Source organism: Macadamia integrifolia, chromosome 1 (genome assembly GCF_013358625.1).
Source record: "Macadamia integrifolia cultivar HAES 741 chromosome 1, SCU_Mint_v3, whole genome shotgun sequence".
In the NCBI taxonomy this organism is placed as follows: Eukaryota; Viridiplantae; Streptophyta; class Magnoliopsida; order Proteales; family Proteaceae; genus Macadamia; species Macadamia integrifolia.
In genome coordinates, this window is record NC_056557.1 from 16,488,468 (window position 1) to 16,553,146 (window position 64,679).

Genomic DNA, 64,679 nt, shown 5'->3' on the forward strand with positions numbered 1-64,679 from the left:
CTCTGCGCCACTGTATCGTTGCTCGGTGATATATGGAGGCCTATTTCGCAAGAGTGTGAAATTTGTCATTTGAGATGGAGGTTCGATGATGGTCCAATACAGGGATCAGGATCATACAAATGGGGGTTTGGAGTCATCACCTAGGATTATGGGCCTGGGACTCGGGGGTGGACCCAACTCCTGAGAAAAGGGCCCAAAATTTGGTCTGGTCTAGAGATTTAGGGTAAATGTCAGGTTGTAGAATTGGGAAGGTGTTAGGCACCCAATCTACCTGGTTTGACCAGTCTTCCTGCTAGATGCTTAAGAATGAACATTTTTCATAATTATTCCTATTCCACATGCATGGCTAAGTTATCACACATATATACATTGACTGAATTTAAACTACTATATACACTAAAACAAGGTCTATATAAAGTCTACATGATGACAAGTTGGTTGAGAAACTGTACTTGAACTTAACCCCTATTTTGGGTCAAGAGGGGTGGGCCCCTGATTAGTACTGGCTCGGACTGTCTTTCGTGTTCTCTTAGCTCAGAGGAAGATGGTCTTGACCTCTAACTTCCTTTCTTAAGAGAGGTTGACTATGATGGTATTCGGATATGGTTCCGGCTAGGAACAATTACTTTCAGATTTGAATTCGGATAGAACTTCAGCTAGGGAAGGCTATTTCTAGGCTTAGGATGAGGTGGCACTCTGACAGAGCTTCCACTGGGGATAGGCTAGTGGAGGGCTAGGCTGAGGTGGCACTCTGGCAGAGCTTTCACTGGGGATAGGCTAGGGAAGGGCTAGGGTAAGGTGGCACTCCAGCAGAGCTTTCACTAGGGATAGACTAGGGGAGGGCTAGGCTAAGGTGGCACTCCGGCAAAGCTTTCATTAGGAATGGCTATTTTTGGAAAGATTCCAGGGGCACTCGGACAGAGCTTCCGCTAAGAACTACTATTTTTGGAAAGAAATGGATTGAAGATCCCCAAAGCCCCAAAGAACACTTTGAAGATCTGAATAGAACTTCGGATCTTGACAAAGATCTCTTCGTAGACCCGAAGAACCTCAAGGGGGAGGGATTTCCATTTCTAGTAAAAACCAAGAATACTCAAAGGGGGGAGGCTAAGAATATACTATTTTTCATAAAAACTGGATTGGGCTAAAAACTTGGATTGAAGATCTTCAAAGTCTCGAAGAACACTTCAAAGATCCAAACAAGATTTCAAATCTTGACAAAGATCGCTCTGAAGACCCAAAGAAAATTAAAAGGGGGAGGGGAGGAGGAGAGAGGGCTTCACTACTATGGAGTGAGGTGGGGTTGTTTGGTGTGTAAAATCCAAAGGAGGGGGTATTTATAGGATTTTTGGACCAATGGGGAAGAGGGAGACTTTTTAACCAACGGACAAAAGAGGGTTCATGGACTAAAATGGGTGAATAGGGCTTTTATCCATGGGGTAAAAGGGGTTCTTGGACTAAAATGGGTGAAGAGGTCTTTCATCCAATGGGTAAAAGGGGTTTTTTGGGAGAGAGAATTCATAGCTAAAAAGTGGGTTTTTGGTCTCAAGTGGGTGAAAAGGATATCTCTTCACCTTTCGGGCTAGTGGAAAGCCAATCCTAGCCATTGATGGCGGCACACAAGAATGGGCTGAAGTGCACGGGACATGGCCAGCACAGGAGGGCAGGCAATGTGTACAAAGTGTGTGGGCAATGTCATGGGTGTATGGCACATGGTACGCGGGCAGTGGCATCGGTGTGTAGGAAGTGGCATGGGGATGCGAGGAGTGGCATGGGTATACGGAACTTGGCACACGGGGCAGCCCACACATGGGTATAGGCAAGGCAACAGGCAAGGCTAGCTAGGCACTATGCAACAACAACACGGGCTGGGCACTAGGCAGCAGCCAGTGGGGGTGCTGGCAGCAGCCAGTGGGGGTGCTGGCAGCAGCCAGTGGGGGTGCTGGCAGTAGCCTGTGGGTGCACGAGCTGCAGCCAGTGGGGCCATGAGCAGGGTCATATGAGGGCATGGGCGAGGTCATGCGGGGGCACGGACTGGGCCACGCAGGGGCACGTACTGGGTTATACGGGGGGCGTGGGTTGGGTTATACGGGGGCACGCGCTCGAGGCTGTGTGGGTTGTCCTGCTAGCCAACAACACAGAGCACTCATGTAGGCAGGGCTAGCTGGGTAGCAGCCATGGGCTGGCATGCGCTAGGCAGCAGCTAGTGCACAACATGCGTGTGGGCTGGCCTACTGGCCAGGGCACGCACGATCATGAATTTTTCTGGCGACAATCATAGGAGGTCAAACAGTATGATTTTGATGTGCCATATATCGTCAAAATCGTATTTCTGAGCACTATCCATCTATATGGTCATCTTGACCAGATTTCTTCATAAATAGAAAGTAAAAATTGGACCCTCTTCTCTCCTGCACGGAGGTTTCCAGGGTTTCGGGTAAGGGAATGTGTTTGGGTTATTTGGGTAGGTAGGGGATGAACTTTTGGTAGGTAGGATATTTTTTCCAAGTTTCCAATAGGCTTGCCAGTGTGCATGGCATACGTATAATAAAATGTAATTTTTTGGGGATGATCGTGAGAGATTCAACTGTCTGATTTTGACATGCCATATATCATCCATCTATACGGTTATCTTGGCCATATTCCTTCATATATGAAAAGTCAAAATTAGACCCTCTTCTCTCCTATGTGGGGTTTCCAGGGTTTTCAAGTAGGGGAATGTTTTCGGGTTTTCTCAGTCCATTATCTCTGTTGATCGGAAGTCATAAGTCTCGTCCAAGATCCATATTTCATTATAGTCGGAGGAGGGTGATAAAATTGAGTGTCTATAGAATGCCCCAATTTGGGCGAGGCCTGTGCTAATAGCAGAAGGGCAAAGAAAAGAATGACCACATTTTTTCACTCAAAGCATGTACTATCATCATCTTGCTCATTTATGATGGAGTTGAAAAATGCAACTGATAATATCTCTCAACTTCTTTAGCATTTTAGGACTTACCTGAGCTACCGATTGTGGGAAAAAATTTACTATTCTTCCAATCCTATGAAAAATGTTGGTACTTTCATTTTTTACTTTTTCTTAGCTGGGCTTCACATGTGCCAGTTCAGGGATTGTGGTCTCCAGGCTGGGTCTTTCGAACCAATTTGGATTATCTGGGATCGATGGTTACAAGAGAGAAATTAACTGCTCTTCCAATCTTACAATAAATAAAAACATTTAATTTTTGGATTTTCCTTAGCTGGGCTTCACATGTTCTAGTTCAGGGACTGTGCTCTCCAGGCTGGGTCTTTCGAACCAATCTGGACTATCTGGGATCGATGGTTACAAGAGAAATTCTTTGGTCTTCCAATATTGCAATAAGTAAAAACATTTGATTCTTGGATTTTCCTTAGCTGGGCTTCACATGTGCCAGTTCAGGGATTTGGTCTATGAGATCGGGTCACTTGGAGCCGATACAAAAAGAAAGGGCCTCCTAGGCCGGGTAAATGCAATTGGGCCATCTGGGGCCGGGTCAATGAAATTGTTTCTTTTCTTAATTTTCCCTTAATTCTTAATTTTTGGTTCTTTAATTTAGAACCTTGCTTTTACTATTGATCTTGCTTTTTGCTTTTTACCCTTGATTTGGAATGTTGCCTTTATCATTGTTTTTGCTTTTACTATTGATCTTGCTTTTTGTTTTTTCCCTTGATTTGGAATGTTGCCTGTATCATTGATTTTTTTTTTACCACTGATCTTGCTCTTTGCTTTTAACCTTGAATTTTGACCAATAAATTTTTTTTACTCATTAATAAAAATTTGACCTCTTTTTCATGTGATATAATTTCCACCTACCATTACCTTCCTTTTGATTTTCACTTTCCATTTTTCATGTGAATAATTTTCACCTACCACATGACTCTTTACCTTCCCTTTGAACTTTTACTTCCCATGTGACATAATTTGTAACTACCAGTCTACCACCAAAATATTTTTGAGTAAGGAACTTTGATTTGCATCTTGGGATTGGAATCTAAATTTTTTTTTTTTTTTGGAAAACGAATTTTTTCCTATAAAATGGTCCCTCCTCCCTTGTTCATTCCTTATTCTAACTATTCTGAGTTAAGTGAGTGGGTTTAAGTTTTTGGAACCTTCAGGTTTTTCTTGAAGTTCTTCATCTCGTTCTTGAGGGAGGAGTTATTTGGAGAATTTGATATTCTTGTGGGCTTTTGTGCAAATTGGGAAACTTCTTAGGGCTTCTTGCAAATTGGGAAAATTCTTGGGGCTTTTTGTGACTTGAAAAATATGGCTGAAAGAAGAAAGAGAAAGACTTGTGGAAAAATCCAATAGGAGTGTTGCAATAGTTCTTCCCATAGGGATAAGGGCCTGGCCGATTGGTACTCTAGGCAGACTCTTCACAACAGTCAAAACCACATCTGCAACTCTGTATGGGGTTCTTGGGTAAGTCTTTACATTTCATTCATTATTTTGATCATCTTTTATTCTTGTTTTGTCTTTTCTCTTTTTTTTTTTAAATTATCTTTTATGTTGTTTTTTGTATTATTTATTTTTTTATTTTCTTTATTTCCATTAGCATGAGGGGAGGGAACCACCTACCTTGCCCCTATCTAGCCATCCGAACATGGCTTGATCATAGTACAGGATACTTTCTCGTACAGTGAGGGAGATAGTTGATGCATCATACCCGTGCCGATTAGCCCTTGCAGGGACCCGAAAGTTCAATTCGGCACTAGAGGGGCCTCTGATGGAACAGTGGTGGCCGAGTACTCATTCTTTTCATCTTCTTGTTGGCGAGATCACCATCACATCTTTGTGCTTTTGTGCCTTGACAGGCATCCCATTTGGGGGTAGACCCATGACCCTACCCAAGATTCTGATTGTCAGGGAGTTTGCAGACTTGACAGGCATTACCATTGCATCTGATCAGACACATATCCACCTAGTGTAGATCAATGCCCGATGATGGAAAATTGGTCTGTGGGTGAACCCAGACAACATGGCACAAGTGGCCCATTCTTTTTTGCTATTTGTTGTGGGTCAATGCTTTTTCAGTGACCTCCGAGGGGGAGTAGACATTCGCCTGGTGTTCTTCCTCCAAAATCTTAGGGAGGTAGAATCTTGGGACTAGGGTGGGGCCGCCAATGCATATCTCCTACGGGCCCTAGACCTTTTATCTTATGGAGACCGAGGTCTCAAGGAAGCGGGCTTCATCCTCTAGATAATTTTCCTTCTTATACCTATTTCCTTTCATTCATTTGGATTGCACTTTCTTACTTAAATCTCTTAACACAGCCTTGCTAATTTGAGCACTTGGGGACTATAGCTCCTAGACTGAGGGATCCTCAGGCATTCTTCTTCTTTATAGCCAAGAGGTGGGGAGATAATCAGGTGATCAGGGCTCAGCACCATCCTTCGGAGACCACTGCTCGTTCTCTTTTAAATGATCTCACTAAGGTATGCCATGTTTGACACTAAAATTCCTTTTATATTGTGCTGTACTTACTTTTTCTTAGATAGGCAGGTCAATTGGAGACCATTCCAGTGCCTCGTATTTCAAGATTTTGAAGGAGTCACATTGGCTAGACACTTATCCAAGAATCGAGTCCTTTTCTGGGGCATATGGGGCCACATCTAGTATCTGGGAGAGAGTAGTTCCTCAGTGGTCAAATTTCAAGTCACACTTCTCTCTCGGTCTTTCTCTACCCACTGTGCACTGCCCAGAGATCATTCTTGTGGAAGAGATGGAGATTTTGGCTGACGGAGTATGGGATGACTCATTCTTTGACCGGGATAGGGACTATAGAGCCTTCCTGGAGAAGGAGACAGTATACACCCCTCTTGGTCCTGTAGGCCCAGGTGTATGTTGCCCTTTCTTGAGTATTTCCTTCAAATTCTTTCTTTTTTTTTTTTGACTGATGTTCTTTCAGGGGAGAGCACGACGTGTAGATCCTTCTACTATTCGTTCACACGTTAGAGCTTTTGATCCTTCACAAGCAGGACCCTCTACCAGTGCTGGTGGGTCTCTCAGAGTTGCTACCATCCCCTTCCGTGGCTTTCCTGCTTGGAACTATCCCAACGTGGCCAACCCCAGTCTCCCTCATCTTCTGGAGCAAAAAATAGATGTAGATGCTTCCCTCGGGCTACCCATTCCTTATGACTATGTGAGTTTCTGATCATCCTTCAGTTAACTCTTGACTTCCTTTGGCTGATATGCTCTTTCTCAGGTGTCTCCGAAGGTCTATTCTGCGATTAGGAGGATGCATAATGGCCTGTGTTAGGCGACGGTTGCCAAGGTATTTCATACTTTCCCCTTTTTCTTTTTCCCTTCTTCTTTCATTATTCTTCTTCTTGATCCTTTCCTATATTCGTTAGGATGGAAGGATTGTAGCCTTGGAGAGCCAAGTCAGCTCCTACAAGTAGGAAATTGCATAACAGGATGCATTGATTCAGGATATGACATAGAGGCTGGAGGTAGACTGGACTAGCATCCTCGGGTCCCTGGTGCTCCATAGGGATGATTCTGATGATGAATTTTGACGATGACTTTTGACCCATAGGGATTTGATCCTGTATTTCCTGTAAACACAAACACGTATATTTTCCTTTTTCTTTTTCCCTCCCCCTTGTTTGTTCATCATTTTATTTTAGCTTCGTATGAATGAAAACTTACCTTTGATACAAAGAAAATTTTTTTTTTTTTTTTTTTTTTTTTTTTTTTTTTTTTTTTTTTTTTTTTTTTTTTTTTTTTTCTTTTTTTTTTTTTTTGTGGTTTGCAATGTTTAGGCATAATCAATTCCATAACTCAAGTCATAATTTGAATAATTGGATAAAACAAGAATCCAAATACTTCCTCATTCTATTACCAAGTGAATTACATGAAAAGGGAAACAACTTTCCTACCATAGGTAGGATAGGTGAGTAACAAGGTGGGGAGACAACTCTTGAGGTGGGTGAAAGTTCACTAACTCCTCTGGGTCTGTCACCTCGAGCCCATATTGTCGGCCGATGTACATAGGCAAATAAAAGGATGTTTGAGTCAACCCCATCAACCTGACATAATTGTAGCCAGGGGTCTTCATCAGAAAATCTTCTTGTGGCCTCCCTAGGCACCTCCATGCGATATCTTGCACAGTCCTTTCCTGTACGTACTTCTCCCAATCAGTGATAAGGTCAAATTCTAGAACTTCCCTCTTATCCTGGTAGCAAAGAGCTTCGAGTGGGCCTCCTTTTAATGGTTTGGTTAACTTCAGTTTCTCAAGGAGCCAAATCTGAAAAATGGCAAGACTCTCTTGATAATGATCTAGTCCGAATTTGTGGCCATGGCTCATGTCATCGAATCCCTTGAATGTTTCTACAAGAACCATAGGGACGATGTCACCTCCTTTCTTCAACTGTTTTACCACCTCAATCAGAATGGGCGGTGCAACATGACCGGGAGTGTGGAGAACATAATAAGCTATCATGCAAAGTAAATAAGCATCTTATGATCCCTGTTGATGGATTCCTTCCATTGGTAGATATTGGATGAAGAGCTGGGCTACTTTCAGAATGTTAATCTTCCCGTAGCTGACAAATTGCTTCACTTCCTCTTCTTTCCATCTAAAGAAGTCTTGAATTTCCTCTGAATAATCTTTCTTCAAAGATGGTTGGAACAACCTGCCTTTCGGTGGAGATAACATACAAACCCAGAATTCTTCGAGAGTCAAACAGATTTCAACCAATCCAAACTGAAATACATGCAAATTGGCATCCCAATCTGACCGAGGAATGACACATTCATGGATTCCAGCAATCCTAGCACCCTCATGTTCATGTCTAAGGTCCATTTCCTCAACTTCTCATCCAACAAGCTCATGACTTTTCCTAAAACCATCACAAACACAAGAGATCTGATGATTTACCAAATCCTTACTCATTAGCTAATGACTCAAACAAGCCTTTACCACTATTGCATCAAGCTCTTCTTCCACTTTTATTGACCAATCAAGGGTAGGGAATAAACTGGCCTTGATAAACTGGTGCCGGGTGGTAATTTTCTTTTAATGGCCTTTCATACCAAATGGCGATTCCTGGGGGATAGAATCCTAGAAAAGAAGTGATGGACCAATGGGTAGATGACAAATACCTAATGGCCTTTCATGCCCAAATGGCAATCCTTGGGGGACACAAATTATGATGAGAATCCTAGAAAAGAAGTGATGGACCAATGGGTAGATGACAAATACCTAATGGCCTTTCATGCCAAATGGCAATCCTTGGGGGACACAAATTATGATGACCTTTTAAGATACTTTGGTTATTAATTGAGGAACCAATTTATTGCCTTTAGGTGGTTGAGACCGCACTTGCACATGTCAAGTTGCCTACGTATCCCTCGAAAGGAATCAGGTCTGACATAGTTCAGGCTATTCACTCTTTTAGATATAATATTTCTTGAGTTGATCCATGTTGACCAGTCCAGATATTTCTTCGCCGCTGTGTTCTATGAGTTTCATAGCCTTGCCTGAAAAAACCTCTTTGACGGTGAATGGGCCGCTCTAGTTAGGCTTGAATTTCCCTATTGGATCATGAATTGGGGCTTTTTGTTCTCGAAGAACAAGTTCACCCTCCTCAGATATTGAATCAATTGAACGCACTTCTAACACTTTCCACTTTTGGAAGACCCTGCGTTATATCACCGGATCTCAATTTTTTATATAAAATGTGACTAATGTATCTCCTTTCGTAAAGGATTTCTCTATAATGGCCATGAACGCTTGCTCATAGAGTGGCCAAATAGGATTAGCCGATCATATTACTAAAGAATCAACATGAATAATTAGAACTCGGATAAATTTTAGATGCGGTCCTTTTTTAGATATACATCCATTTTTTCTATATGAGATAGATGGATAGAAAAAATATCGATTGAATAGATGGAATAACTGATTATAAAAAAGTGGATATCCTAATGGTGGTTTTTCTCTGGGACTCCACCAAAAGCAACAATAGGGTCGAGCTTGCTATTGGTACTTTATTGAAATGAATTATTTGTAAACCTGAATATTCTTTCTTATTTTCTTCTTAAATTATCCACATCCACATTTTTGATCTATCTATATAGATTATATATGTAGTGCCAATCCAATACAAGTCTTTATATATATATTATTTTTTAATTTATATTATTTTCTCAATCATTCTTGTTAAAGGCCTTGGCCATTCTCAATTGATATTTTTTTCAGATTATCCATGGCTTTCATGTGTCTTTCATTGAGAAAATTGAGCTCGTCATGTCTGGCCTTCACCCACTCTCCTTTAGATAGCTGACTATCAAGAAGCACCCTTAGGGATGGTACTAGAATTTTTATGGGTAGAACTACCTCAACCCCATATACTGAAGTGAAAGGGGTTACCCCTGTCAAGGATAGTATAGAAGTCCGGTATGCCTATATGGCAAGGGGTAACTTATCAGCCCAATCCTTGTGTGTTTCTGCCATTTTCTATAGAATGACTTTGATGTGTTTGTTGGTGGCTTCTACTGCCCCATTGGTCTGTGGCCTCTAAGTGGTAGAGCGATGCCTTCTGATACCGAACTTTGTGCAAATTTGGTTGGTCTTGCCCTAGAAATGGGATCCCTGATTTGATATCAATTCTTGAGCTACTCCATATGAAGAAATCATATTTTCTTGAATGAATTTGGCTACCTTAGTAGATGTGAGGATCGCATATGACTGAGCTTCTACCCACTTGGGAAAATAATCAATGGCTACCGAGATGAACTCATGACCGTTGGATGCTTTGGGGTTAATCTTTCCAATGACATCAATGCCCCAAGTGGAGAATGGCTAAGGTGAACTAAGCGAGTGCAACTCTATTGGCGGGATATGTATAATGTTAGTAAATATCTGACACTTGTGGCATTTCTTGACAAAGTCCACACAATCCGCTTCCATTGTGTTCCAATAATATCGCATCCTAAGGATCTTCTTAGATAACATCTTAGCATTCATGTGGGGTCCACAAAGACCTTGATGAATTTCCTCCATGATGGTTGCATCTTGCTTCTCGTCCACACACAATAATTGTATTCCATCATAGGATCCCTTGTATAACAAATCCGTTTGAAGAATAAACTAGGTGGCATATCTCCTTAAAAATTTATTTTCTCTGTCAATTGCTTCAACTGGGTATTTCCTTTCCCTAATGAAATCTACTATATAAGCGAACCAAGACCAACCATCTGTAGTGAGAGAGTTTACCAAATTTTGATAGATGGGTCTACTTCTTTGTTCCACCAAGAATAGGCGGACCCTAGCCATAGGGGTTGCATTCTACCATAGAAGCCAAGGTTGCAAAGGCATCAGCAAACCTGTTATTATCTTTCTGGAAGTATTCGAACGAGATCTTCTTGAAATGTTCAACCACCTCTTCCAGATGTTCTTGATATCGCTTCAACTTTTCTTCTCTGGTCTTCCATTTTCTTTACGTCTGATAGATGATGATGGATGAATCACCGTACACCTTGATCCTTTTCACTCTAATAGTCAAAGTTGTTTTGAGCCCTAAAGCACAAGCTTTATATTCGGCAATATTGTTGGTACAGGAAAAATTGAGGTGGAATGATGAAGTAAGTAAAGGCTATCAAGAGTAACAAGCAATAATTCCACGCCACATCCCCTTTGATTGACTACTTCATCAAAGAATAACTACCATTCATTAACTGTGTCTTCTTCCTTTATTGTTGTGATTCCTTCATCGGGAAAGGCATCATCCAAGGATCTTCCATCTTCTATGGGGTGGGCAGCTAGATGATCGGCTATGGCCTGCCCCTTGATAGATTTTTGAGTAGCGTAAGTGATGTCAAACTCTAATAGCAAAAGCAACCAACGGGCCATCCTTCCTGTTAGGGCTGGTTTCTCGAAGAGGTATTTGATGGGATCCATCCTTCAAATTAAGTGCACTGCATAGGAAACCATGTAGTGTCATAACCTTTTTGTTTCCCAAATCAATACCACACAAGTAATATATGGCATGCTTTACCCCTTCTTTCATCTCTCTCTATGCTACCAAAGAGCCCATGGAATATTCTCCCATGGATAAGTACAAGAGAATTGGTTCTCCTTCCACTGATAGTGTCAATACTGGTGGGTTCATGAGGTATCCTTTGATTTTGTCAAAAGTTTGTTGGCATTGGTCATTCCATTCCGTGGGTAGATCTTTCTTTAGTAGCTTGAAAATTTGTTCGCAGATGGTAGTTAACTGAGCTATGAATCTGCTAATATACTAGATGTGACCCAAAAATCCTCGTATTTTCTTCTCAGTCCGAGGTGTAGGCATTTCTAGAATTGCCCTGATCTTGATACGGGTGGGAATATGCCCCTGCCGGTCTTTTGACTTCACTATCATATCATCCACATAGACCTCCACATCTTTGTTGATCATGTCATGTAATATGGCAGTAGCTGCTCTCTGATAAGTTGCTCTAGCGTTCTTCAGTCCAAAAGGCATCACCTTGTAACAATAGGTTCCCATGGAGTGGTGAAGGTTGTCTTCTCTCGATCCTCTAGGTGCATGCTTATTTGGTTGTATCCCGAGAATCCATCCATAAATGATAACAAGGCATTCCCCACTGTGTTGTCCACCAATACATCAATGTGAGGTAATGGGATGTCATCTTTAGGGCTTACTTTGTTTAGATCATAGAAGTCCCACACATTCGTACCTTGCCATCTTTCTTTGGTACTAGTACTATATTGGCCAACCATTAGGGGGTGTTTCACCACTTGTAGAAACCCTACATTCCACTGTTTTATAACCTCTTCTCTGATCTTTTCACTCCATTCTGGATGCATTCTTTGGAGCTTCTGCTTTACTGACTTTGCCCCAGGGTAACTCGACAATCGATGTTGCATGATGTTGGGGTCGATTCCAGGCATATCCTCATAAGACCAAGCAAAGACCTCGGTAAACTCCTTCAGAAGACTAATCATCTGTTCTGCTTCTTCGTCATAAAGGGTAGTGCCAATTTTTACCTCTCGAAGCCAATGGTTGGTTCCTAGATTAATAACCCGAGTATCCTCACGGATGGGTTGGGCTTTCTTTGGTTTACATTGTTTTATTGATTCTTGATATTTATCAATATCATCATCAGAAAAGGGAGGCAAGTTATACTTGGAATCAGAAATTTCATTCATGAAAGAAGGAGTAACAGACTTAAAATACAAGGACTCTGGACTCTCCTTGAGAGGGGAGGTCGACACGAAATCATAAACAACAGACTCGACTACAGACTTGATAATTGGCTTGATGCTTTCGCCAGGGGTATTCAGGTTGGTTGACTCAATAGCATGAGCAAACTTGAAGTTTTCTCCAATGCTTGTCCAATTCAGGAGTGGTTTGGTGGCTCGATGGATGAGGAGGTGTGGCAAAGGGCCTTCTTCTCCTTCTGAAAAGGTTACTGCCATTTCTTCAACGGCATAGCGGTTCTTCTGGATAGGTGCCTTCTTCACAAATACCAGCTGCTCAAACTCGTGCTCTCAAAAATTGAACTTTTTGAGGGGTGAGGATTGGTGGAGACTGCTCAATCCTCTTTCTATAAAGTCTCCTTTCAAGCCTGTTGAGGGATGCCATCTTGATGCCTCAGTCACATCTTTGACCACCTTCATGGACCTTCCCGTTGCAGTTGATTCAGGCATAGTAAATACAAACTATCATTCTTTGTGCTCTTCTTTGCTTTGCATCGCACTTCTTCCTCTGAAAGGATGAGGCTTGAGCTCATGTAGCTCTCGGGCTCTCGGTTCTTGTAGGAGGGAGAAAATGTAGCTTTTCAAATCAATGGAAAATAGTAGACTCCAGGTGAGCCTTATCTTCTTTTTCCATTCTCTTTTCAGGAAGACTCGAGGACTTGGTGCCTCCTTTGATCGGATCAATGTTGTAGGGTCACCAGAGGAAGACCCATTCTCACTCAGTGCAATTTTTGCTATCCCGATGATGCAACTGTCTTGATTACTTTCCTTGAGTAGCATTTGTTTTTGTTCCACTTCATGAGTCACCCAATCAAACTCGTGTTGGAAAAATACTTCAAATCCTGGTTGCATCTTTATGGCAGTTTCATCAAGCCATGGCTCCACATTACCGCAGAAAGGGAAATCCTCTCCTTCTTTTACAAAGTAGCTATTGAGAGTAGGGTAGTAAGAGATAGAGATCTTCCTAGTCATCCTCAACACTTTCTACCCCTTGGTGGTCGGAGGAGTGTACCCGAGACCATTCTTTCCTTTATTTACAGCCAAGCTAGGCTGCTTTGGAACTCCTTGATGATATTTTCCTAGCCCTATGCCAGGAAAATATTGCATATTCTTCATCATTTGATTCACTGGCGGACTCCAGATGGCTTCATAGTTAGCCGGGATTTCCTTTTTTGGAACTTCTTTGGCAATGGCTGCACAATTTATATCTAATTCAAAACCACTTAGTTGAACTTCATGGTCTTGTTCTTCTCCATTTTCAATATTGGCTAAGGTGTAAACCACCTCAGGATCTCTGGCTACCATGATCACCTTTCCTACATGAATGAACTTCATTCTTTATGGAGACTAGAGGACACTACCTTCGCATGATGCAACCAAGTCTTTCCCAAGAGCATGATAAAAGCTGTAGATATATCAATGACTTGGAAATCAATACAAAGTTCACCTGGCCAATCTTTACGGCAAGGTTAAGGATGCCAACGATTTTCCTCTTGGTATTTTCATATGCCCGTATGGTTTGGGTAGTCGGCCTCATTTCTTATAGGTTGATGCCAATACTCTTTGCCGATCTCAAAGGTAGCACATTTAAACCAGACCCGTTGTCAACAATAACCTGGGGAACCACCTTGTCAAGGAATTCTATCGTGATGTGGAGAGCTCGATTGTGCTGGACCCCTTTGGGAAGCTCTGAATCTGAGAACATCAAGGATTGTACCACATAGGTTGCCCCTACTATATGTGTGAGATGTGTTGGATTTATCTCGATCGGCACCTGTACATTGGTGAGAGACTTCAAAATTGCTTCACGGTGTGTGGGGGATGCCATCAATAATCCCCAAATTGATATATTAGCCTAGGACTTCTTGAGTTGAGCTAGGACCAGATTCTCAGGTTCTCTTTCCAAGCTATTGGTTCCGACCTCACTGGTCCCTGACTGTTCCACTGCTAGAGCCTTGCCCCTATATTGTCTTCCACTTCTAGTTTCCATCACGTTGCTAGGTTTCTTTACAATAATCTTTGTGGGATAACAATCTTCATCATCACTATTTGTTATGGTGATAATCCCTACTATGGTATCATCCTCTTCTTCTGATTCTCACTTCCTGCTTAGGGTGGAAAGTCTAGGTCCTCTACAAATATCCACAGCCTTGGCTCGTAACTTTTTAACTACATTAGAAAGCTATTAGAATGCAACATCTACTGCCTCTGTGAATGTGCCGTCTGGCCCTATTTCCTCTAGATCATCCAATTGCTCATGATAGTAACGATCACCGATAGTTACTTCACCCAGCATATTGTCAATTTCTTCCACTCTTTCCTGCACCCTTAATGTGCTCCAACTTTTCTTCCATTTCTAATACGGAGTCCCATTCATCCATATAAAATTGTGTTAGCTCTCCAAATTCCTCATCATTTTTTGAATATGATGTAGAATTATCTCCTCCTATGCAGAGGGAAGACTCAATGCCACCTGTCGGATCAACTATTAGGTCATCACCACCGATAGCATAGACTAAGAAACATGTCTAGTGATTTAGTGAGTAATATTCTGACTCATCATCATTATTATTGTACCAAGGCCCTTAGTAGTCATCCCAATATGGATACTCATCATCCTCTTGAAAATCAGAGTCATCTCCATCATTCTTATCCTCATTGTCATCTTCATCATCCTCTTCTTCACTGATTTGCCCCTCACTTGGTTCTCCATCAGATTCCTCTTGACCATTGAATTCTTTTCCATCCAAACACTCGTAGTATTGAGAGCGTATAGACCAAAATATTTCCATAGGGTTAGACTTGATATCACTAGTTTAAAGTTGGATCAGACTTGATTCATCATCCTCTGTGTCACTCCCTATGTGGGTTAGGGAGGTGTGCTCTTTGATCTATTCCCCTATGGCCAATGCGGTTACTACTCTGAAAAGATCATCTATAATCTTTTTGATTACCTCTAGATTGTCCTCTGAAGATATAATTGATTGAATTAGAGAAGTGGGATCACCCTCCTAGTCTTCCCCTAATGCATTCACTAACCCTGTTGATGAAGTCATCTTTGGGGAGTCAGGTATTGCAAACATATCCTTCCAATCGTACCCGTCCGTACATCCTTCTTTTAGGTTATATACTGAACCTTGAGAATGGGATTGGTATGAGCGTGATGAGGGATACAAAGCAGGATGGTATGAAGATGATGTAATGTGAGAGGTAGGATATAAAGATTGGGGGTGATAGGATGAGGAAATTCCTTCTCCTTGATGGTGGGGAGAAGGTTGATGATATAGCAGAGGCTAATAATATGGTGAAGATGAGAGGTATGGTGGAGGTTGGTAATATGGTACAGTGGATTCTTCTGTTGATGAGGAAGGATGAACGGTGGGAGTCCAATCTTTTGATTCTTCCTCTGATGATTCTCTTCTTTTAGGGGTCTTCATAGCTTTGGCCCTTTGATTCATGATTTTCCTATAAGCATGGGCATTCATGTGATTCTTCCGAGCCCTGGGTACAATGAGCTAAGTTGGATCACTCTCTGTGGCTTCGTCATCTAGATTTTTCACATGATTGGGGAGTGGATTGGTATTGATATTGGGAGTTTGCTTCCACCTTGACCTCAATGGTTCTGCTTTCTACCAAGTTCTGAATTGCATGTGGCAAACCCAAGCATCTTTCAGTGTTGTGCCCCATCTGAGTGTGGTAAGCACAATATTCATGATCCCTATACCAAGCTGGAGGAGGGTTACTGATCACTCTTGGAGCCACTGTCCATAGCAATCCTTGTTTCTTTAACTTCTCATATATTACTGTCATGGGCATTCCCAAATCAGAAAACTACCTTCTTGGACTAGGGGCCTTCTGAGAGGGTGCATCTGCTTGTATTACAAATGGCTGTGAAGAAGTGGCTAGTGAGACTGAATGCTGAATTGCACTCACCATATTAGTTTCCAGACCCTTTTCACGTCTAACTCAGGTATTCTTCCCTACATCTTGGGAGGATCCTTGATACTGAGCTTCCCTTAGGATTCTATTTTCCACACGTGTGTTGGTGGCTATTAGGGCATCAAAAGTCTATAGATATTGGTAGTAGAGGACATCATAATAAGGCTTTGATAAGTTCTCAATCAACGTCTCCACCTACTCTGCTTCTAAAGGCTGATGTGCCATCTTGGCAGCCTTATCCCTAAACCTCATCAAGAAGGCGATGAATCCTTCTCTAGGTTGTTGTCTCAATGTCTCAAGCTCTCGATGTTTCACATCCACCTTAGTATTGTAGGAGTATGGTTTGGTGAAGGATTTCACCACTGTTGTCTAATTCTGAGTTTGGGATGACTCCAACTGTGTGATCCACATCAGTGCAAGTCCTGCAAGTCCTGATAGGGTTAACATGAAAGCTTGCCCCATCTAGTTATCTACAAGTTGCCATGACTTGGCGATGCTAAGGAAGACTTTAAGATGAGCTTTGGGGTCTCCTGACCCATCAAACCTATTGGTCTACCACTTGAATTTCTCAGGAATCCTTGCCCCCGAAAAGAAACTCATTTCATCTGAAACCACTATTTGGCTTTTCGAACTTTTCTTTGCTGGGAGCATATTTTCCAATTTTTTTTATTACTCCCTAACTTTCCTTTCTTTCTCCATTTTTGGAGGTTCTATTCAAACGTGGCCAAAAATTCCTCTTCTTCATCTTCAATCACTACCCTAGGAGGAGGGACCCTAGAATAGGCCCCCCGTTGGCTATTGGGACGGGTGGGTGAAGATCCTCTTTGACCAGTTGGTCTAACTTGATCTAGTTCTCCTGAGTTTACTCGGGAAGAGTTCCCACGATAACCTATAGATCCATTCAGTTCCAAATCTCCTATAGCCGGTGTCCGCTTAGTCCTGGGATCAATTCTGGGATGGTTCTGGAGTGTATACGATATCTGAGCTATCCCTCTCTTGACTTCGACCATCTCTATTTGTAAAGTCTCTACAGGATGGACCCTTACTCACTCGGGTGATTCAGAGTCCTGTGAATCCATACTAACTGGGTTGTAATCAGTTGGTGGTAGGCAATCTCAAGGAGACGATGGAGGTGATACTGGACTTAGGCGAGTCAACCGATTACCCTGACGTGTCCAAAGGAACCACGGAGAATACTTGAGGTATGGAATTGTGCTTGAACCAAAAATAGTTTATTTTAGGATTCTTGAATTCCCAACCCCTTATTCACACATTCACAAGATTAACAACCAATGATTCATCAAATGTTAGTCCACTTGGTGGTAGGGGGTGGATAGGGGTTGATGCCCCTATTCCACTCAATGCCATAAGCGGGAGATTCATACAAATGGCTTGACTAGAACATCCCTATTAATACATTCTTTTCTAGTAAATTCATTTTTTCCTTAATCTTATCCCACTAGGTGACCTTCCTCCTAGTTTCCTCAGGCATTTTAGATAATTCGGCATTTTACGAGACTTTAACAGAAGTCAGCCCCGGATCGCTTATGCCAAATCATCCATGTTTCATTTATGAGGAAGGACCCCTTTTATCCGAAACCCACTTAGGAGAGCATTTCTTTATAGCTAGAACATATCATAGGAATATTCTATTTCAAGACCGCAAATAAATTCTACAGATCATCTTGTGGCATTCTTAGCATTCTCCATCTATTTCTTACATGATGCGAGTATGCAGTGGATGTAATAGGACCGATAAGGCTTCCTTGACAGGATCTATATACGCAACGTACGTGATTCTTTTGATATACCAGTGGGTACGAGATCAAGGGGTGACTTCCTTACCTATTGCTCGTGACTACACATGAGGTTAAGTAGTTGGCAACGGGGTGGTGGAACCGTGAGTGATTGTGTGAAAAAGTGTAATGTAGGAATACCATTATCCGAACTCAGAATGTCATAAAGTGCATGGACCACCCTTAGGGTGTTTACACAGTTATGAACATCCTCGCCATTTAATAATACCACACACCCTTATATAGAAAGTGGGTATCATTTGCTCTCAGAGTACTCTCTTTGACATGCGCTGACCTTCCCGAGGGTGCAAGCATGATAGGGAGTCCCCTCGCCAAATGATTTCACTTCGAGCATAATGCATGATGTGGTTAGCGAATACAATTACAAACAAGGGGTTAGCCAAATACGTTTTCAAACAAATGTGGTGGAAAATGTTCTTGCATTTAATGGTAGTATCTAGTATCGGAAGCTTGACATTTATCCCTAGTGGAGTCACCACTGTGAGGGTAGCGGCCAGAGAATGATGAGATGTCTCTCTTCCCCTAGGGGGAAAAGGACTTACATCCATTCGGTCCTCTCTCCTCTCCTTCTCTTCATTGAGGGAGGGGTGTGTCATGTGTGCTTTTCTTACGGGCCCCACACAACCGTATCTTCGCTCAGAGATACGTGGAGGCCTATTTCATAAGAGTGTAAAGTTTGTCATTCTAGACGGGGGTTTGATGATGGTCCAATATAGGGATCGGGATCATACAAAAGAGTTTGGAGTCGCCACCTAGGATTATGGGCCTAGGACCCGGGGGTGGGCCCAATTTTGAAGAAAAGGGCCCAAAAGTTGGTCTAGTCCAGATATTTAGGGTAAGTGTCAAGTTGTAGATTTGGGAAGGTGTCAGGCACCCAATCTACCTGGTTCGACCAGTCTTCTTACTAGATGCTTAAGAACAAATATTTTTCATAATTATTCTTATTCCACATGCATGGCTAAGTTATCGCACATATATACATTGACTGAATTTAAATGACTTTGTATACTAAAACAAGGTCTATATAAAGTCTACATGATGACAATTTTGTTAAGAAACTGTACCTGAACTTAACCCCTATTTCAGGTCAGGAGGGGTGGGCCCCTAATTTGTATTGGTTCGGACTGTCTTTCGGATTCTCCTTGGCTCAAGGGAAGATGGTCTTAACCTCCAACTTCCTTTCTTGAGAGATTTTGATTGTGATGATATTCGGGCAGAGTTTTGGCTAGGATTGATTACTTTTGGATTTGGATTCAGACAGGGCTTTGGCTAGGAAAGGCTATTTTTTAGCTTTGGATGAGGTGGCACTCCGATAGAGCTTCCTCTAGGGATAGGCTATGGGAGGGCTATGTTGAGGTGGCACTTCAACAAAGCTTCCACTGGGGATAGGCTAAGGGAGGGCTAGGCTAAGGTGGCACTTCGGTAGAGCTTATGTCGGGAATGGCTATTTCTAGAAAGATTCCAATGGCACTCGGACAGAGCTTCCACTAGGAACTGCTATTTTTGGAAAGAAAATGGATTGACCTAAAAATGGATTGATGATCCCTAAAGCCTCGAAGAACACTTTGAAGATCTGAGCAGAACTCCGAATCTTGAGAAAGATCTCTTCATAGACCCAAAGAACCTCAAGGGGGGAGGGATTTCTATTTCTGGTAAAGATCAAGAACACTCAAAAGGGGGGAGGCTAAAAACATGCTATTTTTGGTAAAAATGGATTGAACTACAAACTTGAATTGAAGATCTTCAAATTCTCGAAGAACACTTCGAAGATCCGAACAAAATTTTGGATCTTGACAAAGATCACTTCGAAGACCCGAAGAAACTCATAAGGGGAGGGGAGGAGGAGAGAGGGCAGAGCTTCACTTCCTAAGGGTGGTTGTGGGGTTGTGATTTTTGGGGTGTTAAATCCAAAGAAGTGGGTATTTATAGGATTTTTGGGCCAACAAGAGGATTTTTGACCAATGGGTAAAATGGGTTTTTTAGACAAATGGTAGGAGAGAGAATTTTTAGCTAATAAGGGCAAAAAGAGGGTTTTTGGACAAATGGGAGAGAATTTTTACCCAATGGGGGTAAAAAGTGGGTTTTTGGACTAATAGGAGGTTGCGGCGTAGGGTATGCTAGCGAAGTAGTGCATATGCAAAAGTGGGTGAAGAGAAAATTTCTTCACCTATTGGGCCAGTGGGACATAAATCCCAACCGTTGACGGTGGCACACAAGGTTGGGTTGAAATGCACGGGGTATGACCGGCATGGATGCACGGGAGGGCAGTCATAATGTAAGGATAGGTAGGCAATGTGCACAGGTCAGGCAGCACAGCGCACATGCTGGGCATGCATGGGGCAAGGATTGGTAGGTATAGTGTACGGGCTATCCTACAGTTGTGCGCGGGCTGGCCAGTGCATATGCGAGAAGCAGCAGGCAAGGGCACTGGTAGCAGCCAATGGGGGCATTGGCAGCAGCCAATGGGGGTCCAAGTAGCAGCTAGCGGGGGCGCTAGAAGCAGCCAGTGGGGTGCAAGCAATAGCCAGCAAGGGCTTGAGTAGCAGCCAGTGGAGGCATGGGCAGGGTTGTGCGTGGGGCTGCTGGCTAGCAGGCCAGTACGCACAGCATGCATGCAGGATGGCCAACTGGCCAGTGCACACAGCATGCGTGAGGGATGACATGCAGGCCAGCGCACGCAGTATGTGTGCAGGTAGGTCTGCGCGCAGCATGTGTACGAACATGGAATTTTTTAGTGATAATTGTGGGAGATCTGACGGTCTGATTTTGGCATGCCATGTATTGTCAGAATCATATTTCTGAGCACTATCCATCTGTATAGTCATCTTGACCAGATTCTTTCGTATATAAAATAAGTCAAATTTAGACCCTCTTCTCTCCCGCATGAGGGTTTGTAGGGTTTCTAGATAGGGGTGAAATTGGGGTATTTGGGTAGGTAGGGAATTTTTCCATGTTTCCAGCAGGCTTGCCAGTGTATGGGGCATACATACAAGAAAATGTAAATTTTCAAGGACGATTACAGGAGATCCGACAGTCTGATTTTGACATGACATATATCATCAAAATCGTATTTCCGAGCACTATCCATCTATACGGTCTTTTTTTACCAGATTCCTTCTTATATAAAAATTTAAATTTGGACCCTCTTCTCTCTCGCATGGGTGTTTCCAAGGTTTCTTAGTCAATGATCATATCTGTTGATCAAAAGTCAAAAGTCTCATCCAAGATCCATATTTCATCATAGCCGGAGGAGGGTGAAAAAATTGGGTGTCTACACCTACCAATGTAATGGAGACTCAAAGCAAAAGAGACTACAAGGGCAATGTCCTAGTAGTAGAACAATCAAGGACTAATGAGGCTAGAACAAGTGGCTTGAAGAAAGATCTAGAGAATCTAGTCTTGGCTCAGCTCAAGAAGGCCCAGGCCAATATCTCAATTTGGGGATTATTGATGGCCTCCCCTTCACACCGTGAAGTAGTCTTGAAGTACCTCACCAATGTGCAAGTGCTAATCGAGATAGATCCAATGCATCTCTTATAAATAGTAGTGGCAACATATGTGGTGTAGTCATTGATGTTCTCAGACTCTGAACTCCCTAAAGGAGCCCAACACAATAGGGCTTTGCATATCATAGTAGAATGCCTTGACAAGGTCATCCCCTAGGTCCTCATTGACAACATATCTACTTTGAATGTTCTACCCTTGAGGTCGGCCAAAAGTATTGTTGTTAATATGGAAGAAATGAGGCCATCAAATCAGACAATACGGGCATATGACAACACCATAAGGGAAATTCACGGAATCCTCACCATCGCCATAATGATTGGCCCGATGAAGTTTGACATTGATTTCTAGGTCGTTGACATACTAGTATCTTTCAACATGCTCTTAGGAAGACCATGGTTACATCATGCAAGGGTTGTATCCTCTAGCCTCCATTAAAAGATGAAGTTCATTCATGAGGGGTAAGTGATTACAGTAGCCGGAGATCCTAAAGTGGTTAACACTTTAGCCAAAACTGAAGAAGAACAAGACTATGAAGTCTGACATAGCGATTTTGAGATAGAGGTAACTTGCGCAGCCCTCGCCAAGGAAGCACCAGAAGAAAAAATCCTAGCTAACTATGAAGCAGTCTGGAGCCCACTAGTGAGTTAAATGATGAAGAACATGTAATACTTTCTTGGAATGGGACTAGGGAAGTATCATCAGGGTGTTTCAAAGCTACCTACCTTGGTGGTGAACAAAGGAAGAAGCGGTCTAGGGTACACTCTTCAAACCCTCAGACTAAGAAGCAACAATGTCACCAAGGGGCAGAAGGTACTTAGAATGACCAAGAAAATATTTGCCTCTTACTATCCCACTCTTAATGGGTATTTCATAAGGGAACGAAAAGATTTCCCGTTTTATGGGAATGTTGAGCCATGGTTTGATGAAACCACTGCAAAGATGTAAACAGAATTTGAAGTGTTCTTTCAAGATGAGTTCGATTGGATAACTCATAAGGTAGAACAACAACAAGCCAAGGAAAATGATCAGGATAGCTAAATCATTGGAATAGTGGAAGTGGCCGTGATTGAAGATGGGTTCTCCTCTAACAATATTAATCCGGTCAAAGGAGGCACCAAGCCACTAGGTCCTCCTGAAGAGAGAATGGGAAAAGACGATAAGACTCGTCTGGAATTTATAGCTTCTCATTGATCTAAAGAGCCACATCTATTCATTTCTATAAGAGCCACGAGCTCAGGAGCTATATGAGCTCAAGCCCAGGCCCTTTAGAGGAAGGAGCATGTATGCAAACAAAAGCTAAGAAGAATGCATCCACAATGGAGTGAAAAGATCAAAAAAGAAGTCTTGAAATAGTGGAATGCAGGGTTTATACAAGTGGTGAAGTACCCCCAATGGTTGGCCAACATAGTACTAGTGCCAAAGAAAGATGGCATGGTACGAAGGTGCATAGATTTTTGAGATCTTAACAAGGTGAGTCTAAAGGATGACTTTCCACTATCTCACATTGATATATTGGTTGACAACATAGTGGAGCATGCCTTATTATCATTTATGGATGGATTCGAGGGACACAATCAAGTGAGCATGCACCCAGAGGATTGTGAAAAGACAGCCTTCACCACTCCATGGGGAACCTATTGTTACAAGGTGATGCCCTTTAGACTGAAGACTGTTAGGGTAACTTATCAAAGAGCAGCTACAGCCATACTACATGACATGATGAACAAAGATGTGGAAGTCTATGTGGATGACATGATAGTGAAGTCAAGGGATCGACAGGGGCATATTCCCACACTGAGACAATTCTTTGAAAGGTCAAGAAGTATTAGCTGAAGTTGATTCCTCAAAAGTGTGTATTCAGGGCAATGGCAGGAAAATCGTTGGGATTCTTGGTGAGTGAAAGGGGCATCGTAGTCGATCCTATCAAGATCAAAGCAATCTAAGAAATGCCCATGCCTTGCACTGAGAAATAGATACGAGGATTCTTGGGCCACATTTAGTGTATCAGAAGGTTCATAGCTCAATTGGCTATGATCTACAAAACAATCTTCAAGCTACTAAAGAAAGATCAGCCCACAGAATGGAATGACCAATGCCAACAAGCTTTCGATATGATAAAAGGATTTCTTATGAACCCACTAGTATTAACCCCATCAGTGAAAGGGGAACCACTTCTATTGTACTTATCAGTAGGAGAATATTCTATGGGCTCATTGCTAGCACAAAAAGAGACAGAGAAGGGGGTAGAACATTCCATATACTACCTCAGCCAGAAGTTCTTGGAATATGAGACCCAATACACATCTTTGGAAAGAACTTGTGCCACACTAATTTGGGCAATGAAAAGGCTACGACACTACATGGTAGCTTATCTAGTACGTCTAATCTCAAGGATGGATCCAATCAAGTACCTATTTGAGAAACCAGCTCTAACAGGAAGGATGGCTCGATGGTTGCTATTGCTATCAGAATTTGACAACAGCTATGTTGCTCAGAAGTCTATTAAGGGGCTTGGATGATGCCTTTTTAGCTGAAGAAATCATAGTAATAAAAGAAGAAGATGTAGCTAGTGAATGGAAATTATTCTTTGATGGAGCAACTAATCAAAAATGGTGTGGTGCGGGAATATTGCTTGTCACTCCAGACGACCTTTACTTGCCTTCGTCATTCCGCCTCAATTTCTCCTGTACCAACAATATTATTGAATATGAAGCTTGTGCCTTAGGACTATAAATAGCCCAGGCCATTCGGGTAAAAAAGATCAAGGTGTATGGTGAGTCATCCATTTTCATTTTTCAGATGCAAGGAAAGTGGAAGACTAGAGTTGAGAAACTGAAGCCAAATTAAGAACATCTGGAAGAGGTGATTGGACACTTCGAGAAGATCTCGTTTGAATACTTCCAGAGGGATAGCAATCAGTGTGCCGATGCCTTTGCAACCCTATAGCTAGAGTCTATCCAGTCTTAGTGGAATGAGGAAGTAGACCAATTTATCAGAATTCGGTGAACTCTCTCACCATAGATGGTCGGTCTTGGTTTGCTCACATAATGGACTTCATTAGGGAAAGGAAGTATCTAGTTGAAGCCATAGATAGAGAAAAGAAATTTCTAAGGAGATATGCCACCCAATTTATTCTTCAAGGGACTTGTTATACAAAAGATCCTATGATGGAATACAATTGCTATGTGTGGATGAAGAGAAAGCTACAACAATCATGGGGGAAATTCATCAAGGCCTTTACGGACCCCATATGAATGCTAAGATGCCAACTAAAAAGATTCTTAAACTGGGATACTATTGGAACACAATGGAAAGCAGATTGTATGGGCTTTGTCAAGAAATGCCACAAATGTAAAATATTTGCCAATATCATACACATTGCTCCAACGGAATTGCACTCACTCAGATCTCCTTGGCCATTCTCTACATGGGGTATTGACATCATAGGAAAGATCAACCCTAAAGCATCCAATAGTCACAAGTTCATCTTGGTAGCCATTGATTATTTCACCAAGTGGGTAGAAGCTCAGTCATATGCAATCCTCACATCTTCTAAAGTGGAAAAAATCATCCAAGAAAACATCATCTGCCAATATGGAGTGCCCCAAGAGCTGATATCAGATCAAGGATCCCATTTCTGGGGTAAAACTGACAAGATCTACACAAAGTTTGGCATCAAAAGGCATCGTTTTACCACTTATAGGTCACAGACCAATGGGGCAATAGAAGCAACTAACAAGAACATTAAGGTCATCCTATAAAAATGGTTGAAACCCACAAAGATTGGGCAAATAAGTTGCCACTTGCGTTATGGGTATATCAGACTTCTGTACGATCCTCTACAGGGGTAACTCCTTTTTCTTTAGTATATGGGGTTGGGATGATTCTACCTGTGGAAATCCTAGTACCATCCCTAAGGGTGCTCCTATATAGTCAATTACCTGAAGGAGAATGGGTGAAGATCAAACATAATGAGCTCAATTTTCTCAATGAAAGATGTATGAAGGCCACGAATAATCTGATGAAATATCAACTGAGAATGGCAAGGGCCTTCAACAAGAATGTGAAGCCCCGTCACATAGAAGAGGGTGAGCTTGTTCTTCGAGAACAAAAAGCCCTAATTAATGACCTAAGAGGGAAATTCAGGCCCAACTGGAGTGGCCCATTCACTGTCAAAGAAATTCTACCAGGCAAGGCTGTGAAACTCATAGACGACAACAACAAAGAAATGTCCGGACTGGTCAACATGGATCAACTCATAAGATATTATGTCTTAAAGGATGAATAGCCTGAACTACGCTAGACCAGATTCCTCTCAAGGGATATGTAGGCAACTTGACATGTGCAAGTTGCGGTCTCAACAATCTTAAGGTAATAAATTGGTTCTTAGATTAATAATCAAGGTATCTAAAAAGATCATCATAGTTTGTGTCCCCCAAGAATCGTCATTTGGCATACAAGGCCATTAGGTATCTGCCATTCACCTATGGTTGATGACCACATTTATGTGTGAAATTTAGGGTATAAAAGCATGCATTTTACATATTTAGAATGGAGCTACCTTGGGTTTTACTCTTTTTTTACAGGTTTTATATTTTGAAGGCCGTAAGGACTACCAGACACCGTATCTCTAATTTTACACATAAAGAGGTCCTGTTTCTTTTCATATTTGTGAAGAGGACAAAATTCTGAGCAAGTGATTATTTTTTTGGGTAAAAAAAAAAGAATAATGGATCAGAACTGAACCGAGATACAAAACTAGCCTGTTTGTAGTTGTCCCAGGTGTACAAGGAATATTCCAAATGCCAATAAGGATCGATGGACCCCCCTTGAGTGATTGAAGATTCCTTTTTGGTAACGACAACTACCTAGCATAGTTGGTGAGTTATGGTGCGTAAAAATCCCTTGCTCACCAGGAGGTCTAAAGTTCGAACCTCTTGGCTACCATTTTTTGGAGATTTTTTTTTGGAAGATTTTCTCTCTCCTACTCATCACTTAAAGCAAAGAATAGGAGGTCGGCCAAGGGAGAGCTTTGTGCACAAGTTTGAGGAGCGAGAGAGAGAAAAAGAAGGAAATAAAAGAGAAAAATTGAAAAAAGGAGAAAAATAGGAAAAAAAAAAAGAAAAAAAAGGAAACAAAAGAAAATCGTCCAAGCTCCTCTCTCCCCTACTTTCTTTCCTATTTTCTCTTTTTTCTCTCTTCTCTCCTAATTTCCACCTCATCAACAAGAATCTCAAAAAATCCCCTAAACTAGGAGACCAAAAATCGTTGTACTCCCTCCCATTCCCTATATAAGAAAGTCAACCAAGGGGAGGGAGGGGACACACTTCCCTTTTAGGGTTTCCTCTCTTCCTCTATTCTTCTAGGTTTTTAGTTGTGCGCTCTTTTTCTCTTTAGTTCTTTGTCTTAGCTTCTTTATATAAGCACTTTTGTAATTTTTTTTTTTTTGTTAGTGCAACTCTTTTATTTTGATTAATGCAAGCCTTTTTATTTTATTGTTCAAGTTATTCAAAGGTGTAATAATTTTAATTTCTAGTTCTAGGCTTAGTTTTAGGTGACAAGAACAAGCTGTGGAGCACCTCTTTCAAGTTTAGTTCTTCTCCAGGCCTAGCAATTTCAGATTTGGTTCATTCCAGATCTTGTTTTTAGGGCTGGAAGTATCTCAATTCTGTCAAGCTTTCAGTTCAAGGATTGAAGTTCAAGTGGGTAGGCTTCTTCATAAGTCATCTCATCCCCCCTCTCATTCTCTCTTCTTGCTACCCATTCATTCTTAATTGAGGATTTTAATTTCAATTTTTATTTTATTGCCTTCTCTTTCCCCCAAGGTTCATGGCTAGTTGCATGTGTTGGCTTTATCCCTCTCTAACCATTGAACCATCCTTTTATTTTGGTTATTTATATTGCATCACTTCCCCTAAAGCCAAGTAGAAAAGCCCTTGTAAGAGTACTCTCTGGTCAAGTAGGGAAGCTCATATTATTTATGCTGCATCCCTCAGGTTAAGTAGAGATACCTACTTGTGTGCCTCTCTCTACCTTTATCTCCGTTTTATTTTATTTATTTACTTTTCAGCACTTTTACTTCTAGTTATTTACTTTTTAATTGCATGGTTTGAATATTTAAATTCCTAGATGACGAATAGTTAGGGTTAGATGTGAATGGTTAGGTTGTTCAATTTTAATTGTAATTCCAACTTCTAATTTCCCTAGTTGTGTTGGTTATGACATTTTTAGATGCAATTGTATTTTGACAGTAGTAGAAGTAGATCACCATAATCAATCGTTACACTTTCACATTACTAAAAGAAGCTAAGAATGAAGTAGCTGCTTTCCTTGTGTTTGACCCTTTAGCTACACTAATCTGTACGTTTGCGGTTACTTTTAAATTTCAAACAAGTTTTTGGTGTTATTGCCGAGGAGACTGTTTCATATTATTTTTCGCTTTCTTTTGGTAAATCGGAGTGCTTTGTTTGCTTTATTTTTTTTTCTTTTCTTTTATTGAATTCCTAAGAAGAACAACTTGTAATAATAATTGTATTAGTAGAGGTCACTAGGCCTCACAGCCTATAGCTGTATCTCAGGAATTGAATTGAGAAACCCCAGATCCCTGCTGGTAAGCTCACAATAAGCCAAAAAAATTTCAAAAATCACAAAAATAGAAAAAAAATTCCATTCTTTTGTTCTAGTCTTATTGTAGTTGTGGATAATGTTCTGTTGTATGAGTGCTAGGTGGGTACGTAATACTGAGAATCGCTTAGAAAGAAGAGATCCAGCAAGTAGTGACCCTATACCTATACTCTCATCATTACCTTTCAATATGGTAAACCAATAGCAAAACCCTCCACCTAAATCTCTGAAAGATAGGTTGTACCCTGCTAGAGCAGGAGCAACCCAACCTTCTTGTATAGTTCTACCACAAGCCCAAGGTAAAAGTTTTGAGCTCAAATCTCAGTACATCACTATGTTACCCCACTTCTATGGGCTTCCCTCTGAGGATGCATACCTATCCTTTAGGGAATTTGAGGAGGTTTGCGTTTTGGTTAAGGTCCAACAGTTGACTGATGATGCTGTAAAATTAAGGTTCATAACTTTTGCACTCAAGGACCAAGCGAAGAAATGGCTCTATGGTCTGCCTACCAATTCCATTACTACATGGGATGAGTTTACTATAGTCTTCCTGAAAAAGTTCTTTCCTTTGCATAAAACCAATAAACTCAGGAGTGACATTCTTCAATTCAGGCAGAAACCTAGTGAGTCATTCTCCAAATTTATGGAGTGATTTAAGGACCTCCTTTAGGAATGCCCTCACTATGGAATTGATACATGGAAACTTTTTCAAATTATTTATGAGAGTATTTATTATTATACCAAGCAGTTGTTGGAGTCTATGTGCCCTAAGGGTTTTACATCTTTTATAGATGAAGACGATGCTTGGAACTTTTTGCTTGAATTGGCTGAGAAAACCAAAGAGTGGGAGTCTGCTCAAGAAATTGGGAGGACAAATAAGGGTTACCTAGTAGAAGTTGTTGTGGTAAAAGAGGCTCAACTTGAGAGTCGTATCAAGAGACTTGAAGCCATAGTAGTCAAAGGAGCTGCCAACTGAAACAAATAAATCATTATGTGCCTCTGTATAGTTAGTGCCAATCTCCAACACATGTGATGGAGGAGTGCCCTAATATTTCTAGTGTGAAGGGTTTGAATGTAGGTCCTAAAAATGTGAATGCCATGTCCCAAAACAATCCTTATAGTTAGACTTATAATCCAGGATGGAGGAACCATCCTAACCTCTCTTGGAATCAACCCAATAATTAAGCAGGTCCTAATTTTAAATCCTTGAGTCAATGGCAGTTTGTTCCCCAACAAGCCAACCAAAGGAACATGCCTCACAATCAGTAGAATAATTTTAGGATGTCCACTCAATCTGCTATTCCACCACTTCCTGTAAATCAACCTCCTAGATTCATGAGAGGAGGTGGTGATTTAGCTAGGATTTCTTCTTTAGAGAAAAGCATGGAACTTATCATGAGTACTTTCATGGCAAGCCAACATAACATAGAGAAGCAAATCTCCCAACTTGCTAATGTTTTGCATAAAAGGGAAAAAGGGAAGAAGCTTAGTCAGCCTGAACCAAATCCCAAGAATGTGAATATGAATCATCAACCAGCTCCAAATTAGTTGAATTCAATTCAAAAGAGTCCACAACAAGAGCCCTCCAATCAATGTAATATTTTTTATGCTCTTAGGAGTGGCCAAGAGTACCAACAGAGTGATTTGGTTAAGGAAACCAAACATAATTCTTCTGAAGAAGAGTAAAATCCTAACAGTCTTATATTCCTCCTAAAAAGAAGACTGTTCCATGGACGAAAATTTAGAAGTCTTCAAAAATGTAAAAGTGAACATCCCTCTTTTGGATGCCATATCCTAAATGCCCACTTATGCAAAAGTCCTAAAAGATTTGTGTACTCACAAATATCTCACTAGTGTACCCAAAAAGGCATTCTTGGCAGATAACATTAGTTCCATAATTATTCAGCCTATAGCTGCCAAGTATAAGGATCCAAGGAGCCATATCATACCTTGTGTCATAGTCAACACCTACATTGAGCATTGTAGACACCTAATGTTGTCACCCTCCTTTGGCTATGATGAAATGCGGATCTTGGACGTGACTTCCGACTTCCGATCAACAGTGATGATGGACTAAGAAAACCCAGAAACATTCCACTACCTGAAAACCCTAGAAATCCCATATGGGAGAGAGGAGGGTATAATTTTGAATTTCTATATACGAAGGAATCTGGTTAAGATGACTATACAGATGGATAGTGCTAGGAAATAAAATTTCAATGATATATGGCATGTCAAAATCAGACCGTCGGATCTCCCATAATCGTCCTTGAAAAATCATATTTTCCCATACGTATGCCGCGCACACTAGCAAGTCTGCTGGAAACCTGAAAAAATCCCTTACCTACCCAAATACCCCAAAATTCATCCCTTACCAACCCAAATACCCAAAATTCATCCCCTATCTGAAAACGCTAGAAACCCTGTGCGGGAGAGAAGAGGGTCCAAAATTGACTTTTTATATATGAAAGAATCTAGTCAAAGTGATCGTACAGATTGATAGTGCTTGAAAATATGATTCCGACAATATATGGCATGCATGCTGCGCACTGGCTACTGCCTAGCCCCTACCTGCTACCCAGCCAACACTTCCCGCACACATGCTATGTGTGCTGGCCTCCCCCGCACAGTATGGCCCATACACCCACACAGCATGGCCCACACCCTTGCACAGCATGGCTAGTGCCCCGCATGACCCAGTCAGTGCCACCGCATAGCATGGCCTGCTTCCCCGCATTACCCAACCCACGCCCCAACTGGCTACTATAGCGCACCCACTGGCTACAGCTCGCAGGCTCCTGCCAGTGCCCACGCTGGCTGCAGCCGGTGCATAGCTGCTGCCGAGCCCCTTTCACTGCCTATGCCCATGTCCGTGCTACCTCGTGGGCCATGTGCTGCACACACGTCCTACCCCGTGCACCATATGCTGCACATGCATACTACTCCGTGCGCCATGTGCTACACAAGGATGCTTCCCCGTGTGCCATGTGCCACACACCAATGCCACTGCACGCACACCTATGCCACTGCCAGCGTGCATGAGCCACACACCAATGCCACTACCCCGGTGGGTGAAGAGATTTTCTTTTCACCCACTTGGGACCAAAAACCCACTTTTTGGCCAAGAATCCTCTCTCCCAAAAAATCTCTTTTTTTCCCATTGGATAAAAGCCCTCTTCACCCATTTTAGTCCAAGAACCCATTTTTTCCATTTGATAAAAGCCCTCTTCACCTAGTTTAGTCCAAAAACCCTCTTTTGTCTGTTGGTTAAAAATTCTCCCTCCACCCCATTAGCCTGGAAATCCTATAAATACCCCCCTCTTTTGGATTTTATAGATCAAACAACCCCACCTCACTCTATAGTAGTGAAACCTCTCCTCCTCCCCTCTCCCTCTTGATTTTCTTTGGGTCTTTGGAGCAATCTTCGTCAGGATACGAAATCTTGTTCGGATCTTCGAAGTGTTCTTCGGGACTTTGAATATCTTCAATCCAAGTTCTTAGTCCAATCCAGTTTTTGCCAAAAATAGTATGTTCTTAGCCTCCCCCTTAGAGTGTTCTTGAGCTTTAACAGAAATAGAAATCCCCCCACCTTGAGGTTCTTCGGGTCTAAGAAGAGATCTTTGTCAAGATCCGGAGCTCTGTTTGGATCTTCAAAGTGTTCTTCGGGGCTTTGGGGATCTTCAATCCATTTTTAGGTCAATCCGTTTCTTACCCAAAATAACAGTTCCTAGCGGAAGCCTTGTCCGAGTTCCCCTGGAATCTTTCTAGAAATAGCTATTCGCAACGGAAGCTCTGCCAAAGTGCCACCTCAACCTAGCCCTCCCCTAGCCTATCCCTAGCAGAAGCTCTGTTGGAGTGCCACCTCAGCCCAACCCTCCCCTAGCCTATCCCCAGCAGAAGCTCTACCGGAGTGCCACCTCATTCTAAGCCCAAAAATAGCCTTTCCTAGAGGCTTTGTTCGAATCCAAATCCGAACGTAACCATTCCTAGCAAGAACCCTATCCGAATACCATCATAGTCAACGTCTCTCAAGAAAGGAACTTGGAGGTTAAGACCATCTTCCCCTGAGCCAGGAGAACATGAAAGACAGTCTGAGCTGGTACTAATCAAGGCCCACCCCTCTTGACTCGAAACAGGGGTTAAGTTCAGGTGCAATTTCTCAACCAACTTGTCATCATGTAGACTTTATATAGACTTTGTTTTAGTGTATATAGTAGTTTAAATTCAGTCAATGTATATATTCGTGATAACTTAGTCATGCATGTGGAATAGTAATAACTATGAAAAATGTTCGTTCTTAAGCATCTAGTAGGAAGACAGGTCAAATCGGGTAGATTGGGTGCCTAGCACCTTCCCAATTCTATAATATGACACTTACTCTAAATCTCTGGACCAGACCAAAATTTGGTCCCTTTTCTTAGGAATTGGGCCCACCCCAGGCCCATAACCCTAGGTGGTGACTCCAAACCCCTATTTGTATGATCCCGATGCCTGTATTGGACCATCATCAAACCCCCGTCTCGAGTGATGAATTTCACACTCTTGCGAAATAGGCCTCCACGTATCATTGAGCGGCGATATGGCGGTGCAAGGCCCACAAGGTAAGTACACATTACACACTCCCTCCCTCACATAAAAGAGAAAGAGAGGAGAGAGGACGGAATCAACACACATAAGTCCATTTTCGACCGCTACCCTCACAGTGGCGACTCCACTGGGGAATAAATGTCAAGCTTTCGATACCAGATGCTACCTTTAAATGCAAGAACATTTTCCACCACATTTGTTTGAAAATATGTTTGGCTAACCCCATGTTTGTAATTGTATTCGCTAACTGCATCATACATCATGGTCGAAGTGAAATCATTTGGCGAGGGGCTGCCTATCATGCCCACACCCTCAGGGAGGTCAGCTCATGTCATGGAGAGTGCTCTTAGAGCAAATGATACCTGCTTCCTATACAAGGGTGTGGGGTATTGTTAAATGGTGAGGATGTTCATAATTATGCCAGCACCCTCGGGGAGGTTCACGCAGTTTATGATATTTTGAGATATGATAATTGTATTCCCACATTACACTTTTGCACACAATCACTCACGGTTCCACCACCCCGTGGCCAGTTGCTTAACCTCATGTGTAGTCATGAGTAATGGGTAAGAAAGTCACCCCCTTGATTTTGTACCTATGAGTATATCAAAAGGATCATGTACCTTGCGTATATAGATCCTATCAAAGAAGCCTTGTCCATCCTATTGCATCCACCACATCCTCACATCATGTAGAAAATAGATGGAGAACGCTAGGAATGCCACAAGCTAATCTGTAGAATTTGTTTACGATCTTGAAAAGGAATTTTCCTATGGTATATTCTAGTCATAAAGAAATTCTCACCTAAGAGGGTTTCAGATAAAAGGTGTCCTTCCTCTTAGAAATTATATTTGGATGATTTGGCACATGCAATCAGGGTTGATTTCTGTCCAATGCCCACAAAATGTTGAATAATCTAAAAGACCCGAGGAAGCTAGGAGGAAGGTCACCTAGTGGGATAAGAGAAAGGAAAGCATAACTTTATTGGAAAAGAATGTAATAATAGGGGTATTCTGGTCAAGCCATTTGTGTGTATCTCCCGTTTATGGCATTGAGTGGACTAGGGGCATTGACCCCTACCCACTCTCTACCATTAAGCAGGCTAACTTTTGATGGATCATTGGTTGTTAATCTAGTGAATGTGTGAACAAGGGTTGCGAATTGAAGAATCCTAAAATAAACCATTTTTAGTTCAGGCACAATTCCACACCTTAAGTATTCTTTACGGTCCATTTGGACACGTCAGGGTAACTGGATGACTCGCTTAAGTCTAGAATCACCTCCATCGTCTCTCTGAGATTGTCTACCACCATGTGATTACAACCCAGTTCACATGGATCCACCCAACATGGAAACACTAGAACAAGCATGGGTCCACCCAGTACAGACATTGCAAGTTGAAGTTGCTGAAGTCAAGAATGGATTAGCTAAGGTGTTGCACTTGTTATGGAACCTGCCTAGGGCCGATCTTGGGGCTGACACAACTCTTCCTTTAGCAAAGCCAGAACCAACTAGGCCTACAGGTCATCAAGGGACTCCCTTTGGGGATCCCCCTCTAGCTATAATTAATGATGAAGAAGAGGAATTTATGGTACATGTTCAATAGGAACCTCTAGAGACAAAGAGGGAAAGGAAAATGAGAGAACAATTGGAGAAGCTTGAGAATATGATACGAGCAGGGAAAAGTCAAGAGAGTCAAATAGTAGATTCTTATGAGATGAGCTTCTTTTCTGGGGCAAGAATCCCTGAAAAGGTCAAGTGTCAAACCGATAGATTTGATGGGTCAGGGGATCCTAAGGCTCGTTTGGAGGTATTCCTCAATATCATGAAGATATGGCAAATTGCTGACAATCAGATGAGGTAGGTATTCAATCAACATTATTATGATCGAAACTAAGGTGGCTCACACCACAGCCCTAGATCCCTGGTGCCCCTGCTAGAGACTCGATGCCCCAGCCAGAGCCTCGGTGCCCTGCTAAAGCCCTGGCACCCCCGTCAGAGCTCCGACACCCCTATGAGAGCCCTGGTGCCCTCGTTGGTGACCAGAATCCTCATTTCGATGATTGAATTTATGAGGGAATTCCCTCTTCACTTGCTTGTGTACTCTGTATTGCCCCGCTAGTGTACCCTACACCGTGACCAAAAAAACATCTTTTTTCTCTATTGGTAAAAAAATTACCTCTTTCACCCTATTGGCCCAAAAAAAGCATCTTTGCACCTCATTGGCCAAAGAAAGTTACCCTTCACCCCATTGGCCCAAAAATTCACTTTGTTAACCCCTTGGCTAAGAAAATTTACCTTTTAACCCCATTGGCCAAAGAAATCCCTCTTTCCTCCCCATTGGTCCAAAAAATCTATAAATACCCTCCTCCCTTTGGTTTTTCACACTCGAGCCTCCTAGTGAGCATCCGTTGTAGAGAAGCTTTGCCCACTCTCCTCCCCTCCCCCCTTGAGGTTCTTTAAGTCTTTGGAGAGATCTTTATAAGATTCGAAGTGTTCTTCGAATCTTCCAAGTGTTCTTTGAGCCTTCGAAGTTCTTCAATCATCTGAATTTTTTAGTGTGCATTTTTGTGTAGGAAAAACTTTGCCTTAGTTTTCCCCCCTTTGAGGTTCTTCAAGTCTTCAAAGCGATCTTTATAGATTGAAGTGTTCTTCGGGCCTTCGAAGTTCCTCAATTATTTGAGTTTCGTGAAGCCCTCCCATAGCCTATTCCTAGCGGAAGCTTTGGTAGAGAGCCACCTCAGCCTAGACCTCCCATAGCCTATCCCCAGCAAAAGCTCTGTTGGAGTGCCACCTTAGCGTAGCCCTCCCATAGCCTATCCCTAGTGGAAGCTCTGCCGGAGTACCACCCCATCCTAGCCCTCCCATAGCCTATTCCTAGTGGAAGCTTTGCCGGAGTGCTACCTCAGCCTAGCCCTCCTATAGCCTATCTCTAGCAAAAGCTCTGTCGAAGTACCACCTCAGACAAAATCTGAAAGTAGTCCATCCCTAGCGGAAGCTCTACCGAATTGACACCTCAGCCTAAGCCTGGAAGTAGCCTTCTCTAGCCAAAGCTTTGCCGATTCAAACCTGAAAGTAACTAAAACTCTGTCCAAATATTACCACAACCAGCATCTCTCGAAAAAGAAAGTTGGAGGTCAAGACCATCTTCCCTTGAGCTAGGAGAATCCATAAGAAAGTTTATGCCAGCACTAATCGGGGGTCCACCCCTCTTGACCCAAAATAGGGTCAAGCTCAAGTATAATTTCTCACCCAAATTAGCATAATGTAGACTTTATATTAACGTTGTTTTAGTGTACATAATTATTTAAATTCCGTCAATGTATATATGTGTGATAACTTAGCCATGCATGCGAAATAGAAATAATTATGAAAAATGTTCGTTCTTAAGCATCTAGTAGGAAGACCAGTTGCACCGGGTAGATTAAGTGCCTAACACCTTCCCAATTCTACAACATGACACATACCCTAAATCTCTAGACCAAACCAACTTTCGAGCCCTTTTCTCAGGAATTAGGCCCACCCCCAGGTCCTAGGCCTATAATCCTAGGTGGAGACTCCAAACCCTTTTGTATGATCCTGATCCCTCGTATTGGACAATCATCAAATCCTTGTCTTAATGACGACCTTTACACTCCTACGAAATAGGCCTCCACCTTTCTCCGAGCGGTGGTATAATGGTACAGGGGCCGTGAGTAACCACAAATGACACACCCCTCCCTAAGAAAGAGAAGAGAGAGGATCTAATGCTTAAAGTCTTTTTCCCCCTCTCAAAAGAGGAGAATGCAAGGTCTTTTTCCCACCGCTACCCTCACACCAAGGTCTTTGCGATGAGCTGTTCCTTTAGGTATCATCCTTTCCTTAACTTGATTGTCTTTCATCATTTTCTCTCATTTTTACCATTTCTTGTATTTTCCAGGATGGGAAAATTGCTTCTTTAAGGGGACAAGTTGGCTCTTTGACCGGGCAGGTTGACTCCCAGAGGGAAGTGATCACCCAACATTAGGGACCTTACGACGAGAATGGAAAGTTCACGATTGACATTTGATATCTCTCCAATGTTTGCTGTGGATGACCCTGAGTACGGCATAGATGAGGATGCCGACTCTTAGAGACTTGTTCCCTACAAGACAGATCTTTTTGCACATATATATAAATTTTTTTTTCTTTCTCTCCCCATGTTTATTGCTTTTTTGTTTGTTTTTAATTTTTGTAGACTTGAAATTTTATTTTGGAATGGAAACCTATCTTTTAAAAAGAATATCTCTTGTTCATGAATTTGAATTTTAAGGCATGATCAATTCCACAATTCAAGTCTTCGTTAGAATAACTGGAATAATGCAAAAATCCAAATATCACCTCACTTTACTACTAAGTGAATTACATAGCAATGGAAATAGCTTTCCTACCAAAGATAGGATAGGTAGGCTACAATGTGGGGAGGTAGTTCTTAGGGTGGGTAGAAGTTCATTGTTTGAAATTTAAAAGTAACCGCAAGCATACAGATCATCGTAGCTATGGGTCAAACACAAGGAGGCAGCCACTTTATTTTTAGCTTCTTCTATTAATGCGAAAGTGTACGGATTGTTGATTGTGATCTACTTCTAACTACCACCTTAAAACACATGCATTTAAAAGAACATCCTAACCAACACAACTGGGGAAATTGAAATTGCAATTGAAATTAAAAACCTAACTATTCACATCTAAACCTAACCATTCATCATCTAGGAATTTTAATACTCAAAGAAAATAATTCAAAAGCAATAAAGAAAAAGTAAGAGAAAAGTGCTGAAATAAAATAAATAAAAATGTAAAGAAAGGGGAATAAATATAGAGAGAGGCACACAGTAGGTATCTCTACTTAGCCCGAGGGACACACCATCAATAGTACAAGCTTCCCTACCTAACTAGAGAGTACTCTTACAAGGTTTTTCTACTTGGCTTTAGGGAAAGGGATGCAATATAAATAATTAAAGTAAAAGGATGGTTCCATGGCTAGAGAGGGGCAAAGCCAACACATGCATCTAGCCAAGGACCTTGGGGGAACGGGAAAGCATCAATGTAAAACTGAAAATTAAAATCCTAAATTAAGAATGAATGGGTAGTAAGAAGAGGGGATGAGAAAGGGGATGAGAAGATTACTGTGGAAGCCTACTTACCTGAACTTCAATCCTTGAATTAAACTTGATCAATTTGAAATACTACCATCTCTAAAAAGCAGATCTAGAATAAACCAAATCTGAAATTGCTAGGCCTGGAGAAAATAAATCTTAAAGAAAAACTTGCACTTGAATATAGCTACTTCAAAGCTTGGTTCTTGTCACCTAGATCTAAGCCTTGAACTAGTAAATTAAAATTATTACGACTTTAATAACTTGAATAACATAAACAAATAAACATAAAAGACTTTGCATTAATTTAATGAAACCAATTACAAAAGTGTTTAAAGCAAAAATAAAGAATTATTACTAGAATTAAAAAGAGTGCATAATGAAAATTAGAGAAAAAGAGAGAACTAGAGAAAACCATAAAAAGAGAAGTGTGCCCTCCCTCTTTGGTTGAATCTCTTATATAGGGAATGGGGAGGGAGTCCAATGATTTTAGTTTCCTAGTTTAGGGGATTTTTTTTAGATTCTTGGTGATGAGGTGGAAAATAGGAGAGAAAAGAGAAAAGAGAGAAAATAGGGGAAAGAACAAGAGAACGTGCAGGCCCCTCTTGGATCGTGTGATGAGGTGGTGGGAATAGAATGGGGAGAAAAGGAGATAAAGTAGGGGAGAAAAGATCTCCATCAATTTCTCCTTCATTTTTCCTTTTTTTTTCTCTCTCTTCTTGCGTAAAAACCTTCTTGGATGATTTTCTATACCTTTCTTTGATCGATTTGGACAATCTTCTATTTTAATTTGAAATTTCATCCATGCCCCTTGTCTACTTAAATAAATCTCCATAAAGATAGGAGATCTTGTGTTCCACGCCTAAAGGAGAGAGCAAGTGGCTCCCAATGTGGGTCCTTCCTACTTTGTTGGAATCTGGACTGTCTCTTATACCCCTGGGACAACTACAGAAGGGCTAGGCCTGCATCTCAATTCTGTTCTGGTTCATTATTCCTTTTCTGGCCCGAAAAGAATAATCAAGTGTACAGGTGCCAAAATAATGTGTACTTTTAATGTAACACGTCCATCTTGCTTAGAATTTCATCATCTTCGCAGCTACTTGTAAAATTGGAGATATGGAGCCTGATAGTCCCTAAGGCCTTATAAATACAAAACCTGCAAAAAGAAAGAAAAACCCAAGGTAGCTCCATTCTAAATATGTAAAAATGCATGCTTAAATCCGAAGATTTTACACATAAATGTGCTCATCATTCACCAACTCCTTCGGGTCCTTTGCTTCCAGTCCATACTATCGGCTAATGTAAGTGGGCAAGTAAAAGGATGTATGAGTCAATCCCATCAACCTGACGTAGTTGCATCTAGGGCTCTTCATTAGGAAACCATTTTGTGGCCACCATTGGCGTCTCTATGCAATATCTTGTGCAGTTCTTCCTTGTAGATACTCTTCCCAATCAACGATGAGCCTAAATTCTAGGACTTCCCTCTTGTCTTAGTAGCAAAAAACTCCGAGTTGGCTCCATTTAATGGCCTGGCCAGTTTCAATTTCTCAAATAGCCAAAGTTGAAAAATAACAGGACTTCCTTAATAATGATCAATTCCAAACTTATGGTTGAGCCTCATGTCATCAAATCCCTTCAGGGTCTTTGCAAGGATTGTGGGGATGATTTCACCTCCTTCAATTGCTTTACCATCTCTATCAGAATGAGTGGTGCACCACGTCCGGGACTTCGGAGAGCATAGTGAGCTATCACGCAAAGCAGATAAGCATCTTATGATCTCTACCAATGGATTCCTCCTAATGATACATACAGGGTGAAAATCCTAGCCACCTTTAAAATGTTAATCTTCCCATATCTAATGAACTGCTTCATTTCCACCTTTTCCCATCTGAAGAAGCCTTGAATCTCCTTCAAGTGATCTCTCTTCAAAGATGGTTGAATCAACCTGCCTTTAGGTGGAGATAGCATATAAGCTCAAAATTCTTCAAGAGTTGGAAAAACCTCAACTATCCCAAACTGAAACACATGGAGATCAGTATCCCACTGCTCGAAGATACATGGAGACCTATTTCACAGGAGTGTAAAGGTCTTCATTGAGATGGGGATTTGATGATGGTCCAATACAGGGGATTGTGATCATTCAAAAGGATTTGGAGTCACCACCTAGGATTATTGGCCTAGGACTCGGGAGTGGGCCCAATTCCTAAGAAAAGGGCCTGGAAGTTGGTCTGGTCCTGAGATTTAGGGTGCATGTCAGGTTATAGAGTTGGAAAGGTGTTAGGCACCCAATCTACCCGGTTCAACTGGTCTTCTTACTAGATGCTTAAGAACGAACATTTTTCACAATTGTTCCTATTCCACATGCATGGCTAAATTATCATACATATATACAATGACTGAATTTAAATAATTATGTACACTAAAACAAGGTCAATATAAAGTCTATATTATGCTAATTTTGGGTGAGAAATTATACCTGAGCTTGACCCCTGTTTCAGGTCAAGAGAGTTGGACCCCTAATTAGTGTTGGCATAAGCTTTCTTGTGGATTCTCCTGGCTTAGGGGAAGATGGTCTTGACCTCCAACTTCCTTTTTCGAGAGATGCTGATTGTAGTAATATTCAGATAGAGTTTTGGCTAGGAATGGTTACTTTTGGGCTTAGACTAAGGTGGTACATTGGCAGGGCTTCTGCTAGGGATGGGCTACTTCCGGATTTTGGTTGAGGTGGTGCTCTGACAGAGCTTCCGCTAAGGATGGGATACTTTTGGATTTTGGCTGAGTTAGACCTCTGATAGAGCTTCCACTAAGGATGGGCTACTTTTGGATTTTAGCTGAGGTGGCACTCTGGCAGAGCTTCCGCTGAGGATAGGCTATGGGAGGGCTAGGCTAAGGTGGCACTCGAACAGAGATTTAGTTAGGGATAGGCTATGGGAGGGCTAGGCCGAGGTGGCACTTGGATAGAGCTTCTGCTAGGAATAGGCTGAAACAAAAATAAATCGTTGAAGAACTTGGAAGGCCCGAAGAAAACTACACTTTGGATCTTATGAAGATCTATTTGAAGACTTGAAGAGCCTCAAAAGGGGGGAGGGAGACTAAGGCAAAGCTTTTCCTATACCAAATACTCACTCAAAAAAGAAAAGGATTAAAGAGCTTCAAAGGCCCAAAGAACACTTCGAAGATCCAAAGATCATTTTGGATCTTATAAGGATCTCTCCGAAGACTTGAAGAACCTCAAGGGGGGAGAGGAAGAGAGAGAGCAGAGCTTCTCTACAAAGGGCGCTCACTAAGAGGCTTGAGTGTGAAAAACTAAAGGGAAGGGGAGGGGTATTTATAGAATGTTTGGACCAATGGGGAGGAAAGAGGAATTTCCTTAGCCAATGGGATTAAAAAGTGATTTTTTTGGACCAAAGAGGTAACAAAGTGAGATTTTTGGCCAATGGGGTGACTAGGTAAACTTTTGGGCCAATGGAGTGAAAAGTAATTTCTTATGCCAATGGGAGATTGTGGTGTAGGGTACACTAGCGGGGCAGTGTAGAGTGCCCAAGTTTGGTGAAGAGGGAATCCCTTCACTAAACTGGTCATCGGAGTGAAGGTTCTAGTGAAAACACTAGGGCTAGGTAGGGGTGCGCAAGGCAAGGGGAGGCACAAGAGATAGGGGTACGTGGGGCAGCAGGGCATGCACAAGGCAGCAGGGCAACAAGGGCACAAGGCAATAGTGGCACAGGGCAGGGCTATGGGGCACACAAGGCAATAGTGGTGCGGGGTGCGCAAGGCAGCAGAGGCACGCAGTGCAATGGGGGTGCAAGGCAGGGCCACAAGGCACGCAAGGTAGCAGGGGCATGGGGTAAGGCCCTTGGGGTCACACAAAGTAGCGGGGGTATGGGGCAGGGCCGCTGGGCACATAGGGTAGCAGGGGTGGGTGGCAAAGCCATGGGGTGCGCAGCGTAGTGGGAGGGGGGCTGGGCCATAGGGCGCCCAAGGCAGCAGGGGTGTAGGCCAAGGCCGCTAGGGTTTGTAGTGCAACAGGGTTGCACAGTACAGCGAGGGCACGGGGCAAGGCTGCTGGGGTGCGTAAGGCTACAAAGGTGTGGGGCAGAGCCAAGAGGCATACAAGGCAGTGAGGGCGCAAGTCAAGGCCACGGGGGCATGCGCATAAAATTTGATTCTTCTGAGAATGATTACAGAAGATCTGACGGTCTAATTTTGATGTGCCATATATCGTTGGAATCATGATTCTGAGCACTATTTATCGATATGGTCATTTTTGACCATATTTCTTCGTACATAAAAAGTCATAATTGGACACGTCTTTTCTTCTGTATAGGATTTTTGGATTCTAGGATGGGTATAAAATGTTCATGGGTTGGGTTACCTCAGTCAATGGTCATATCTGTTAATCGAAAGCGAGAGGTCACATCCATGATCCATAAGTCATCATAATCGAAGGAGAGTGACAAAATTGGGTGTCTATAGAATGCTCCACTTTGGCTGAGGCCTGTGCCAACAGCTGAAGGGCAATGAAAAGAATGACCATATTTTGTCACCTGGAATATATATTGCCATCATCTTGCTCATCAGTGACGGAGTTGAAAATGAAATAGATAATATCTCTTAACCGCTCTGAAGTTTTGGATCTTACCTGGGCTGTCGGTTGTTGGAAAGACATTTGCTGCTCTTTCAATCCTGCAAAAGATGTTAGTGCTTGATTCTAGACTTCTCCTAGGTTGGGCTTCCATGTGCCAGTCTAGGGATATCCGATCTCTAGGTTGGGTCTTTTGGACCAATCTGGGCTATCTGGGACCATCAATTATAGGAAAGAAATTCGCTACTCTTTCAATCCTATAAAAGATGTTAAGATTTGACTTTCCTAGGCTAGGCGCCTTGTGCCAGTCTAAGGAAATGACCAATGAGATCGGGCCACTTGGGGCCGATTCAAAGAGATGGGCCACCTAAGGCTGGGTAAATGAAATTGGGCCACCTAGGGCCGATTCAATGAGAATGGACCACCTGGGGCAGATTCAATAAGATTAGGCCCCAGCCGGTTCAATGAGATTGGGCCACCTGGGGCCAAGCCAATTAAATTTTTTCTTTTCTTGTTTTTTATTCTTTTATCCTTTGATTGGGGTTCTTGAATTTGAACCATTGGATCAGAATCTTGAATTTTGGTCTTTTGAATTGGAATCTTTCCATTCATATGGATTTGTTTTGAATTTTTACTTTCCTTTTGACTTTGACTTTTCATTTTTCACATGCATGTGACTATCTACCACTTTTAGGTGATGTAATTTTTATCTACCATTTCCGTGTAATTTGCACTTACCACTTTCATGTGATGTAATTTTTATCTACCACACGAGATTTGACTTGGGTTTTGTGTTTTGTGGTAAGAATCTTCAAGTTGCACCTTGGAATTGGAATCACAACTTTTTCTTTTTTTTGAGAATGAACTTTTTAACCATAAAATGGTCCCCCCCTCTTGCTCATTTCCTATTCCGATTTTTCTGAGTTAGGAACAATTTGTAAGCAGGTGAGCTCAGGTTTTTGATTTTTCTTGAAGATTTGAAGTTCTTCGCATTTTGTTGGGTTTCTTCAAATTTTTTCCCTAAGATCTTCAAATTTTCTTTGAAGTTCCTCATCCTCCTCTTAAAGATCTCCAAAGTTCTTAAGGAAGGAGCCAATTGGAGAATTTGAACTCTTTTTGGGTTTTTTTTGCAAATCATGAAACTTCTTGGGGTTCCTTATAATTTTGGAAAATATGGATGAGAGAAAAAAGAGGAGGACTCGTGGAGGAATCCTGCTTGATGGCTCTGAGAGTTGTGGTACTTTTTCTTAGGGGGACGAGAGTCCTGCAGATTGGTACACCGGACAGACACTCCATAGGACTCGGGATCACATCTACAACTCCATATGGGGTACATGGGTGAGTTTTGCATTTTATTTATTTTTTTTATTGTCTTGGTATTTTTCAATCTATTCATCATTTTTTTTTAGAGGTTCAATGAGGGGGTACGACCTATTTTGGCCAGATATGGTAACCCAAATTCGGCCCAAGACTGGTACAAAGTGCTTCCTTATAGACTTAAGGGCTTGTTGATTCATCTTACCTGAGCCAATTGGCCTAATTGGAGACCATAAAGTTCAGTTCCGACATTGGCGGGAGCCCTAATGGAGCGGTGGTGGCCGAGTACTCACTCCTTCCATTTCTCGACAGGCAAGATTACCATCACGCCCTTGTGCTTCTATGCCTTGACATGCATACCATTTGGAGGGAGGCCCCTGACCCTTCCCTAGACTTTTTCAGCTAGGGAGTTCATCGACTTGACAGGTATAGATATCGAGGATGATCAGAAACATATCCGTCTAAGCGAGATTAGTGCTCGTTGGTGGAGGATCGGCTTGGGGGTGATTCCTGGTAACATTGTGTAGGTGACCCATTCTTTTCTCCTATTTACTATGGGGTCAGTGCCTCTTCAGTGACCTCTGAGAGGGGGTAGATATCTGTATGGCAGCCCTTTTCTAGAACATTTAGGATCTGGATACATGGGATTGGGGTAGAGCCGCTTATGCCTACCTGTTGTGGACCCTCGACCTTCTAGCATATGGAGAGTGGGGCCTCAAGGGCGTGGGCTATATTCTCTAGGTAGCTTCTTGTCCCTACACACATTTCTTTTCATTTGGTTGCACTTCCTTACTTTAACTCTTCAATTTAGCCCTGGTTATGAACATATGGAGATTATGGCTTCCATACTAAAGGTGCCCCAAGCATTGTTTTTCCCTGTAGCCACGAGATGGGGAAACAGTCAGGTACTCTGGGGTTGCCGCCATCCTCCAGGGGCCACCACTCATTCTCTTCTAAATGAACTTACAGAGGTAAGCCATGTTTGGCATTAAATTTTCTTCTATTATGTGTTGTACTTACTTCCTCTTGAATTTGCAGGTTACTTGGAGGCCATTTCAACATCTCAGGTGTCCAGACCTTGATGAAGTTGCTCGAGCCAGGTACCCAATAGAGAACCGAGTTTTTTTTAGGGGAATTTGGGGCCATACCTAGTATTTGGGAGAGTGGGTCACACCCAGTGGTCCAATTCTGACATGTGCTTCCCTCCTTACCTTCCTCCACCTACCATGCATCATCCGGAGCACATTCTTACAGATCAGATCAAGGGATTGACTGAAGGAATGTGGGATGACTCCTTCCTAGATCAGGATAGGGATTACGAGACCTTCCTTGAGGAAGAGACAGTCTGCACTCCTTTTGGTCCCAGTGGTCCAGTGGTATGTTGCTGTTCTTGAATATCCCTTTTATTCTTCAATTCCCCTTTCTGTCTAGCTTTGATTGATGTTCTTTCAGGGGAGGATACTTCATGCGGACCCTTCTACTATTTAGCCACAAGTTGATGCGTCCATCCCAAACTGGACCTTCTACTATTGTGGGTGGATCTCTCCGGATGGCCACCATCCCCTTTCATGGCTTCCTGGGCTGCTCTTATCCCAATGCAACCCATCCTGGTATACCTTAGCTCCTAGAGGGTAGACTGGACAAAGATCCTTCTCTCGGGTTACCCATTCCATATGACTGTGTGCGTATCCAACCACCTCTCAGTGGCTTTTGACTTCTTTTGACTGACATGATCCTCATCAGGTGTCTCTAGAGGCCTATGCCGAGCTTAGGAGGATGCACCAGAGCATGTGTGAGGTGGTGCTTGACAAGGTATCATTTCCCCTTTTAACTTTTTTTAATCTTGTCCTTCTTCTTTTTTACTCTATTCCTTGACCATTCCTTATATTTCCCAGGAAGAAGAGAACATTATCTTAAAGAGCCAAGTCAACTCTTACCAACAGGAAAATGCCCAGCAGCATGTGCAAATTCAGGATCTCACCCAGAGGCTAGTGAACTCGGGATTAGTGCCTACTAGCTCTTCGACATTCCATGAGGATGACACTGAGTATGGTTCAGACAAGGATTTTGACTCTTAGGGATCTGTTATTGTAGTTCCTGAAAACACAAACATATGTATATTTTTTTTCTTTTTCTTTTTCTTTTTCCCTCCCCATGTTTATTCCTTCTTCTTTTTTGTATTACTAGATTTGGCATTTTATGAATGAAGATCTATCTGTGACATAAAGAAAATCTTATTTATGAATTTGAATTCTTAGGGACAATTAATTCCACAAATCAAGTCTTCATTAGAATAATCAAAATAACATGAAAATCCAAATATCATGCTATTTTACTCCCAAGTTCAATACATAGAATGGAAATAACTTTCCTACCATAGATAGGATAGATAGGTAACAAGGTGGGGAGACAGTTCTTGGGGTGGGTAGGAGTTCACTAACTCTTTTGGGTCCTCTGCTTTCAATCCATACTGCTTGTCGGCTGATGTAGGTGGGCAAGTAAAAGGATGTATGAGTCAATCCCATCAACTTAATGTAATTGCATCCAGGGGTCTTCACTAGAAAATCCTCTTGTGGCCACCATGGGCATCTCCATGCAATATCTTGTGCAGTTCTTCCTTGTAGGTACTCCTCCCAATCAATGATACGCTTGAATTTTGGGACTTCCCTCTTATCTTGGTAGCAAAGAACTCCAAGTTAGCATTCATTTAACGGCCTAGTCAGCTTCAATTTCTCAAGTAGCCAAAGTTGGAAAATAGCAGGACTTCCTTAATAATGATCAAGTCCAAATCTATGGCTATGACTCATGTCATCAAATCCCTTAAGGGTCTCTGCAAAGACCGTGGGGATGATATCACATCCTTCCTTCAATTGCCTTACTACTTCTATCAGAACAAGTGGTGTACCACGTCCGGGAGTTCGGAGAACATAGCAACCTATCATGCAAAGTAGGTAAGCATCCTATGATCTTTGTTGATGGATTCTTCCTAATGATAGATACTGAATGAAGATCCTGGCCACCTTTAGAATGTTGATCTTCCCATATCTAACAAACTGCTTCATTTCCTCCTTTTTCCATCCGAAGAAGTCCTGAATTTTCTCTGAGTAATCTTCCTACAAAGATGTTGGATCAACCTACCCTTAGTTGGAGATAGCATACAAATACAGAATTCTTCAATAGTTGGGCAGATCTCAACCACCCCAAATCAAAATCTATGAAGATTGGTATCCCAGTGTTGAGGCACTAGTTAGAGTAAATTGTGATGTAATTCTACGCATCCGATCCGACTGAGCATTAACACATTCATAGATTCTAGTAGTCCTGGTGCAATCAGGTTTATGTCTAAGGTCCATTTTCTCAACATCTCATCTAAAGAGCCCATGACTTTTCCTACAGTCATCACAAACAAAGAGGAGACGTGGTGATTCATCAAAGTATCACTCATTAACTATTGACATGACCAAACCTCTACAACTGCTGCATTAAACTCTTTTTTTTCTTTTTTCTTTTTTTATTGGTACCGAGTGGTGACTTTTGTGGGATGAAATGCTAGATAAGAATTTAAAGGACCATAGGTTGATGACATATACCTAATGGCCTTATATGCCAAATGGTGATTCTTAGGGGACACAAGCTATGATGATCTTTGTAAGATACCTTGATTATTGATCTAGAAACCAATTTATTGCCTTGAGCTTGTTGAGACCGCACTTGCACATGTCAAGTTGCCTACATATCTCTTGAGAGGAATCAGGTCTAGTGTAGTTTGGGCTAATCACCCTTTCAGACATAATATCTTTGAGTTGATCCAAGTTGACCAATCTGGGTATTTCTTTCCCATTGTGGTATATGAGTTTTACAGCCTTGCTTGGTAGAATCTCTTTGACAGTGAATGGTCCACTCCAGTTGGCCCTGAACTTTCCTCTTGGATCATGAATTGGGGCTCTTTGTTCCTAAAGAACAAGCACACCCTTTTTATGTGATGGCTCACCATTTTTATGTGATGGGGCTTTACATTCTTGTTGAAGGCCCTTGCTATTCTCAATTGATATTTCTTCAAATTATCTATGGCCTTTATACGTATTTCATCGAGAAAGTTGAGCTTGTCGTGTCTGGCCTTCACCTATTCTCCTTTAGGTAACTAACTATCGAGCAATACCCTTAAGGATGGTACTAGGATTTTTATGGGTAGGACTGCCTCAGCCTCATATACCAAGGAGAAAGGAGTTTCCCCTGCCGAGGATCATATAGAAGTACGATATGCCCATAAAGCAAGTGGCAACTCATCCGCCCAATTCTTGTGTGTTTCAGCTATTTTTTCTAGAATGACCTTGATGTTCTTGTTAGCTACTTCTACTGCCCCATTGGTCTTTGGCCTGTAAGTGGTAGAGCGATGCCTTTTGATATCAACATTTATGCAAATTTTATTAATTTTCCCCAGAAGTGGGATCCTGATCTGATATCAGCTCTTGAAGCACTCCATATCGACAAATGATATTTTCTTGGATGAACTTTGCCACCTTAGCAGATTTGAGGACAGCATATGACTGAGCTTCAACCCACTTGGTGAAATAATTAATGGCTACTAAGATGAACTCATGACCATTGGACGCCTTAGGGTTGACCTTTCCTATGATGTCGATGCCTTAAGTAGAGAACGCCAAGGAGAACTGAGTGAGTGCAATTCCGTCGGTGGGATGTGTATGATATTGAAAAATATCTGAAATTTGTGGTATTTCTTGATGAAGCTCACATAGTCTGCCTCCATTGTGTTCCAATAGTATCCTAGTTTGAGAATCTTCTTAGCTAGCATCCTGGCATTCATATGGGGTCTATAAAGGCCTGGATGAATTTCTTCCATAACTGTTGTAGCTTGCTCTTCATCCATGCATAACAACTGTATTCCATCATAGGACCTCTTGTATAACAAGTCTCCTTGAAGGATAAACTAGGTGGCATATCTCCTTAAAAATTTCTTTTCTCAATCTTTGGTCTCAACTGGGTACTTACTTTCCTTGATAAAATCCACAATATGAGCAAACTAAGACCGACCATCTATGATGAGAGAGTTCATCGAATTCTGATAAATATGCCTGCTTCTTTGTTCCACCAAGAATGGTTGGACCTTAGCTATAGGGTTGCATTCTACCATGGAAGCCAAGGTTACAAGGGCATCGGCAAATCGGTTGCTATCCCTCTAAAAGTATTCGAACGAGATCTTCTCAAAGTGTCCAATCACTTCTTCCAGATGTTCTTGATACAGCTTTATTTTCTCTTCTTTGATCTTCCACTTTCCTTGTGTTTGATAGATGACAATGGATGAATCACCATATACCTTGATCTTCTTTACTCCAATGGTCAGAGCAGCTTCGAGCCCCAAGGCACAAGCTTCATATTCAGCAATGTTGTCGATACAGGGGAAATCAAGGCAGAATGACGAAGGTAAGTAAAGGCCATCAGAAGTGATAAGCAACTTTCATTCATTAGCTGTGTCTTTTTCTTCTACTGCTATGATTTCTTCATATGGGAAGTCATCATTCAAGGCTTTTCCATCATCTATTGGGTGGGCAGCCAAATGATCGGCTATAGCTTGCCCCTTGATAAACTTTTGAGCAATATAGGTGATGTCAAACTCTGATAATAATAGCAACCATCGAGCCATGCTCCTTATTAGAACTGGTTTCTCAAAGAGGTACTTGATTGGATCCATCCTTGAGATAAAATGCATCTGATAAGCTACCATGTAGTGTCGCAGACTTTTTGTTGCCCAAATCAATACAAACAAGTTCTTTCCAAAGATGTGTACCATGTATCATATTCCAAGAACTTCTTGCTGAGGTAGTATATGGTATGCACTACCCCCTTCTCTGTCTCTTTTTATGCTACCAACAAGCCCATGGAATATTCTCCCACTGATAAGTACAATAGAAGTGGTTCTCCTTCCACCGGTGGTGTCAATACTGGTGGGTTCAGAGGTATCCCTTGATTTTATCAAAAGCTTGTTGGCATTGGTGGGCTGATCCTTCTTCAGTAGCTTGAAGATCAATTCACAGAGCATAGTCAGTTGAGATATGAACCTGTTGATATATTGGATGTGACCCAGAAATCCTCATATCTATTTCTTAATGCGAGGCGTGGGCATTTCTTGGATTTCTTTGATTTTGATAGGGTCCACTTCAATGCCCCTTTTAGTCACCAAGAATCCCAATAATTTTCCTGATGTTGCCCTGGATACACACTTTTGAGAATTCAACTTTAGCTGATATTTCTTGATCCTTTCAAAGAATCGTCTTAGCGGGCGAATATGCCCCTGTCGATCCCTTGACTTTACTATCATGTCATCCACATAGACTTCCACATATTTGTTCATCATGTCATGCAATATGGCGGTAGCTGCTCTTTGATAAGTTGCCTCAGCATTTTCTAGTTTAAAAGGCATCACCTTGTAACAATAGGTTTCCCATGGAGTAGTGAAGGCTATCTTTTCACGATCCTCTGGGTGCATGCTCACTTGATTGTATCCCGAGAATCCATCCATAAATGATAGCAAGGCATGCCCTGCTGTGTTGTCAACCAATACATCAATGTGAGGTAATGGAAAGTCATCCTTAGGGCTCACCTTTTTAAGATCTTGAAAATCCATGCACATTCGTACCTTACTGTCTTTCTTTGGAACTGGTACTATGTTATCCAACCATTGGGGGTACTTTACCACTTGAAGAAACCCTACATTCCACTGTTTTATGACTACCTCTTTGATCTTTTCACTCCATTTTGGCAATCGATGTTGCACGATATTAGGGTCTATACCAAGCATATCCTTATAAGACCAAGCAAAGACTTCAGCGAATTCCTTCAGGAGACTTATCATCTATTCTACTTCATCATCTAGGGTAATACCAATTTTTATCTCTCGAAGGCATTAGTTGGCTCCTAGATTAATAACCCAGGTATCCTCACAGATGGGTTGGGCTTTCTTTGGTTTGCATTGTTTTATAAACACTTGATATTTATTAAGATCATCATGAAAAAAAGGGCAAGTTATACTCGGAATCAAATATTTCATTCATGAAAGAAGGAATAATAGACTCAACATACACAAACTCTAGACTTTCCTTGAGAGGGAAGGCCGACTCATAATCATAAATGGAACATTGGACAACAGATTCGACTACAGACTCGATAACTGACTTAATGCTTTTATCAGTGGTATCCAGGCTGGTTGAATCAATAGCATGAGTGAACTAGAAGTTCTCCCCAATGCTTATCTAGTTCAGGAGTGGGTTAAAGGCTCGAAGGATGAGTAGATGCGACAGAGGACCTTCTTCTTCTTCCAGGAAGTTCGCTGCTATCTCTTCAGTGGTGCTGACATTGTTCTCTTTGATAGTTGCTTACTTCTTCATGAATACAAGCTGATCTATTTCATATTCTCTAAAGCTAAACTTCTTGAGGGGTGAGGATTGGTGGAGACTACTTAATCCCCTTTCTATAAAGTCTAACTTTTCAAGCCTACTAATTGAGGCCAACCTTGCTCCTCGGTCACATCTCTGACCACCATCACGGGTCTTCCCGTTGCAGTTGATTCGGGTACAGTGCATGCAGACCATCATTCTTTATGCTCTTCTTTGCTTTGCACATACACTCCTTCTTTGAAAGGGTTTGGGCTTGAGCCCATGTAGCTCCTAAGCTCGTGATTCTCGTAGAAATGAATAGATGTGGCTCTTCAGATCAGTGGGAAGTTACAAACTCCAGATGAGTCTTACCTTCTTTTCCCACTCTCTATTCAGGAGGACTCGGGGGCTCAGTACTTCCTTTAACCGGATCAGTGTTGTAGGGTTGTTAGTGGAGAACCCATCTTCAATCAATGCTACTTTCACTATTCCAGTGATGTAGCTATCCTATTCTCTTTCCTTAGCTTGCTATCGTTCTACCTTTTGAGTCACCCAGTCGAACTCATCTTGGAAGAACACCCCCAATCCTAGTTGCATCTTTGTGGCGGTTTCATCAAACCATGCTCAACATTCCTGGAGAAGGGGAAATCTTTTCCTTCCCTTACAAAATACCCATTGAGAGTGGGGTAGTAAGAGGCGGATATTTTCTTGGTCATTCTTAGTAGCTTCTGCCCCTTGCCGACATTGTTAATTTTTGGTCCGGGGGTTGGAGGAGTGTACTCTAGACCGCTTCTTCCCTTGCTCACCATCAAAGTAGGTAGCCTTGAGACACCTTGATGATACTTCCCTAGTCCCATTCTAGAAAAATATTGCATGTTCTTCATCATTTGACTCACCGGTGGGCTCTCCAGATAGCTTCATAGTCAGTCGGGATTTTTTCTTCTGGTGCTTCCTTGGCGAGGGCCGCACAACTTACTTCTAACTCAAAACCACTAAGTTTGACTTCATAATCTTGTTCTTCTCCATTTTCAAGGCTAAAGTATTGACCACTTATGTATTTCCAGCTATTGTAATCACTTTCCCTTTATGAATGAATTTCATCTTTTGATGGAGGCTAGAAGCTACAACTCTTGCATAATGCAACCAAGGTCTTCCTAGGAGTATGTTGAAAGAGGCCGATATGTTAATGACTTGGAAATCAATGTAAAACTTCACCGGGCTAATTATCATGGTGAGGGTGAGGATTGTAAGGACTTCTCTTTTGGTGCTATCATATGCCTGTATTGTCTGGTTTGACGGCCGCATCTCCTCCATATTGATGCCGATGCTCTTGGCCGACCTCAAAGGTAGAACGTTCAAAGCATACCCCTTGTCAATGAGACTTGAGGCACGATCTTTTCAATACATTCTGCTGTGATGTGCAAAGCCCTATTGTGCTTGGCTCCTTTAGGTAGTTCAGATTTTGAAAACATCAATGATTGCACCGTATAAGTTGCCCCTACTATTTGTGTGAGATGTGTTGGATCTATCTCAATTGGCACTTGCACATTAGTGAGGGACTTTAAGACTATTTCACGGTGTGAAGGGGAGGCTATCACTAATCCCCAAATTGAGATATTGGCCTAGGCCTTCTTGAGCTGAGCCAAGACTGGATTCATTCTTTCTTCAAGCCACTTGTTCTCGCCTCATCAGTTCTTGACTGTTCTATGGCTAGAGACTTGCCCTTATAGTCTCTCCTGCTTCGGGTCTCTATTACACTAATAGGTTTCTTTACAATAATCTTTGTGGGATAGCATTCCTCATCATCATTGTTTGTTATGGTTATTATCCCTACCATAGGAACATCTTCTTCTTCAGATTCTCCTTCCTTGATTGGGGTGGGAAGTTGAGGTCCTCCGTAAATATCAAGAGCCCTAGCCTGCACTTTCTTAACTGCATTAGAAATGTGTTTGAATCCCATATCTATCATTTCTACAAGTGTGTCATGTCCTCCTGCTTTTTCAAGGTTTCCCATTTGTTCAGTGTAGTAGTGTTCACTGATGGCCACTTCACCTAACATTTGGTTAATTTCATCAACCTCAAGTTTCATCTCAACCAAATGCTCATAGACGCTACTCATGTGCTCTACTATATGATTTACTTCACCCTTAAAAGTGATCTTGTATCCTTCACTATCTTCTGAATCTTATGCCAGCTCTTCCCCTTCTATGTGGATCGTGAGTGCTGATTGGATAGCATCTATGGGGTCAATTATCGGGTCATCCTCATCGATTGTATACGTAGAATATCCTCAAGGATCTCTGGGTGAATAGTACCCAGATTCATTATCTTCATTATTATCCCAAGGTCCCTGGTAATCACTGTCATCCTAGTCCTAGTACTTATCATCACTTGGAGAATTGGAATCATCCTCATCCTCACTCTCGTCCTTATCGTCGTCGTCATCATCCTCTTTCACTAATGTTTCCCTCGCTTGGTTCTTCATTAGATTCCTCATGACTCTCAAATTCTCCTACATCCAAACGTTTGTAGTATTCAGAACGTATAAATCGAAAGATCTTCATGGGGCTAGACTTGACCTCAATGGCTCGGAGCCTGATCAGACTAGACTCATCATCTTCTGTGTCACTCCCTATATAGATTAGGGAGGTGTGCTCTTTGATTTTCTCCCCTATTGCCAATGTCGTTACTGCCCTGAGAAGGTCATCTATGACTTCTTCAATCATTTCCAAATTATTCTCCTAATGTATGGTTGTCTGAATTAGAGAAGTAGGATCAACATCTTGACCTTCTCCTAAGACATTCACCAAATTTGTTGATGAAGTTATCTTTGGAGAATCTGGTAATGCAAGCATATCCTTCCAACTATATCCACCCATCCATCCTTCTTTTAGATTATCCACCAAACCTTAGGAATGGGATTGATATGAGGGTAATGGGGATATGAGGTAGGGTGATACGAGGGTGATGTGATGTAAGATGTAGGATATTGTGATAAAGATAAGGGGTGGTAAGATGATGATGAGGTTCCTTCTCCTTGGTGGTGGGGTGAAGGATGATTGCATGGTGGAGGTTGGTGGTAAGATAGATGTTGAAGGTATGGTACGGTGGATTCTCCTATAGATAAGGAAGGAGAAATGATGGATATCTGGTTTTCTAACTCTTCTTCTGATGACTCTTTTGGAGGCATCACAACCTTGGCCCTTTGGCTCATAACTTTCCTGTAGGCACGGGCATTCGTGTGATTCTTCCAATCTCTAGGTATGATCAACTGAGTGGACTCTATTTCTTCTTCTTCTAAGTTGTTCATATGACTAGATCGAAGAACCCTAAAATCATAGAACATGGGACGACAAAAGTGGCTTTCTGCACAGTACATGTGTGAGGGTAGCGGCTGGAGATGGACTGATGGCCCTCTTCCCTTGGGGGGAAAAGGACTTGCATCCCATCCTCTCTCCTCTTTCTTTCTCTATTATGTGACGGGAGGGGTTCGTATCATGTGTGCTTTGCTTACAAGCCCAGCATCACCGTATCACCGCTTGGAGATACGTGGAGGCCTATTTCATAAGAGTGTAAAATTCATCATTTCAGATAGGGGTTTGATCCTCCAATACGAGGATTAGGATCATACAAATGAGGGTTTGGAGTCACCACCTAGGATTATGGGCCTAAGACCCTGGGGTGGGCCTAATTCCTGAGAAAAGGCCCAAAACTTGGTCTGGTCCAGAGATTTAGGGTAAGTGACAGGTTACAGAATTGGGAAGGTGTTAGGCACCCAATATGCCCGGTTCAACCGGTCTTCCTACCCGATGCTTAAGAACGAACATTTTCCACAATTATTACTATTCCATATGGATGGCTAAATTATCACACATATATACATTAATTGAATTCAAACTACTATATACACTACAATAAGGTCTATATAAAGTCTACATAATGATGATTGGGTTGAGAAACTATACCTGAACTTAACCCCTATTTCGGGTCAAAAGGGGTGGGCCCCTAATTAATACTAGCTTAGACTGTCTTTCAGATTCTTCTGGCTCAGGGGAAGATGGTATTAACCTCCAACTTCCTTTCTTAAGAGATGTTGATTGTGATGGTATGCAGGCAGGGTTCCAGTAAGGAATGGTTACCTTCGGATTTGGATTCAAATAGAGCTTCAGCTAGGAAGGCTATTTTCGGATTCGAATTTGGATAGAGATTTGGCTAGGGGAGGCTATTTCTGAGCTTAGGATGAGGTGGTACTCTGGTAGAGCTTCTTCTAGGGATAGGCTAGGGGAGGGCTAGACTGAGGTGTCACTCCGGCAAAGCTTCTACTATGGACAGGCTAGGGGAGGGCTAGGCTAAGGTGGCACTTTGACAGAGCTTCAGCTGGGAATGGCTATTTCTGAAAAGATTCCAGGGGCACTCGGACAGGGCTTCAGCTAGGACTGCTATTTTTGGAAAGAAATGGATTGACCTAAAAATGGCTTGAAGATCTCCAAAGTCCCGAAGAACACTTTGAAGATCTGAACAGAGTTCTGGATCTTAACAAAGATCTCTTCATAGACCCGAATAACCTCAAAGGGGGGGTTTCTATTTCTTGTAAAACTCAGGAACACTCAAAGGAGGGGGTTGAAAAACACACTACTTTTAGCAAAAACTGGATTGAACTAAGGACTTGGATTGAAGATCTTCAAAGTCCCAAAGAACACTTCAAAGATCCAAACAAGATTTTGGATCTTGATGAAGATTGCTCCGAAGACTCAAAGAAAATCAAGAGGAGGAGGAGAGGAAAGTTTCACTACAATGAAGTGAGGTGAGATTTTTTCAGGTTTCCAGTGGGACTGTCTGTGTATATAGCATACGTATAGGAAAGTGTAATTTTTTGGGGATGACGGCAAGAGATCTGCTGGTCCAATTTTGGCGTGCCATATATCATCGAAATCGTATTTTCGAGCACTATCCATCTGTATGGTCATCTTGACCAGATTTATTTATATATAAAAAGTCAAGATTGGACCCTCTTCTCTCCCGTGTGGGGGTTTCTAGGGTTTTGGGTAGGAGAATGTTTCCGTCATCATCTCTATTGATGGAAGTTAGAAGTTAGAAGTCGCATCCAAGATCCACATCTCATCATAGCCAGAGGAGGGTGACAAAATTAGGTGTCTACAACATGCGAATGGCCCTTCGGAAAGACTCGCACTCCTTTTGACTAGCCTCCTTAACAAAACTGATGATGTGTCCTACTATATCCAAAGGAAGGGACAATCTTCGTACAAGCATCAACTTCTCTTTCCATTCATTATGCTTCTCAAAATGGTACTTCTTGGAGTCTCTAATAAGAAGCGTTGGATTGAAGAAATGAAGATCCTAATCCTGCCAATCACCTGTCATTGACAATATATTGACTGTTCCATGATCTGGGAGTGGATTGGTGTTGACATTGGGAGGCTGCTTAACTTTGACCTTAATAGTCCCATTGTCTACCAAATTCTGGATCGCATGTCGAAGACCTAAGCATCTTTCAGTAGTGTGCCCTTCTGAGTGTGGTCAGCACAATATTTATGGTCCCTATACCATGCTAGGGGAGAGTTGCTGATTACCCATGGAGCCACTATTCCTAGCAATCCCTATTTCTTTAGCTTCTCGTACACTATAGTCACAAACATCCCTAAATCAGCTATCTCCTTGAGCGAGTAGCCTTCAGACCAGGAGCATCTGCTTGTATCATAAAAGGTTGTGAAATGGTGACGGGTGATACCGACTGCTGGACCATGCCTACCATATTGGCCTTGGGACCTTTTCCTTGTCGAACTCTAGTATTCTTTCCTACATATTGGGAGGATCCTTGATATGGAGACTCCCTTAGAATTCAATTTTCTACACGTGTGCCAGTGGCTGTCAAGGCATCAAAAGTTTACAGATGTTGGTAATAGACGTTTCGATCAACATTTTTACTTGCTCTGCCTAAGAAGGTCGGTCTGCCATCTTGGCAGCCTTGTCTCTAAACCTCATTAGGAATGTGGTAAATCCTTCCTTCAGCTGCTACCTCAATGTCTCAAGCTCCCGATGCTTCGCATCCATTTCAGTGTTGTATGAGTACTGCTTGGTGAAGGCTCTCACCACTGCTGTCCAATTTTAGGTTGGGCATACTCCAATTGTGTGAGCCACATCAATGCTGGCCCTAATAAGATTAACATGAAGGCCTATCCCATCTGGTTGTCTGCAAGTTGCCATGATTTAGCAATACTAAGGAAGACTTTGAGATGAGTCGTAGGACCCCCTGACCCGTCAAATTTGTTGGTCTGCCATTTGAACTTCTCGGGAATCCTTGCCCCGGAGAAGACGTTCATATCATCAGAATCCACCACTTGACTTTCTGAACTCTTTCTTGTTCGGATAAGATTTTCCAACTTTTCCAATTGCTCTCTGAGTTTTCTTTCTTTCTTTGTCTCCAGAGGTTCCATTTAGACATGTGTCACAAATTCCTCTTCCTCATCTTCAATCACCACTCTGGGTAGAGGGACCCAGGAATAGGTTCCTTGTTGACCATTTAGGCTAGTAGGTGAAAGTCCTCATTGACCAGGTGGCCTGACTTGTTCTGGTTCTCTTGAGTCAACTCGAGAAAAATTCCCACTATTACCATAGGTCCATTCTATTCCAATTCTCCTATAGCCTCCACTAGTTCATCCTTGGGATCAGTCCGGGGGGTTTCAAAGCATGTGCTATATCTGGGCCAATCCGCTCTTGACCTCATCCATTTCTGTCTACAAGGTCTCTATAGGGTGGACCCTTGCTTGCTCCAGTGATTCAGGTTTGTGTGGATCCATGTGAACTAGGTTGTAATCACTTGGAAGTATACAGCCTCGAAGAGACAATGGAGGTGACGCTGGACTTAAGTGAGTCAACCGGTTACCCTGACGTGTCCAAATGGACTGTGGAGAATTCTTGAGGTGTGGAATTGTACCTAAACCAAAAGTGGCTTATTTTATAATTCTTGTGTTCCCAACTCTTTGTTCAATCATTCACTCAATTGTTAACCAATGATTCATCCAGAGTTAGCCCACTTGATGATAGGAAGTGGACAGGGGTTGATGCCCCTAGTATACCAGATGTCATAGGTGGGAGATTCACACAAATAGCTTGACCAAAATATTCCTATAAGACATTCTCTGCCTATAAAGTCATGATTTCCTTAATCTTATCCCACTAGGTGGCCTTCCTCTAAGTTTCCTCAGGTCTTATAGATAATTCGGTATTTTGCGGGACTTAAACGGGAATCACCCCGAAATCATATATACCAAATCATCCACATATCTCATTTCTAAGGAGGAAGGACACCTTTTATCTGAAACCCACTTAGGAGAGCATTTCTTTATGACTAGAATGCATTATAGGAAGATTCTTTTCAAGACCTCAAACACATTCTACAGATTAGCTTGTGGCATTCTTAGCATTCTCCAACTATTTCCTACATGATGCGAGTGTGCAATGGATGCAATAGGACCAACAAGGCTTCCTTAATAGGATCTTTATATGCAAGGTATTTGATCCTTTTGATATACCCAGAGGTACGAGATCAAGGGGGTGACTTCCTTGCCCATTACTCATGACTACACACGAGGTTAAGAAACTGGCCACGAGGTGGTGGAACCGTGAGTGATTGTGTGCAAAAGTGTAATGCGGGAATATCATTATTCGATCTCAAAATGTCATAAAGTGCACGGACCTCCCCGAGGGTACTTGCACAATAGAACATCGTCATCATTTAATAATACCCCACATCCTTATATAGGAAGCGGCTACCATTTGCTCTCAGAGTACTCTCCAGGACATACACTGACCTCCTTGAGGATGCGGCCATTACAGGGAGTCCCTCGCCAAATGATTTCACTTCAAGCACGATGCATGATGTAGTTAGTGAATACAATTACAAACGTGGGGTTAGCCGAACATGTTTTCAAATAGATGTGGTGGAAAATGTTTCTGCATTTAATGGTAGCATCTAGTGTCAAAAGCTTGACATGTCACCAATGGAGTCCCCACTGTGAGGGTAGCGGCAAAAATTTCTCTCCTTCTCCCCTCTGGTGAGACGCGAAAAAAGACTTGGTTCTAGGCACTCTCTCCTCTCCTTCTCTTTCTTAGGGAGGTGAGAGTCGTGTGTGCTTACCTGTGGGCTCGCACTATCGTACCATCGCTCGGAGATGCGTGGAGGCCTATTTCAGAAGAGTGTAAAGGTCATCATTGAGATGGAGATTTGATGATGGTCCAATACGGGGGATTGGGGTCATGCAAAAGGTTTTGGAGTCGTCACCTAGGATTATGGGCCTAGGATCTGGGGGTGGGCCCAATTCTTGAGAAAAGAGCCTGGAAGTTGGTCAGGTCCAGAGATTTAGGGTACTTGTTAGGTTATAGAGTTGGGAAGGTGTTAGGCACCCAATCTAGGTTCAACTGGTCTTCCTACTAGATGCTTAAGAATGAACATTTTCCACAATTGTTCCTATTTTGCATGCATGGCTAAATTATCACACATATATACATTGACTGAATTTAAACAATTATGCACCCTAGAGTAAGGTCAATATAAAAGTCTACATTATTCTAATTTTGGGTGAGAAATCATACCTGACCTTAACCCTTATTTCGGGTCAAGAGGGGTGGATCCCCAATTAGTGCTGGCATGAACTTTCTCATGGATTCTCCTGGCTCAGGGAAAGATAGTCTTGACCTCCAACTTCCTTTATTGAGAGATGCTGACTATGGTAATATTCGGAATGAGTTTCGGCTTGGAATGGTTACTTTCTGACTTAAATTGAGGTGGTACTTCGGCAGAGCTTCCGCTAGGGATGGGTTACTTCTAGATTTTATCCAAGGTAGCACTCTGGCAGAGCTTTCACTAGGGATGGGCAACTTCTAGATTTTTGCTGAGGTGGCACTCCGGCAGAGGTTCTTCTGGGGATAGGCTATGGGAGGACTAGACTAAGGTGGCACTCCGATAGAGCTTCTGCTAGGGATAGGTTATGGGAGAGCTAGGCTGAGGTGGCACTTCAATAGAGCTTCTGCTAGGAACAGGTTGAAACCTAAATGGTTGAAGAACTTTGAAGGTCCGAAGAACACTTTGGATCATATGAAGATCTCTCCAAAGGCTTGAACTCAAAAGGGGAGGGAGACTAAGGCAAAGCTTTTCCTACACTAAATACTCACTCAAAAAAGCAAAGGATTGAAGAGTTTCAAAGGCCCAAAGATCACTTTGGATCTTATAAAGATCTCTCCGAAGACTTGAAGAACCTCAAGGAGGGGAGGGGAGGAGAGAGGGCAAAGCTTCTCTATAAAATGTGCTCACTAGGAGGCTTGAGTGTGAAAAACTAAAGGGAGGGGGGATATTTATAGAATTTTTAGACCAATGGGGAGGAAAGAGGAATTTCCTTAGCCAATGGGGTTAAAAAGTGATTTTTTTGGACCAATGTAACAAAGTGAGATTTTGGGCCAATGGGGTGACTAGGTAAATTTTTTGGGCCAATGGAGTGAAGAGTAATTTCTTGGGCCAATAAGGCGAAAAGATGCCTTTCTTGGGCCAATGGGAGATTGTAGTGTAGGGTACACTAGCGGGGCAATGTAGAGTGCCTAAGTGGGTGAAGAGGGAATCCCTTTACCAAACTAGTCATTGGAGTGAAGGTTCCAGTGAAAACACTGGGGCTGGGTAGGGGTGTGCAAGGTAGTAAGGGCACGGGGTAATGGGTCATGCGCACGGCACCAGGGCACAGGGCAAGGCTACGGGGGTGGGTAGGGCAGCAGGGCCTCAAGGGTGCGCAAGGTAGTAAGGGGTGTGGGGTAAGGCCATGGGGTGAGTAGGGCAGTAAGGGCATGGGGCAAGGCCATGAATTGCACAAGGCAGCAGGGGCATAAGGTAGGGCCACGAGGGCTTGTAGTGTAGTGGGGGCACAGGGCAGGGCTGCTGGGCACATAAGGTAGCAGGGGCGCCAGGCAAGGCCGTGGGGGTGAGCAGTATAGTGGGGGTGCCTAGCAGGGCCATGGCACATGCAAGATAGGAGGGCCGCGGGGCAAGGCCACGTGGGCACGCAGCACAGCGGGGGCACAAGGCAGGGCCACAGGGCGCACAGCACAACAGGGGAGTGGGACAGGGCGTAGGGTGCACAAGGCAGTAGGGGCACAAAGCAAGGCAGCAGGGGTATGGGGCAGGGCTTCTAGGGTGTGGAAGGCAGCAAGACCGTGGGGTAGGGCCGCCAGGGCACGTGACAAATTTGATTCTTCTAGGAATGATTACGAAAGATTCGACTATCTAATTTTGGCATGCCATATATCATTGGAATTGTGATTTCGAGCACTATTTATCCGTATGATCATTTACTACTAGATTCCTTCGTGTATAAAAAGTCATAATTGGACCCTTCTTTTCTTCTACACGAGATTTCTAGGATTCTTGGATGGGTATGAAATGTTCATGGGTTGGGTTACATTAGTCAACTGTCATCTCTGTTAATCGAAAGTGAGAGGTCACATCCATGATCCGTAAGTCATCATAGCCGGAGGACGGTGACAAAATTGGGTGTCTACAGACTAATCAAGGATGGGGAATGAATTGGCCTTGATTTACAGCTGTCGAGTGGTGCCTTTTGGGGGTGGAACTTTGGATATAAATTTAGAGGACCATAGGTGAATGACAAATACCTAACGGCCTTGTATACCAAATGGTGATTCTTGGGGGACACATACTATGATGATCTTTCAAGATACCTTGATTATTAATCTAGTAACCAATTTATAGCCTTAAGATTGTTGAGACCGCACTTGTAAATGTCAAGTTGCCTAAGTGTCCCTTGAGAGGAATTAGGTCTAGCGTAGTTCAGGCTATTCACCCTTTTAGACATAATATCTCTTAGGTTGATCCATGTTGACTAGTCCGGGTACTTCTTTGGGTTGTGGTCCGTGAGCTTCATAGCCTTGCTTGGTAGAATTTCTTTGACAACAGTGAATGGGCCATGCCAATTTATCCTAAATTTCCATCTTAGGTCATAAATTGGGGCTCTCTGTTCTCGAAGAACGAGCTCACTTTTTTCTATGTGATGGGGCCTCACATTCATGTTGAAGCTCCTTGCCATTCTCCATTGATATTTTCTTAGATTGTCCATGGCCTTCATTATGCCTTTCATCCAAAAAGTTGTGCTCGTCTTGTCTAGCCTTCACCCACTCTCCTTCAGGTAACTGATTATCCAAAAGTACCCTTAGGGATGGTATTAGGATCTTTACTGGAAATACTACTTCAACCCTATAGACCAAGGAAAATGGAGTTGCCCCCAGTCGAGGATTGTCTAGAAGTCTGATTTGCCCATAAATCAAGTGGCACCTTGTCTATCCAATCCTTATGAGTCTCAGGCCATTTTTTTTCCTTTTTTAGATATTTTTTTGAAGGATGGCTTTGATATTCTTGTTGGCTGCTTCCACTGCCCCATTTGGTTAGTGGCCTATAGGTGATGGATTGGTGCCTCTTGATGCTTTGCCCTAGAAATGAGATCCTTGATCCGAGATTGGTTCACATAGCTGATAAGTTACCCTAGCATTTTTTTTTTAACCTGAAGGGCATTACCTTGTAGCGACAAGCTCCCCAGTGAGTGCTGAAGTCTATCTTCTTTTGATCTCCTGGGTGTATGCCTGATGAGCACATATATGTGTGAAATCTTAGGATGTAAGCATGCAATTTTACGTATTAGAATGGAGCTACCTTGGGTTTTACTCTCTTTTTGCAGGTTTTGTATTTTAAAGGCTTTAGGGACTATCAGGCACCATATCTCCAATTTTACACATAAAGAGCTTCTATTTCTTTTCATGGCTATGAAGAGGATGAAATTCTGAGCAAGATGGATGTGTTGCATTAAAAGTACACATTCGTTTTGAAACCCATACAAGTGATTATTCTTTTCGGGCCAGAAAAAGAATAATGGACCCGAACAGAACCGAGATGCAGGCCCAACCCTTATGCAATTGACCTAGGGATACAAGAGAATATTCAAAATAACAACAAAAAAGGAGGGACCCACATGGGGCGTTGCACTCTCTCTCCTTAGGCGATTTTCTCTTTTTCGAGATTTTGTGAAGAATTTCTCTCTTCTATTTTCCACCTACTTAAAGACAAAGGGCATGGATAGAATTTCCAATTAAATTAGAATACTACCCAAATTGTTCAAGCAAGCATAGAAAAATCATTCAAGAGGGGCTGCCAAGCTGAAGAAGAGAGAGAAAATATAAAAATAAAGAAAAAAAGGAATAAAATCATTGGACTCCCCTCCTTTCTTTCCTACGATTCTCTCCCTTTCTCTCTTCTCTCCTCTCTCCTCCATATCATCACAACCAAGTCGTTGGACTCCCTCTCCCCTATTCAGTATAAATAAAAATCATACAAGAGGGGAGAGGGTGCACTACTCTTTTAGGATTTCTCTCTTTCTCCGGCACTACTCTTTTAGGGTTTCTCTCTTTTTCTAGCACGACTCGTTTAGGGTTTTCTTTTCTCTAGTCTTTCTCTAGGTTTTCTTTATTTCTTCTCTAATTCTTCTTCTTACTTTCTGGTTTAAGCACTTATGTAATGGAAGTTCATTTAATGAATGCAAGTTTTTTTTTTTAAATGTTTATTGTTCATGGTATTCAGTTGTAATTTTACTTTCTAGTTCTAGGCTTAGTTCTAAGTGATAAGAACCAAGTGTGGAGCACAAGTTTTCAATTTCAGATTTGTCTTCTCTAGGCCTAGCAATTTCAAATTTGATTTGTTCTAGTTCTGGTTTTTAGGGTTGGTAGTATTTCAAATCAAACAAGTAGCAACAAGTTTTAATTCAAGTGTGGAAGTTTAGGTTGGTAGGCTTCTTCATAAGTCTTCTCACCCCCCTCTCATTCCCTCTTTTGGCTACCCATTCAGTCTTAACTTAGGTTTTTAATTTCAGTTTTAATTTATTGTTTTTCCTTTCCCCCAAGGTCCTTGGCTAGACTATGTGTTGGCTTTGCCCCTCTCTAGCTATGGAACCATCCTTTTATTGCCTTTATTTTTAGTTATTTACTTTGCCTCCATTTCTCTAAAGCTAAGTACTGAAGCCCTTGTAAGGGTTACTCTCTATTCAAGTAGGGAAGCTTGCATTATTTTCGGTGCATCCCTCAGGCTAAGTAGAGAAACCTACTTGTGTGCCTCTCTCTAGCTTTCTTCCCTTTTACTTTATTGCTTCTTATTTCAGCACTTTTACTTTCAGTTATTTACTTTTTATCTACAGGGTTTGAAATATTTAAATTCCTAGATGTGCTGGTTAGGATGCTTTTAGATGAATTTGTTTTAGGGTGCTAGTTAGAACTAAATCACCATAATTAATCGATACACTTTCGCGTTACTAAAAGAAGCCAAAAATAAAGTGGTTGCTCTCCTTATGTTCAACCCGTAGCTACACTGATCCATACGCTTATGGTTACTTTTAAATCTTAAATAATAACCACTTGATTGTATCTTGATAATCCATCCATAAATGACAATAAGGCATGCCCCTCTGTATCATTGGTCAATATGTCAATGTGAGATGATAGGAAATCATCTTTT

At 42.1% G+C, this 64,679-nt stretch overlaps 1 non-coding gene across 1 annotated transcript; it reads right to left on the reverse strand.

The window, feature by feature from the left end:
- Window positions 1-28,695: 28,695 nt before the first annotated feature.
- Window positions 28,696-28,802, reverse strand: LOC122086688. The gene has a single exon (XR_006142519.1). It is a non-coding gene; the product is annotated as a small nucleolar RNA R71 (small nucleolar RNA).
- Window positions 28,803-64,679: the final 35,877 nt, after the last annotated feature.